This window comes from Coregonus lavaretus, assembly GCF_964263955.1.
Source record: "Coregonus lavaretus genome assembly, contig: HAP1_SCAFFOLD_1313, whole genome shotgun sequence".
NCBI lineage: Eukaryota > Metazoa > Chordata > Actinopteri > Salmoniformes > Salmonidae > Coregonus > Coregonus lavaretus.
Window position 1 is genome coordinate 65,488 of NW_028158445.1, and position 71,101 is coordinate 136,588.

At 45.6% G+C, this 71,101-nt stretch overlaps 3 protein-coding genes across 3 annotated transcripts; 2 read left to right on the forward strand and 1 right to left on the reverse strand.

Annotated features, from left to right (window-relative positions):
• Nucleotides 1-17,082: 17,082 nt before the first annotated feature.
• Nucleotides 17,083-35,230, reverse strand: LOC311124017 (spastin-like). The gene is made up of 16 exons (XM_084198238.1): nt 34,946-35,230; nt 34,547-34,630; nt 34,366-34,449; nt 33,747-33,925; nt 33,114-33,253; nt 32,671-32,764; nt 27,515-27,589; nt 27,334-27,405; nt 26,985-27,060; nt 24,974-25,065; nt 22,662-22,741; nt 21,864-21,906; nt 21,685-21,764; nt 21,510-21,580; nt 20,274-20,314; nt 17,083-19,272 (listed from the first exon to the last, which is right to left on the reverse strand). The coding sequence occupies exons 1-16, from the start codon at nt 35,061-35,063 to the stop codon at nt 19,147-19,149; spliced, it is 1,455 nt and encodes a 484-aa protein (XP_084054364.1). The 5' UTR covers nt 35,064-35,230; the 3' UTR covers nt 17,083-19,146.
• Nucleotides 35,231-36,139: 909 nt separating this feature from the next.
• On the forward strand, nt 36,140-43,664 carry LOC311124016 (protein dpy-30 homolog). The gene is made up of 4 exons (XM_084198237.1): nt 36,140-36,223; nt 40,823-40,863; nt 42,405-42,547; nt 43,110-43,664. The coding sequence occupies exons 1-4, from the start codon at nt 36,214-36,216 to the stop codon at nt 43,180-43,182; spliced, it is 267 nt and encodes an 88-aa protein (XP_084054363.1). The 5' UTR covers nt 36,140-36,213; the 3' UTR covers nt 43,183-43,664.
• A 3,326-nt stretch (nt 43,665-46,990) lies between these two features.
• Nucleotides 46,991-58,758, forward strand: LOC311124015 (protein MEMO1-like). Its single transcript, XM_084198236.1, has 7 exons — nt 46,991-47,351; nt 53,249-53,330; nt 53,574-53,642; nt 54,069-54,181; nt 55,781-55,892; nt 58,239-58,381; nt 58,632-58,758. The coding sequence occupies exons 1-7, from the start codon at nt 47,291-47,293 to the stop codon at nt 58,724-58,726; spliced, it is 675 nt and encodes a 224-aa protein (XP_084054362.1). The 5' UTR covers nt 46,991-47,290; the 3' UTR covers nt 58,727-58,758.
• The last annotated feature ends 12,343 nt before the right edge of the window (nt 58,759-71,101 follow it).

Consider the following 71,101-nt stretch of genomic DNA (forward strand, 5'->3'; position numbering starts at 1 on the left):
ACCACCTTCAAACAGCTGAAAAGACAACATTTTGGGTTATTGTAAAGATAGTAACACTTTAGATTACAACAAGGTTCCATTTGGAAAGGGTTTATAAAGGGATTATAATTACGTTATTAATCATTATTTAATCATTTGTAAATGCATTTTAAACCATGAATAAACGGTTATATCTCATTGGTGAAAACAGTGTAATAACTAGTCAGTGTTTTACAGCGGTTTAGATGGTACAATGACTGTCTACACTATACATTGCTTGTTTTGTAACATAAACTGAAATTAGCCGAACAATTTTAACATAAGCAACCAGGAAATGGCTGAGTGATTTCTGCATACTGCACTTTTAAAATATGCTTAAAATGAGTAAAAAGACAAAAAAAGCGATTGCGATCGTTTTTGAATTGTGTTTGGCAAATAAGGATAGACATGGCTTTTTAAACGGTTTTCATTCAGTACAGAAATGTAGAGGCGTCTTATCTTACCCTGTCCTGCGGCTCAACTGACAACATACCCGGGGTAAGTTGTGCCAATAGACTGTAACGTTTACATGAATTCTGATTATTTCCAGGGAAACACATCCTGAAATATAGGTAGAATCTTTGTTAGAAAGAATACTATATTTCCCTTGACGGAGTGATTGCTGAATGTAAAAAAAATCGTCTCAACCTACCCCACTCTCCCCTACTGTTAAGAGTTAGAAAAGTAGAATACACAAGGTGCAATTTTCGAAATGTGGCTGTGAATCAGCAGTTTCTCTCTTGTTATGTCCTCTGTAGCTCAGCTGGTAGAGCACGGCGCTTGTAACGCCAGGATAGTGGGATCCCCATTGATTTTGTTAGTCCCTCTCACTCAGATATCATTTGAACATGGCATAAGGCATTGCAAAAATGTGTAGAATTGCAGGAAATTAGCTTTAAACCTGCAAATACATTTCACCAGGTAGAACTGCATTACATTTGCTTTAAAACTGCAACATTTTCTCTACACCCCATGGCAAAATGTGTAGAATTGCAGGAAATTCACTTTAACACTGCAAAAAAGATGATCCACTGCCAAGAGGGGGGCAGTAAGGGGTGTTTTTTCTGACCCTAGTTAATCGTGAGTAAATGGAAAGAAAATTCCCATTTTATGCACTTTTCTCTCTAAGCGTATTCTGACCTTGAACTTCAGCATGAGAATATCAGACTATTCATCCGCTATTCATTCTGGGCGGAGATCTAATAAATGAAGGTGTGGTGGAGGCGTGTCTTCAGATACACCATATTAATGAAGGTATGGTGGAGGCGTGTCTTCAGATACACCATATTAATGAAGGTGTGGTGGAGGCGTGTCTTCAGATACACCATATTAATGAAGGTATGGTGGAGGCGTGTCTTCAGATACACCATATTAATGAAGGTGTGGTGGAGGCGTGTCTACAGATACACCATATTAATGAAGGTATGGTGGAGGCGTGTCTTCAGATACACCATATTAATGAAGGTGTGGTGGAGGCGTGTCTACAGATACACCATATTAATGAAGGTGTGGTGGAGGCGTGTCTACAGATACGCCGTATTCTGACCTGGACTTAATTCCCTCATAATTCCACCACCTTGATGCCTTTACACGTGACGAAACGATGAATGAAGTCAAACAACCTGTCGGTTCCAAGCGGAACAACATCTACTTCCTTTTTCCCCGATAGGAATAACACCATTCTCCATTGCACTGCAATTTTACAAATTGATAAGAGGCTGAGCTATTGATAAGAGCTGGGTAAATGAGTAAACCGTTTTGGATAAGGGGATTGTAAATACAAAATGACAATTGTTTTAGATCTATTTTACCTTATGGAGACAAATGTGAAACAGCAAACTGAAGCATATCAACATACAGTGGAAAAAAAAAAGTATTTAGTCAGCCACCAATTGTGCAAGTTCTCCCACTTAAAAAGATGAGAGAGGCCTGTAATTTTCATCATAGGTACACGTCAACTATGACAGACAAATTTGTAATTTAAATTTTTAACACCTTTTCCTCAGTGAAGAGTTAGTTAGTTTACCTTTCTTTCCTCTGTCACGTTCGTGAGGTTGTTCCTGAGGATCGCTGTCAATAGTGGATCATATTACAAGTTGTGCAATAATTTGGGACATGTAGCCTAGACCTGGAGCCTGGAGCCTGGAGCCTAGAGCCTGGAGCCTGGAGCCTGGAGCCTGGAGCCTGGAGCCTGGAGCCTAGAGCCTGGAGCCTGGAGCCTGGAGCCTGGAGCCTGGAGCCTGGAGAAATCAACTGTGGGAGCAATTATTAGGAAATGGAAGACATACAAGACCACTGATAATCTCCCTCGATCTGGGGCTCCACGCAAGATCTCACCCAGTGGGGTCAAAATGATCACAAGAACGGTGAGCAAAAATCCCAGAACCACACGGGGGGACCTAGTGAATGACCTGCAGAGAGCTGGGACCAAAGTAACAAAGCCTACCATCAGTAACACACTACGCCGCCAGGGACTCAAATCCTGCAGTGCCAGACGTGTCCCACTGCTTAAGTCAGTACATGTCCAGGCCCGTCTGAAGTTTGCTAGAGTGCATTTGGATGATCCAAAAGAGGATTGGGAGAATGTCATATGGTCAGATGAAACCAAAATATAACTTTTTGGTAAAAGCTCAACTCGTCGTGTTTGGAGGACAAAGAATGCTGAGTTGCATCCAAAGAACACCATTCCTACTGTGAAGCATGGGGGTGGAAACATCATGCTTTGGGGCTGTTTTTCTGCAAAGGGACCAGGACGACTGATCCGTGTATAGGAAAGAATGAATGGGGCCAAGTATCGTGAGATTTTGAGTGAAAACCTCCTTCCATCAGCAAGGGCATTGAAGATGAAACGTGACTGGGTCTTTCAGCATGACAATGATCCCAAACACACCGCCCGGGCCAACGAAGGAGTGGCTTCGTAAGAAGCATTTCAAGGTCCTAGAGTGGCCTAGCCAGTCTCCAGATCTCAACCCCATAGAAAATCTTTGGAGGGAGTTGAAAGTCTGTGTTGCCCAGCGACAGCCCCAAAACATCACTGCTCTAGAGGAGATCTGCATGGAGGAATGGGCCAAAATACCAGCAACAGTGTGTGAAAACCTTGTGAAGACTTACAGAAAACGTTTGACCTGTGTCATTGCCAACAAAGGGTATATAACAAAGTATTGAGAAACTTTTGTTATTGACCAAATACTTATTTTCCACCATAATTTGAAAATAAATTCATTAAAAATCCTACAATGTGATTTTTCTGACCCTAGTTAATCGTGAGTAAATGGAAAGAAAATTCCCATTTTATGCACTTTTCTCTCTAAGCGTATTCTGACCTTGAACTTCAGCATGAGAATATCAGACTATTCATCCGCTATTCATTCTGGGCGGAGATCTAATAAATGAAGGTGTGGTGGAGGCGTGTCTTCAGATACACCATATTAATGAAGGTATGGTGGAGGCGTGTCTTCAGATACACCATATTAATGAAGGTGTGGTGGAGGCGTGTCTTCAGATACACCATATTAATGAAGGTATGGTGGAGGCGTGTCTTCAGATACACCATATTAATGAAGGTGTGGTGGAGGCGTGTCTACAGATACACCATATTAATGAAGGTATGGTGGAGGCGTGTCTTCAGATACACCATATTAATGAAGGTGTGGTGGAGGCGTGTCTACAGATACACCATATTAATGAAGGTGTGGTGGAGGCGTGTCTACAGATACGCCGTATTCTGACCTGGACTTAATTCCCTCATAATTCCACCACCTTGATGCCTTTACACGTGACGAAACGATGAATGAAGTCAAACAACCTGTCGGTTCCAAGCGGAACAACATCTACTTCCTTTTTCCCCGATAGGAATAACACCATTCTCCATTGCACTGCAATTTTACAAATTGATAAGAGGCTGAGCTATTGATAAGAGCTGGGTAAATGAGTAAACCGTTTTGGATAAGGGGATTGTAAATACAAAATGACAATTGTTTTAGATCTATTTTACCTTATGGAGACAAATGTGAAACAGCAAACTGAAGCATATCAACATACAGTGGAAAAAAAAAAGTATTTAGTCAGCCACCAATTGTGCAAGTTCTCCCACTTAAAAAGATGAGAGAGGCCTGTAATTTTCATCATAGGTACACGTCAACTATGACAGACAAATTTGTAATTTAAATTTTTAACACCTTTTCCTCAGTGAAGAGTTAGTTAGTTTACCTTTCTTTCCTCTGTCACGTTCGTGAGGCCTGGAGCCTGGAGCCTGGAGCCTGGAGCCTGGAGCCTGGAGAAATCAACTGTGGGAGCAATTATTAGGAAATGGAAGACATACAAGACCACTGATAATCTCCCTCGATCTGGGGCTCCACGCAAGATCTCACCCAGTGGGGTCAAAATGATCACAAGAACGGTGAGCAAAAATCCCAGAACCACACGGGGGGACCTAGTGAATGACCTGCAGAGAGCTGGGACCAAAGTAACAAAGCCTACCATCAGTAACACACTACGCCGCCAGGGACTCAAATCCTGCAGTGCCAGACGTGTCCCACTGCTTAAGTCAGTACATGTCCAGGCCCGTCTGAAGTTTGCTAGAGTGCATTTGGATGATCCAAAAGAGGATTGGGAGAATGTCATATGGTCAGATGAAACCAAAATATAACTTTTTGGTAAAAGCTCAACTCGTCGTGTTTGGAGGACAAAGAATGCTGAGTTGCATCCAAAGAACACCATTCCTACTGTGAAGCATGGGGGTGGAAACATCATGCTTTGGGGCTGTTTTTCTGCAAAGGGACCAGGACGACTGATCCGTGTATAGGAAAGAATGAATGGGGCCAAGTATCGTGAGATTTTGAGTGAAAACCTCCTTCCATCAGCAAGGGCATTGAAGATGAAACGTGACTGGGTCTTTCAGCATGACAATGATCCCAAACACACCGCCCGGGCCAACGAAGGAGTGGCTTCGTAAGAAGCATTTCAAGGTCCTAGAGTGGCCTAGCCAGTCTCCAGATCTCAACCCCATAGAAAATCTTTGGAGGGAGTTGAAAGTCTGTGTTGCCCAGCGACAGCCCCAAAACATCACTGCTCTAGAGGAGATCTGCATGGAGGAATGGGCCAAAATACCAGCAACAGTGTGTGAAAACCTTGTGAAGACTTACAGAAAACGTTTGACCTGTGTCATTGCCAACAAAGGGTATATAACAAAGTATTGAGAAACTTTTGTTATTGACCAAATACTTATTTTCCACCATAATTTGAAAATAAATTCATTAAAAATCCTACAATGTGATTTTCTGGAATTTTTTTTCTCATTTTGTCTGTCATAGTTGATGTGTACCTATGATGAAAATTACAGGCCTCTCTCATATTTTTAAGTGGGAGAACTTGCACAATTGGTGGCTGACTAAATACTTTTTTTCCCCACTGTATTCTAGTGAGTCTGTCGAAAATTCTAATTAAAGGTACCCCACATTTTAAGGAATGGCTTTAGATAAATGTACTGAAAACCCTATTGAATGAAAACTCCATGAGAAAATCTGTTGGCTAGCAAGTGGGAGGGTTTTCAGCAGTTTAATTAAATGTATTCAGCCAACCAAATCTCACTTAGAGCCCCTCTAAAGGCTAGAGGTGAAACTGCCTGGAGCTAAACATCATGTCAATCACTGTCACGCCCTGATCGAGAGAACTCTCGTTGGTTGGGTCAGGGTGTGAGTTTTCTGTTGAGATCTATGTTAGTGTATTTCTATGTTGTAGATCTAGGTTGATCTTTCTGTGTTTGGCCGGGTGTGGTTCCCAATCAGAGTCATCACTGGAGGAGGATTGGCGGGAGAGAGAGAGAAGGACTGGAGCAGTCTGAGAGAGGAGGCCACCACGTTAAGGGGGCTGTTAGCTCAGAGGGAGCAGGAGGGAGGCGCTACAGGAGGCGCTACAGGAGGCTCAAAGGGAGAAGGAGGTAGTGGAGGCACGGAGAGAGGAGCTGGTCAGGCAACAGAAGGAGCGTGTGTTCATTGAGGAACCAAGGTATGCGGAGAAATGCACTGCGTCGCCAGTGCGCCTCCACAGCCCAGTGCGTCCTGTGCCAGCTCCTCGCACCAAACCAGACCAGGGGCGCAACAGGGAGGCAGAGAGGGAGAGGTCGTCACGCCCGGAGCCGGATCCGCATCCGAGGACGAAGGCCCACCCGGACCCTCCCCTAATGAGTCAGGTTGGTGCGGCCGGAGTACGTATTTTTTTGGGGGGGGGTACTGTCACGCCCTGATCGAGAGAACTCTCGTTGGTTGGGTCAGGGTGTGAGTTTTCTGTTGAGATCTATGTTAGTGTATTTCTATGTGGTAGATCTAGGTTGTATTTCTATGTTTGGCCGGGTGTGATTCCCAATCAGAGGCAGCTGGTCGCTCGTTGTCTCTGATTGGGGATCATCCTTAGGTAGCCCATTGCCTGCTGTGTATTGTGGGATCTTGTTCCTGTTAGTCTGGTGTGTGTGTAGCCCATTGGACTTCACGTTACGTTGTTTCTTGTTTTGTTGAATGTTTATTGAGTTAATAAACATGTACGCTTTTCACGCTGCACCTTGGTCCGACCCGTCTCTCAACGTTCGTGACAATCACACACTAGTCATTGAAAGTACTCCCTTCTAAACACTATAATGACTCCCTTCTAAACACTATAATGACTCCCTTCTAAACACTATAATGACTCCCTTCTAAACACTATAATGACTCCCTTCTAAACACTATAATGACTCCCTTCTAAACACTATAATGACTCCCTTCTAAACACTATAATGACTCCCTTCTAAACACTATAATGACTCCCTTCTAAACACTATAATGACTCCCTTCTAAACACTATAATGACTCCCTTCTAAACACTATAATGACTCCCTTCTAAATACTATAATGACTCCCTTCTAAACACTATAATGACTCCCTTCTAAACACTATAATGACTCCCTTCTAAACACTATAATGACTCCCTTCTAAACACTATAATGACTCCCTTCTAAACACTATAATGACTCCCTTCTAAACACTATAATGACTCCCTTGTAAACACTCTTTCTGTTCCCAGTCAGAAAGGTAATCAACTTGGCGCCCCTGATAATAATGCGTCAGTCATAGTGGCCATGTTGAAAGGAACACCCTCAGGCAAAACAGTTATCGCCTCAACTCTAACCTTTACGAACTCTAACCTTTACCTTAACGACCTCCAAGGTCAGGGGTTCAAATCCTCCGTCTGCTGTTCCAGACCCCCAAGACATGCTAACCGCTAACCATTACATCTATACAGTACCAGACCCCCAAGACATGCTAACCGCTAACCATTACATCTATACAGTACCAGACCCCCAAGACATGCTAACCGCTAACCATTACATCTATACAGTACCAGACCCCCAAGACATGCTAACCATTACATATATACAGTACCAGACCCCCAAGACATGCTAACCGCTAACCATTACATCTATACAGTACCAGACCCCCAAGACATGCTAACCGCTAACCATTACATCTATACAGTACCAGACCCCCAAGACATGCTAACCATTACATCTATACAGTACCAGACCCCCAAGACATGCTAACCGCTAACCATTACATCTATACAGTACCAGACCCCCAAGACATGCTAACCATTACATATATACAGTACCAGACCCCCAAGACATGCTAACCGCTAACCATTACATCTATACAGTACCAGACCCCCAAGACATGCTAACCATTACATCTATACAGTACCAGACCCCCAAGACATGCTAACCATTACATATATACAGTACCAGACCCCCAAGACATGCTAACCGCTAACCATTACATCTATACAGTACCAGACCCCCCAAGACATGCTAACCGCTAACCATTACATCTATACAGTACCAGACCCCCCAAGACATGCTAACCGCTCACCATTACATCTATACAGTACCAGACCCCCAAGACATGCTAACCGCTAACCATTACATCTATACAGTACCAGACCCCCAAGACATGCTAACCGCTAACCATTACATCTATACAGTACCAGACCCCCAAGACATGCTAACCGCTAACCATTACATCTATACAGTACCAGACCCCCAAGACATGCTAACCGCTAACCATTACATATATACGGTACCAGATCCCCCAAGACATGCTAACCATTACATCTATACGGTACCAGATCACCAAGACATGTTAACCGCTAACCATTACATCTATACAGTACCAGACCCCCAAGACATGCTAACCGCTAACCATTACATCTATACAGTACCAGACCCCCAAGACATGCTAACCGCTAACCATTACATCTATACAGTACCAGATCCCCAATACATGCTAACCGCTAACCATTACATCTATACAGTACCAAACCCCCAAGACATGCTAACCGCTAACCATTACATCTATACAGTACCAGATCCCCAATACATGCTAACCGCTAACCATTACATCTATACAGTACCAAACCCCCAAGACATGCTAACCGCTAACCATTACATCTATACAGTACCAGACCCCCAAGACATGCTAACCGCTAACCATTACATCTATATGGCACCAGATCCCCCAAGACATGCTAACCGCTAACCATTACATCTATACAGTACCAAACCCCCAAGACATGCTAACCATTACATCTATACAGTACCAAACCCCCAAGACATGCTCTCAACATTACAATAACAGGGGAGGTTAGCATTTTTGGGGGTATATAATATTAATGCCTCTGTAACGTTCTCACTCATCATTATTCACGATTCATTCAGGATGATCCATAATCATGGTAGCATCCACATTAATGTAGAAATATGTTTAGAAACATATTCTATTCTTTTTTACAATAAAAGTGACTCCAAAATGACACAATACATTATTAATTTATCTTGGGCACAACATAATCTGAAACACAACCAAAACAAACAGCACATTTATCCAACAACTGTGTAGAGTCACAAGCTTGATGTAGTCAATGTGTATTATGAACATGGGACCAAATACTTAACTTTTGACTACTTTAATGGACATATAAGTGAATTTGTCACAATACTTTTGGTCCCCTAATATGGGGGGACTATGTACAGAAAGTGCTGTAATTTCTAAACGGTTCACCCGAAATGGATGTAAATACCCTCAATTTAAAGCTGACAGTCTGCACTTTAACCTCCATAGTCAATGTATTATTTCAAATCAAAGTGCTGGAGTACAGAGCCAAAACAACAACAGAAGTTTCACTGTCCCAATACTTTTGGAGATTACTGTATATCTGTATGTGCATCAGTGGAGGCTGGTGGGAGGAGCTATAGGACGACGGGCTCATTGTAATGGCTGAAATGGAACAACATCAAACATATGTAACCCACGTTTGACTCTTTTCCATTAATTCCATTCCAGCCATTACAATGAGCCCGTCCTCCTATAGCTCCTCCCACCAGCCTCCTCTGATGTGTTTTCTCTCCTTTATGAAGTGTGAACTACTGTGCGCAGAAATAGAAGGTACTGAATTAACTGGAAAATCAAATTGTATTTGTCACATGCTTCGTAAACAAGAAGTGTAGACTAACAGTGAAATGATTACTTCCCAACAATGCAGAATAATAATAATTGAAAAATTAATAACACAAAGAATAAATACACAATGAGTAACGATAACTTGGCTATATACACGGGGTACCAGTACTGAGTCGATGTGCAGGGGTACGAGGTAATTAATGTAGATACACTACAGGGCCAAAAGTACATGGACACCTGCTAGTCAAACATCTCATTCCAAAATCATGGGCATTAATATGGAGTTGGTCCCCCCCTTTGCTGCTATAACAGCCTCCACTCCTCTGGGAAGGCTTTCCACTAGATGTTGGAACATTGCTGTGGGGACTTGCTTCCATTCAGCACCAACAGCATTAGTGAGGTCGGACACTGACGTTGGGCGATTAGGCCTGGCTCGCAGTCTGCGTTCCAATTCATCCCAAAGGTATTCGATGAGGTTGAGGTCAGGGCTCTGTGCAGGCCAGTCAAGTTCTTCCACACCGATCTCGACAAACCATTTCTGTATTAACCTCGCTTTGTGCACCGGTGCATTGACATGCTGAAACAGGAAAGAGCCTTCCCCAAACTGTTACCAGAATGTTGGAAGCACAGAATCGTCTAGAATGCCATTGTCTGCTGTAGCGCTAAGATTTCCTCTCACTGGAACTAAGGGGCCTAGCCCGAACCATGAAAAACAGCCCCAGACCATTATTCCTCCTCCACCAAACTTTACAGTTGGCACTATGCATTCGGACAGATAGCGTTCTCCTGCATCCGCCAAAACCCAGATTCGTCCGTCGGACTGCCAGATGGTGAAGCGTGATTCATCACTCCAGAGAATGCGTTTCCACTGCTCCAGAGTCCAATGGCAGCGAGCTTTACACCACTCCAGCCGACACTTGGCATTGCAGATGGTGATCTTAGGCTTGTGTGCGGCTGCTCGGCCACGGAAACCCATTTCATAAAGCTCCCGACAAACAGTTATTGTGCTGATGTTGCTTCCAGAGGCAGTTTGGAACTCGGTAGTGAATGTTGCAACCGAGGACAGACAATATTTACGAATTAAGCGCTTCAGCACTTGGTGGTCCCGTTCTGTGAGCTTGTGTGGCCTACTAACTGACTTGTTGGAGAGGTGACATCCTATGACGGTGCCACGTTGAAAGTCACTGAGCTTTTCAGTAAGGCCTTTCTACTGCCTATGTTTTTTCCTATGTAGATTGCATGGCTGTGTGCTCGATTTAATACACCTGTCAGCAACGGGTGTGGCTGAAATAACCGAATCCACTCATTTGAAGGGGTGTCCACATACTTTTGGCATTTATGTGTATGTACATTTAGGTAGGGACAAAGTGACTAGGCAACAGGACAGATAATAAACAGTAACAGCAGTGTATGTGATGAGTCAAAAGAGTTAGTGCAAAAAGGGTCAATGCAGATAGTCCGGGTAGCTATTGGTTAACTATTTAACTAACTATTTAGCAGTCTTATGGCTTGGAGGTAGAAGCTGTTCAGGGTCCTGTTGGTTCTAGACTTGGTTCATCAGTACGGCTTGCCGTGCGGTAGCAGTAAGAACGGTCTTTGACTTGGGTGGCTGGAGTCTTTGACAATTTTTGGGGTCTTCCTCTGACACCGCCTGGTATAGAGGTCCTGGATGGCAGTGATGTACTGGGCCGTACACACTACCCTCTGTAGCGCTTTGCTGTCAGATGCCAAGCAGTTGCCATACCAGGCGGTGATGCAGCCAGTCAAGATGCTCTCGATGGTGCAGCTGTAGAACTTTTTGAAGATCTGAGGGTCCATGCCAAATCATTTCAGCCTCCAGAGGGGAAAGAGGCGTTGTCATGACCTCTTCACAACGGTGTTGGGGTGTGTGGACAATGATAGATCCTTAGTGATGTGGACACCGAGGAACTTGGAAGATCTCGTCCTGCTCCACTACAGGCCCGTCGATGTGGATGGTGGCGTGCTCGGCCCTCCGTGGTCCACTACAGGCCCGTCGATGTGGATGGGGGCGTGCTCGGCCCTCCGTGGTCCACACTCAGCTCCTTTATCTTCATGTCTCTGACCTCCTCCCTATTGGCTGTCTCATCATTGTGGGTGATCTGGCCTACCACCATCGTGTCATCTGCAAACTTAATTGAATTCCGGAACATATTCCGTCAGCATACAGCTCTTTATTGTCAGTATATAATTATTTATTGTGACAGCATCTGACCCCGTCAGTATACGGCTCCTTATTGTCAGTATACAGCTCCTTATTGTCAGTATACAGCTCCTTATTGTCAGTATACAGCTCCTTATTGTCAGTATTCAGCTCCTTATTGTCAGTATACAGCTCCTTATTGTCAGTATACAGCTCCTTATTGTCAGTATACAGCTCTTTATTGTCAGTATACAGCTCCTTATTGTCAGTATACAGCTCCTTATTGTCAGTATACAGCTCCTTATTGTCAGGATACAGCTCCGTATTGTCAGTATACAGCTCCTTATTGTCAGTATTCAGCTCCTTATTGTCAGTATACAGCTCCTTATTGTCAGTATACAGCTCCTTATTGTCAGTATACAGCTCCTTATTGTCAGTATACAGCTCCTTATTGTCAGTATACAGCTCCTTATTGTCAGTATACAGCTCCTTATTGTCAGTATACAGCTCCTTATTGTCAGTATTCAGCTCCTTATTGTCAGTATACAGCTCCTTATTGTCAGTATACAGCTCCTTATTGTCAGTATACAGCTCCTTATTGTCAGTATACAGCTCCTTATTGTCAGTATACAGCTCCTTATTGTCAGTATACAGCTCTTTATTGTCAGTATACAGCTCCTTATTGTCAGTATACAGCTCCTTATTGTCAGTATTCAGCGCTTTATTGTCAGTATACATTTACATTTTAGTCTTTTAGCAGACACTCTTATCCAGAGCGACTTACAGTTAGTGAGTGCATAAATTTTTCATACTGGCCCCCGGTGGGAATCGAACCCACAACCCTGGCGTTGCAAGCGCCATGCTCTACCAACTGAGCTACAGTATGTAACTGAGTATACCAACTGAGTATACAGCTCTTTATTGTGACAGCAGCTGAGGGCTACATAGTGACAGGTGGGAGGGCTGGGGGCTACATAGTGACAGGTGGGAGGGCTGAGGGCTACATAGTGACAGGTAGGAGGGCTGAGGGCTACACAGGGACAGGTAGGAGGGCTGAGGGCTACATAGTGACAGGTAGGAGGGCTGAGGGCTACACAGGGACAGGTGGGAGGGCTGAGGGCTACATAGTGACAGGTAGGAGGGCTGAGGGCTACATAGTGACAGGTAGGAGGGCTGAGGGCTACACAGGGACAGGTAGGAGGGCTGAGGGCTACACAGGGACAGGTAGGAGGGCTGAGGGCTACACAGGGACAGGTGGGAGGGCTGAGGGCTACATAGTGACAGGTAGGAGGGCTGAGGGCTACACAGGGACAGGTAGGAGGGCTGGGGGCTACACAGGGACAGGTGGGAGGGCTGAGGGCTACACAGTGACAGGTAGGAGGGCTGAGGGCTACACAGGGACAGGTAGGAGGGCTGAGGGCTACACAGGGACAGGTGGGAGGGCTGAGGGCTACACAGGGACAGGTGGGAGGGCTGGGGGCTACACAGGGACAGGTGGGAGGGCTGGGGGCTACACAGGGACAGGTAGGGGGGCTGAGGGCTACACAGGGACAGGTGGGAGGGCTGAGGGCTACACAGGGACAGGTAGGAGGGCTGAGGGCTACACAGGGACAGGTGGGAGGGCTGAGGGCTACATAGTGACAGGTAGGAGGGCTGAGGGCTACACAGGGACAGGTGGGAGGGCTGGGGGCTACACAGGGACAGGTGGGAGGGCTGGGGGCTACACAGGGACAGGTAGGAGGGCTACACAGGGACAGGTAGGAGGGCTACACAGGGACAGGTAGGAGGGCTACACAGGGACAGGTAGGAGGGCTACATAGTGACAGGTAGGAGGGCTGAGGGCTACACAGGGACAGGTGGGAGGGCTGGGGGCTACACAGGGACAGGTGGGAGGGCTGAGGGCTACATAGTGACAGGTGGGAGGGCTGAGGGCTACATAGTGACAGGTGGGAGGGCTGAGGGCTACACAGGGACAGGTAGGAGGGCTGAGGGCTACATAGTGACAGGTGGGAGGGCTGAGGGCTACACAGGGACAGGTAGGAGGGCTGGGGGCTACACAGGGACAGGTGGGAGGGCTGAGGGCTACATAGAGACATGTGGGAGGGCTGAGGGCTACACAGGGACAGGTGGGAGGGCTGGGGGCTACACAGGGACAGGTAGGAGGGCTGAGGGCTACACAGGGACAGGTAGGAGGGCTGAGGGCTACACAGGGACAGGTGGGAGGGCTGAGGGCTACACAGGGACAGGTGGGAGGGCTGAGGGCTACACAGGGACAGGTAGGAGGGCTGAGGGCTACATAGGGACAGGTAGGAGGGCTACACAGGGACAGGTAGGAGGGCTGAGGGCTACATAGTGACAGGTGGGAGGGCTGAGGGCTACACAGGTGGGAGGGCTGGGGGCTACACAGGGACAGGTGGGAGGGCTGGGGGCTACATAGTGACAGGTAGGAGGGCTGGGGGCTACACAGGGACAGGTAGGAGGGCTACACAGGGACAGGTGGGAGGGCTGAGGGCTACACAGGGACAGGTGGGAGGGCTGAGGGCTACACAGGGACAGGTGGGAGGGCTGAGGGCTACATAGGGACAGGTGGGAGGGCTGAGGGCTACACAGGGACAGGTGGGAGGGCTGGGGGCTACACAGGGACAGGTAGGAGGGCTACACAGGGACAGGTGGGAGGGCTGAGGGCTACACAGGGACAGGTGGGAGGGCTGAGGGCTACATAGGGACAGGTGGGAGGGCTGAGGGCTACACAGGGACAGGTGGGAGGGCTACACAGGGACAGGTGGGAGGGCTGAGGGCTACACAGGGACAGGTAGGAGGGCTGGGGGCTACACAGTGACAGGTAGGAGGGCTGAGGGCTACACAGGGACAGGTGGGAGGGCTGAGGGCTACACAGGGACAGGTGGGAGGGCTGAGGGCTACACAGGGACAGGTAGGAGGGCTACACAGGGACAGGTGGGAGGGCTGAGGGCTACATAGTGACAGGTGGGAGGGCTGAGGGCTACATAGTGACAGGTGGGAGGGCTGAGGGCTACACAGGGACAGGTAGGAGGGCTGAGGGCTACATAGTGACAGGTGGGAGGGCTGAGGGCTACATAGTGACAGGTGGGAGGGCTGAGGGCTACACAGGGACAGGTAGGAGGGCGTGGCTCTGTACATTTTAATTTTTTTAAACATTTTTTTAGTCATTTAGCAGACGCTCTTATCCAGAGTGACTTACAGTTAGTGAGTGCATACATTATTTTTTGATTTTTCATACTGTCCCCCCGTGGGAAACAAACCCACAACCCTAGCGTTGCAAACGCCATGCTCTACCAACTGAGCTACATCCCTGCCGGCCATTCCCTCCCCCTACCCTGGACGACGCTGGGCCAATTGTGCGCCGCCCCATGGGTCTCCCGGTCGCGGCCGGCTACGACAGAGCCTGGATTCGAACCAGGATCTCTAGTGGCACAGCTAGCACTGCGATGCAGCGCCTTAGACCACTGCGCCACTCGTATGTACTGTATGGACGAACAGACACACACACACACGTGCACACGCACAGTCAGACACACACACACACACTACCCACAACCCACCCCACTTGGGATTTACACTCACACCTGCACATTTCATCCAGCCTCCTCACTCAACCTGTCAACAAGCCCCAACCAACAGGAAAATGTCCTTCGTAAATAATGTACTGTGCTCAGCAGAGTTGGACGGAAATGTAAAACAGAAATAGAGCCTTTTACAAACAAAGGATGTATATGAATCTCTGACCTATGTATTAATATGATATGAATCCATTTGTGTTGTGGTTCACTGTGAGTTTTGAGACGGGGCAAGTGCAGTTATTGAGCAACCTAGTACTGTGGCGCCATCTAGCTACAAGAACTGGGACATGATCTCGGCGTGAGTCCAAGCATGTAGTACCGTCAAATTCAAATGTGGACCTTGAAGCCAGTTCCACTTTCTGTCTCATTGTTCCCCACTAATCAGGGACTGATTTAGACCTGGGACACCAGGTGAGTGTAATTAGTTATCAGGTAGAACAGAAAACCTAGCAGTCCCTGACAGTAGTGTTTCTGGATAGGTTATTGCAGAGTGGATCTAATTTCTAGGTATACAAACAACACTTTCAGAGTGGGATTCTTCTTTAGACATGTCTGTGTCATAATAAAAATTTCATCCCCAACCCCCTCCAGTTGCAGTTACCGGTTTAGCAGCTGAGCGACCGGCCGATCTGATGATCGTTCTTAATGAAATTATCCTTTAGATCACAAGTGCGAAACTCATTCCACGGAGGGCAGCGTGTCTGCGGGTTTTTGACTCCTCCCTTGTACTTTGATTGATCAATTAAGGTCATTTGTTAGTTAGAAACGCCCCAGTTGACTAGTTAGCTCTCTAGCTAAATCTGGGGCTCGTTCAGCAGGACACAACGTTTTGGAATGTTCAGATAGGAATATGTCATGTAGAACAAACATGCCTCTCCCGACACGTAGACCAAGGAATCACGTCGGCTCTATTCACGGCATTTCTATCTGCAACGTTCGCCAACGGTTGGGACCCAGGTTGTTCAGGTATTAATTGAAGTGAAAGGAAACCGCTGACAGCAGCAGCCTTTCGGCCCTCCATGGGGACGAGGTGGACACCCCTGCCCTAGATGAAGTATGCAACAACAACAATCATATAATACTTTTTTGGGGGGGATGGCAGAAAACTAAAACTGATCATCAGTTACTTTCCAAAATAAGTTATTAATATCATACCATCTTTTCCCAATCGTCAATCAATCAATCTGATCCATCCAATCCAATTAGATTGATCAGAAATCTGGAGCTGTAGAATGCAACCTTATAATAAATACATGTATACATTTTATTGGGATCCCCGTTAGCCGACGCCAATAGCGACAGCTAGTCTTCCTGGGGTCCGACACATAACGAAAAATACATTACAGACTAAAAGACTTTACAATTTACATACATTTAAAAACCTTAACATAGACAGACTTACATGCATTCATCATTTACTACATGTACGGAACATATGACTTAACTAGGTTACTAGGTTACTAGCTCCGATAGAGAGAGGCGTTGTGTTGGCCCGCGGCTGAATCTAGTTGATGATCCCTGGTTTAAGGTGACACCAAGAAGTTAAGTCTCCTCAACTTGTTCAACAGCCACACCATTCATTACCAGATTCAGCTGAGGTCTATAACTTGGGGAATGATTTGTACCAAATAAAATGCTCTTAGTTTTAGAGATGTTCAGGACCAGTGTATCACCAGCCACCCCATTCCAAAACGGACTGCAACTCTTTGTTTAGGGTTGCAGTGATTTCACTAGCTGTGGTTGCTGACACGTACACTGAGTGGACAAAAAATTAGGAACAACTGCTTTTTTCCATGACAGACTGACCAAGAGAATCCAGTTGAAAGCTTTGATCATTTATTGATGTCACTTGTTAACTCCACTTCAATCAGGTTAAAGAAGGATTTTTAAGCCCTGAGACATGGATTGTGTATGTGTGCCATTCAGAGGGTGCATGGGCAAGACAAAATATTTAAGTGCCTTTTGAACGGGGTATGGTAGTAGGTGCCAGGCGCACCGGTTTGTAAGAACAACTGCAACGCTGCTGGGTTTTTCCACACTCAACAGTTTCCCTTGTGTATCTAGAATGGTCCACCACCCGTCCAGCCAACTTAACAGAACTGTGGGAAGCATTGGAGTCAACGTGGGCCAGCTTCCCTGTGGAACGCTTTCGACACCTTGTAGAGTGCATATCATTGTTCACCTCCTTAGTCTTCATGCAGTAGCTATTTACGCAGTAGTATAATTTAAACTCTCAAAGCTGTCAATCAACAATATCAACAAATCAGAATGCCATTCCTGTTGCTATGCAAATTTGCTACATTTCCAATCCATCAAATTCAACAGTGATTCTATTTATCTGTATTTCCCTCGCACTACTCAAACAAAACTGAAGCAAACGCTGAAAACAGGGAGAGACTAACCCTGAACTTGTCCAATAAGAAACAGTGGTTTTCGGTGCAATACGTTTTCCGTTGCAAAACTGTATGTATTCACTAATGAATATATCCCTGGTTGCGTCACATCTCAGATGGAACTAACCCAGCTAGCACATTTGGTTCGTTTGGCGTTATGGGAACATATGCTTTAAGGTTTCACATTGGTTGTGGGAACGAAGCCATATGCTTCCTGAGCGGTAAAAAGGTACGTTTTTTTTTTTTAACCTTCTGAGAAAAGAAGTGAAAATGTTGACTGTTCCTGGTTTATTTTTAGGTTGGGTTCATTTTTAGGTTGCAGGGAGGTTCTGAGAACGTTTTACTCTGGTTCCTTGATAGTTTTTTTTTAAACGTTTATTTTTATTTATTGTGTCACTATTTTATTTTGTATCTATTTGTTAATTGTAGTACTTTTTAACTGCATTGTTGGGAAAGGGCTCGTATGTAAGCATTTAAAACGGTAAAGTCTATACTTGCTGTATTCGGCGCATCTTTCCCGGGAGCTTTTATTAATGCTGTGAGAATGAAAATTATAGGTTATTTGGAAGTTTCTGAAAAACGTCCTTAAAAAACTTTCACTGAATATTTCAATAAGACTTTTAATAACACTGCTAGCTCAGGTTAACAGTTTTGAACTCCCAGCACACATCGGACACATGGACATTCATTTCCTTTGACATTAATCAGGCAAACACACTTATTTTTTATTGTGACACAGTATCAGTGAGATTCGAACCCATCATCTTCTGTTCTCTATCCATGGAATTAGTCCACTGCACCACCAGGATGGAGTTAGCATGTTAAGTTTTTTACGCATACAAAGCTGTTCATTTAAGTCTATTCAAACAGACCACTTTTTTAAAGGAAACAAGCACTCATTAAGATTAGGTGTGGCCAATTAGTGTGCGCGGCCAACACACCTGAACACACTTAACAAGATAGAGGATAGAGACAGTTTTGTTGATGCTGAGAACAGAATGTATATGTTTTTAAATAACATTCTTAGAACGTTCTCTGAACGTTAAAGTTTTCTTGTGGTTTTTTTATGGAAAGTTTTCTTAACGCTCTCAGATTATTTTTTATACATTACTTTAAATAGAACCAGGAGGCAACCTGTAGGACACGTTATGCTGAAGTACTGAAAATCCCACGTTGTTTCTTAACGTTCACTGAACTATTTGAGAACATTCCCAACGTCAAACCAGTTGGAGAACGTTCCTAGAACATTACCAAAATTGAGATTAAATGCAACCATGTTTGAACTTTTAGGAAACGTTCTGGTTAAAATATTGAAATACCAATAAAAGAACGTTCCAAAGCCAAGCAACTACCTGCACCGTTCCCAGAAAGTTGTGGAAAGGTTTTAATGCAAAATAACCATAGGACAACCACGCTCTCACCAAGCTCGAAGAAACATATGGTTCTTAGAACGTTATGCGCTAGCTGGGAAGTGAGTTAGTTCCATGGTTCTAGAAGACCGTGGTGTCTCCATAGTCAGTGTTCCACCTAACATACGCGTTCAGGGTTGTGGGACTGACACTGGGCTTTATACGCTTCAGAGAATCCTCAAAGTCCCGGCAGCGGATGTTACGCATCTGTAAATGCAAAAAAGCATCAGTATACACAGAAATATATTCTCTATTCAGACACAGAAACATATTCTCTATTCAGACACATACATATATTCTCTATTCATACACAGAAATACACTGCATGACCAAAAGTATGTGGACATCTGCTCTTCGAACGTCTCATTCCAAAATCAAGGGCATTACTATGGAGTTGGTCCCCCCCCCCTTTTCTGCTATACCAGCCTCCACTCTTCTGGGAAGGATCGTCTAGAATGTAATTGTATGCTGTAGCATTACGATTTCCCTTCACTGGAACTAAGGGGCCTAGCCCCAGATCATTATTCCTCCTCCACCAAACGTTACAGTTGGCACTGTGCATTGGGGCAGGTAGCGTTCTCCTGGCATCCACCAAACACAGATTCGTACGTCCGACTGCCAGATGGTGAAGCGTGATTCATCACTCCAGAGAAAGTGTTTCCACTGCTCCAGAGTCCAATGGCGGCGAGCTTTACACCACTCCAGCCAACGCTTGGCATTGCGCATGGTGATCTTAGGCTTGTGTGCGGCTGCTCGGCCACGGAAACCCATTTCATGAAGCTCCCGATGAACAGTTCTTGTGCTGACGTTGCTTCCAGAGGCAGTTTGGAACTCGGTAGTGAGTTTTGCAACCGAGGACAGACCATTTTAACGCGCTTCAGCACTCGCCGGTCCCGTTCTGTGAGCTTGTGTGACGAACTAACTTGTTGGAAAGGTGGCATCCTATGACGGTGCCACGTTGAAAGTCACTGAGCTCTTCAGTAAGGACATTCTACTGCCAATGTTTGTCTATGGAGATTGCATAGCTGTGTGCTCAATTTTATACACCTGTCAGCAACGGGTGTGGCTGAAAATGTCAAATCCACTCATTTGAAGGGGTGTCCACATACTTTTGTATATATAGTGTATATTCTCTATTCAGACACATAAATATATTCTCTATTCATGTCAGATATAGTCTATTCTAGCTTTTAGCTGTTACAACTTACATCACTAGCAGCCATGTTTTTCACTTGCTCTGGTCCCAGTTCTGTGTAAACAGACAAAACAAACATGATCAGGCACCAGGCATAAAGATATTGTGGAGACCTTAACCCAACACCTAGCGACCTCGTCAAGGGGTTCGGACCTCTTGGTGTAACGGTTAAGCTGTTGACAGTCGCTGGACCTGGGTTTGAGTCCTGGTCGGGGCTACCCATCAGGTCTGCTACAATATTATAATATACACCGGACAGTTTATTAGGTACACCCAACTAGTACCGGGTTCGGACCCCACTTTGCCTCCAGAATAGCCCGAATTCTTCGGGGCATTCTACAAGGTGTCGGAAAAGTTCCACAAGGATGTCGGTCCATGCTACAGATTGGACGGTGGTACATTCATGCTGTGAACAGCCCGTTCCATCTCATCCCAAAGACGCTCTATTGGGTTGAGGTCTGGGGACTGTGCAGGCCACTCAAGTAAACTGAAACTCACTGTCATGTTTCAGGCTATGTTTTTCCACTCCTCAGTTGTCCAGTGGTGGTGACGGCGTGCCCACTGGAGCCGCTTCTTATTGGTTTTAGCTGATAGGAGTGGAACCCGGGGTGGTCGTCCATCTGTGACAAGGATCGACCAGTTGTGCTTTCCGAGATGCCGTTCTGCACACCACTGTTGTACTGCACCGTTATAAATACTTATTGTGTCCCGTGTAGCTCAGTTGGTAGAGCATGGCGCTTGCAACGCCAGGGTTGTGGGTTCGATTCCCACAGGGGGGGGCAGTCAGTATGAAAATGTATGCACTCACTAACTGTAAGTCGCTCTGGATAAGAGCGTCTGCTAAATGACTAAAATGTAAACATGTTATTTGTCTGTTTGTGGCCCGCCTGTTAGCTTGCACAATTCTTGCCATTCTCCTTTGACATCTCAACAAGCTGTTTTCCCCCACAGGACTGCCGCAGACTGGATGGTTTTATGTTTGTCGCACCATTCTCCGTAAACCCTAGACACCGACGATCATACCAGGCTCAAAGTCGCTTAGGTCACTTGTTTTGCCCATTCTAACATTCAGTCGAACAGTAACTGGATGCCTCGATGCCTGTTTTTATATAGTAGGTGCGATCCGGGGTGTACCTAATAAACTGGCCGGTGAGTGAATATAGGTATAATAGGTACTTTGTCTATTACTATTGCATATAGCCATAACCTTTGGGCATTGGTACAGGCTGAAAGATCGGCCTTTACTCACCCCTGATTGGTCCAAGAGCAGCATCCTTAGCCAATGAGGTAAGATCACTTCCTGAATAGCCCCCTGTCATTCTGAGGAGGTTAGAGCATGTTTAGGTTGTATGGTTTTACCTCTACGGTTTTATGCTTTGGGGGGGAAAAGATGTGGCCAAGTGTAGCGTAGTGTGAGAACTTACTTTGCTAGATGGGCTAATTCCTTCTGGTTGAGTGGGTGTCCATGCTTTCCCAATAGATTATTCAGCAACTTGAAACGCGTCTGTGGCGATAGCAAACACATAACATTGGTTTTAAAAAAATCTACCCGGTAAACTACTCAAGCCATAGCAAAGTTCAGAAACATGCAACGTGGGTTTACCTCCTCTGTTGGCAAGGACACGTACACCCGTTTGGCAAATCGCCTATAAAAAGGACAAATAAAATAACAAATTAGAACCGGTTCAGGGAACAGAACAGAAAACCCGGAAAATAAGGACATTTTTCAAGGAACAGAATCAGAACTGGGAACGAAAGTGATCTATACTGTTCCGGAACAGAACCGTTATTTTCCCGGTTGTTTTAGGCTACCTGCCCCCCCCCCCCCCCCCCCGAAGCAGAGGCTACTGTAGCTACTGGCGTTACAAGCGTGATTCAGAAATTAGAGAGAGATATATTTTATTAGAGAAGAATGGATTAACCTTTTCAATGCTAATTAAGGATACTATAGTTATCACGTTTCACATTGGATTTATTAACTACAGAAAAGGTAAGACGTGTTTTTATTTTAATTCCGGTGTTTCTTAGCTAGCTACCTCTGGTCCAATGTTAAGCCAACTCCAGGAAGTTCAAAGACATTCAAAGTTCCTTCCTTCATAGAAGCTGCTAATTCATATGTATAATTCAGATAATGTCATAACAACATGCCCAGTGTTTCAAGCCAAGCCTCCTCCTCCACCCTCTATCACCACCCGCAAAACTTTAGTCACATCTCGCGCCCTACACTTGTCTGTCCAATGCATATACTGTACATGGCTTGCTGCTCTATCCACACAGTGTTAATTTAATGTTGAGCTAAATGTTTTTTAAAAAAAGAACAGAAATGAACGATATAAAATGTTCCTTATTTTTTGGGGTTTGAACCGGTTCAGAACTTTATTTTGTGTATCATATCCAGTACCTGAGAACAGCTTCGTCCAGCTCCTGTGGCCTGTTGGTAGCTCCCATCACCAGGACCCTCTCTGCACCTTCTGACTGCACCTGCAGGACATTAGTGGACACTAATCAGGAGACTAGTGTTGTTGAAGGATACCTACACTATATATATATATATATATATATATATATACACAGCGGGGAGAACAAGTATTTGATACACTGCCGATTTTGCAGGTTTTCCTACTTACAAAGCATGTAGAGGTCTGTAATTTTTATTATAGGTACACTTCAACTGTGAGAGACGGAATCTAAAACAAAAATCCAGAAAATCACATTGTATGATTTTTAAGTAATTAATTTGCATTAGGAAAACCTGCAAAATCGGCAGTGTATCAAATACTTGTTCTCCCCACTGTATATTTTAAAAGTATGTGGACACCACTTCAAATTAGTGGATTCAGCTATTTCATCCACACCTGTTGCTGACAGGTGTATAAAATCGAGCACACTGCCATGCAATCTCCATAGACAAACATTGGCAGTAGAATGGCCTCACTGAAGAGCTCAGTGACTTTCAACGTGGCACCGTCACAGGATGCCACCTTTCCAACAAGTAAGTTCGTCAAATTTCTGCCCTGCTAGAGCTGCCCCGGTCAACTCTGAAGTGGAAACATTGTGAAGTGGAAACGTCTATTATCATGGCTCAGCCCCGAAGTGGTAGGCCACACAAGCACACAGAATGGGACCACAGAGTGCTGAAGCGCATAACAATTGTCTGTCCTCGGTTGCAACACTCACTACCGAGTTCCAAACTGCCTCTGGAAGCAACGTCAGCACAATAACTGTTTGTCGGGAGCTTCATGAAATGGGTTTCCATGGCCGAGCAGCCGCACACAAGCCTAAGATCACCATGCGCAATGCCCAGGAGAACACAAGCTGCCCGAATGCATAGTGCCAACTGTAAAGTTTGATGGAGGAGGAATAATGGTCTGGGTCTGTTCATGGTTCGGGCTAGGCCCCTTTGTTTCAGTGAAGGGAAATCTAAACGCTACAGCATACAATTACATTCTAGACGATTCTGTGCTTCCAACTTTGTGGCAACAGTCTGGGGAAGGCCCTTTCCTGTTTCAGCATGACAATGCCCCCATGCACAAAGCGAGGTCCATTCAGAAATGGTTTGTCGCGATCAGTGTGGAAGAACTTGACTGGCCTGCACAGAGCCCTAACCTCAACCCCATCGAACACCTTTGGGATGTATTGGAACGCAGACTGCGAGCCAGGCCTAATCGCCCAACATCAGTGCACGACAATTGAGAGCATCCTGTCGGGCTGTATCACCGCCTGGTACGGCAACTGCACCGCCCGCAACCACAGGGCTCTCCAGAGGGTGGTGCCGTCTGCCGAACGCATTAACGGGGGAAAACTACCCGCCCTCCAAGACACATACAGCACCCAATGTCACAGGAAGGCCAAAAAGATAATCAAGGACATCAACCATCCGAGCCACTGCCTGTTCACCCCACTATCATCCAGAAGGCGAGGCCAGTACAGGTGCATCAAAGCTGGGACCGAGAGAATGAAAAACAGCTTCTATCTCAAGGCCATCAGACTGTTAAATAGCCATCACTAGCACATTAGAGGCTGCTGCTGCCTATTGAAATCACTGGCCACTTTAAGAAATGGAATACTAGTCACTTTAATAATGTTTACATATCTTGGACTACTCATCTCATATGTATATACTGTATTCTATAATATTCTACTGTATCTTAGTCCATGCCGCTCTGTCATTGCTTGTCCATATATGTATATATTCTTAATTCCATTCCTTAGTAGTTTTGTGTGTATTGGGTATATGTTGTGAAATTGTGAGATATTACTTGTTAGATATTACTGCACTGTCTGAGCTAGAAGCACAAGCATTTCGCTACACCTGCAATAACATCTGCTAAACACGTGCATGTGACAAATAACATATGATATTGATATTATACTTTTTTTGACCTCACTAACGCTCTCGTGGCTGAATGGAAGCAAGTCCCCACAGCAATGTTCCAACATCAAGTGGAAAGTCTTCCCAGAAGAGTGGAGGCTGTTATAGCAGCAAAGGGGGGGGACCAACTCCATATTAATGCCCATGATTTTGGAATGAGATGTTCGACGAGCAGGTGTCCACATACTTTTGGTCATGTAGTGTAGTGTACACAAGGTCTTTTTTATAGCTCATTGATAACCCATTCATAAAACATGAATAAAACAGTACATAGGCATTGCAACTGCCATTGATAATTGCAGTATGAGTAACATTACTGTGACATAACAAAGGGGTCTTACCCCATCGAACTGGATGAGGAACTCGGTTTTTAACCGTCGGCTGGCATCGTGTTCCCCTTCCCTCCTCTCACACAGAAGGCTGTCGATCTCATCTGGGAGGACGGCAAACAGCATCACCACAAGGTCAGTGAACAGCCACTGTCTGTTCAGTCTCTCAGCAACAAACACAACCAGGAAAAATAATTATACAATTAAATATAAACTGCAATATGTAACTCAGATCACTGTTAGACCTCAGATCACTGTTAGACCTCAGATCACTGTTAGACCTCAGATCACTGTTAGACCTCAGATCACTGTTAGACCTCAGATCACTGTTAGACGTCAGATCACTGTTAGACCTCAGATTACTGTTAGACCTCAGATCACTGTTAGACCTCAGATCACTGTTGGACGTCAGATCACTGTTAGACGTCAGATCACTGTTAGACCTCAGATCACTGTTAGACGTCAGATCACTGTTAGACCTCAGATCACTGTTAGACCTCAGATCACTGTTAGACGTCAGATCACTGTTAGACCTCAGATCACTGTTAGACCTCAGATTACTGTTAGACGTCAGATCACTGTTGGACGTCAGATCACTGTTAGACCTCAGATCACTGTTGGACGTCAGATCACTGTTAGACCTCAGATCACTGTTGGACGTCAGATCACTGTTGGACGTCAGATCACTGTTAGACCTCAGATCACTGTTGGACGTCAGATCACTGTTAGACGTCAGATCACTGTTAGACGTCAGATCACTGTTAGACCTCAGATCACTGTTAGACCTCAGATCACTGTTAGACCTCAGATCACTGTTAGACCTCAGATCACTGTTAGACCTCAGATCACTGTTAGACCTCAGATTACTGTTAGACGTCAGATCACTGTTAGACCTCAGATCACTGTTAGACCTCAGATCACTGTTAGACCTCAGATCACTGTTAGACGTCAGATCACTGTTAGACCTCAGATCACTGTTAGACCTCAGATCACTGTTAGACCTCAGATCACTGTTAGACCTCAGATTACTGTTAGACCTCAGATTACTGTTAGACCTCAGATCACTGTTAGACGTCAGATCACTGTTAGACGTCAGATCACTGTTAGACCTCAGATCACTGTTAGACCTCAGATCACTGTTAGACGTCAGATCACTGTTAGACCTCAGATCACTGTTAGACCTCAGATCACTGTTAGACCTCAGATCACTGTTAGACCTCAGATCCCTGTTAGACCTCAGATCACTGTTAGACCTCAGATTACTGTTAGACCTCAGATTACTGTTAGACCTCAGATCACTGTTAGACCTCAGATCACTGTTAGACCTCAGATCACTGTTAGACCTCAGATCACTGTTAGACCTCAGATTACTGTTAGACCTCAGATTACTGTTAGACCTCAGATTACTGTTAGACGTCAGATCACTGTTAGACCTCAGATCACTGTTAGACCTCAGATCACTGTTAGACCTCAGATCACTGTTAGACCTCAGATTACTGTTAGACGTCAGATCACTGTTAGACCTCAGATCACTGTTAGACCTCAGATCACTGTTAGACCTCAGATTACTGTTAGACCTCAGATTACTGTTAGACCTCAGATCACTGTTAGACCTCAGATTACTGTTAGACCTCAGATTACTGTTAGACCTCAGATCACTGTTAGACCTCAGATTACTGTTAGACCTCAGATTACTGTTAGACCTCAGATCACTGTTGGACGTCAGATTACTGTTGGACGTCAGATTACTGTTGGACGTCAGATTACTGTTAGACGTCAGATTACAGTTGGACGTCAGATTACTGTTGGACGTCAGATTACTGTTAGACGTCAGATTACTGTTAGACGTCAGATTACTGTTGGACGTCAGATTACTGTTAGACCTCAGATCACTGTTAGACCTCAGATCACTGTTAGACGTCAGATCACTGTTAGACGTCAGATTACTGTTAGACCTCAGATCACTGTTGGACGTCAGATCAATGTTAGACGTCAGACATTCAATAAAATCAATCAAACCAACCAATGAAGATGATGGCAGGCTGTAGTTCTCTGGCCACAGCAAACAAAGCTCTGACCAGCTTCTCTCCCTCTCCCACCTGGAAAGGAGAGATACAGGTCAAAGGTCACTCAAGTATACTTTATAAAGTGGTTGTAAAGAGTGTATAAAAAGGCTACCACTAACGTTAGCTAATCCACTAGGTGAGACATCGCTCTACCTGGGTCCTGGTCTGAAGTAGTGCACTACCCTATAGGTCTTGGTCAAAAGTAGTGCACTACCCTCTGGGTCCTGGTCAAAAGTAGTGCTACTACTTAGAGAATAGGGTGCCATTTGGGACTCAGAAAATGACAACACTCTTCAGACCACTCACCCATTTAGAGGTCAGAGTGGCGGCACTGATGTTAAAGAAGGTGGCGTGGGATTCCATGGCTACTGCTTTGGCCTGGGTAGGGGGACAAAAGAGACCAATCATTATCAAGAGAAGGAGGAATAACCTCTTGGACATGCAGTCAACACCATGCGATGTCATGGTCACAAAACGTTTGACTCACCAGCATGGTCTTTCCGTTGCCTGGAGGGCCGAAGAGGAGCAGACCTCGTGCCGGGGATCTGAGACCAGTGAACAGCTAGAGGGGACCAACACAACACCAGACTGGAGTAGAGACAACACCATAGACTGGAGTAGAGACAACACCACCAGACTGGAGTAGAGACAACAACAGACTGGAGTAGAGACAACGCCACCAGACTGGAGTAGAGACAACACCATAGACTGGAGTAGAGACAACGCCACCAGACTGGAGTAGAGACAACGCCACCAGACTGGAGTAGAGACAACACCATAGACTGGAGTAGAGACAACACCATAGACTGGAGTAGAGACAACGCCATAGACTGGAGTAGAGACAACACCACCAGACTGGAGTAGAGACAACACCATAGACTGGAGTAGAGACAACGCCATAGACTGGAGTAGAGACAACACCATAGACTGGAGTAGAGACAATGCCATAGACTGGAGTAGAGACAACAACACCAGACTGGAGTAGAGACAACACCATAGACTGGAGTAGAGACAACACCACCAGACTGGAGTAGAGACAACGCCATAGACTGGAGTAGAGACAACGCCATAGACTGGAGTAGAGACAACGCCACCAGACTGGAGTAGAGACAACGCCACCAGACTGGAGTAGAGACAACGCCACCAGACTGGAGTAGAGACAACGCCACCAGACTGGAGTAGAGACAACGCCACCAGACTGGAGTAGAGACAACACCACCAGACTGGAGTAGAGACAACGCCACCAGACTGGAGTAGAGACAACGCCACCAGACTGGAGTAGAGACAACGCCACCAGACTGGAGTAGAGACAACGCCACCAGACTGGAGTAGAGACAACACCACCAGACTGGAGTAGAGACAACACCACCAGACTGGAGTAGAGACAACGCCACCAGACTGGAGTAGAGACAACGCCACCAGACTGGAGTAGAGACAACACCATAGACTGGAGTAGAGACAACACCACCAGACTGGAGTAGAGACAACACCACCAGACTGGAGTAGAGACAACGCCACCAGACTGGAGTAGAGACAACGCCACCAGACTGGAGTAGAGACAACGCCATAGACTGGAGTAGAGACAACGCCACCAGACTGGAGTAGAGACAACACCATAGACTGGAGTAGAGACAACACCATAGACTGGAGTAGAGACAACACCATAGACTGGAGTAGAGACAACGCCACCAGACTGGAGTAGAGACAACGCCACCAGACTGGAGTAGAGACAACGCCACCAGACTGGAGTAGAGACAACGCCACCAGACTGGAGTAGAGACAACACCATAGACTGGAGTAGAGACAACGCCACCAGACTGGAGTAGAGACAACGCCACCAGACTGGAGTAGAGACAACGCCACCAGACTGGAGTAGAGACAACACCACCAGACTGGAGTAGAGACAACGCCACCAGATTGGAGTAGAGACAACGCCACCAGACTGGAGTAGAGACAACGCCATAGACTGGAGTAGAGACAACGCCACCAGACTGGAGTAGAGACAACGCCACCAGACTGGAGTAGAGACAACGCCACCAGACTGGAGTAGAGACAACACCACCAGACTGGAGTAGAGACAACGCCATAGACTGGAGTAGAGACAACACCATAGACTGGAGTAGAGACAACACCATAGACTGGAGTAGAGACAACGCCACCAGACTGGAGTAGAGACAACGCCATAGACTGGAGTAGAGACAACACCACCAGATTGGAGTAGAGACAACGCCACCAGATTGGAGTAGAGACAACGCCACCAGACTGGAGTAGAGACAACGCCATAGACTGGAGTAGAGACAACACCACCAGACTGGAGTAGAGACAACGCCACCAGACTGGAGTAGAGACAACGCCACCAGACTGGAGTAGAGACAACGCCACCAGACTGGAGTAGAGACAACGCCATAGACTGGAGTAGAGACAACGCCACCAGACTGGAGTAGAGACAACGCCACCAGACTGGAGTAGAGACAACGCCACCAGACTGGAGTAGAGACAACGCCATAGACTGGAGTAGAGACAACACCACCAGACTGGAGTAGAGACAACACCACCAGACTGGAGTAGAGACAACACCATAGACTGGAGTAGAGACAACGCCACCAGACTGGAGTAGAGACAACACCATAGACTGGAGTAGAGACAACACCATAGACTGGAGTAGAGACAACGCCACCAGACTGGAGTAGAGACAACGCCACCAGACTGGAGTAGAGACAACGCCACCAGACTGGAGTAGAGACAACGCCACCAGACTGGAGTAGAGACAACGCCACCAGACTGGAGTAGAGACAACGCCACCAGACTGGAGTAGAGACAACGCCACCAGACTGGAGTAGAGACAACGCCATAGACTGGAGTAGAGACAACACCACCAGACTGGAGTAGAGACAACGCCACCAGACTGGAGTAGAGACAACGCCACCAGACTGGAGTAGAGACAACGCCACCAGACTGGAGTAGAGACAACGCCACCAGACTGGAGTAGAGACAACGCCACCAGACTGGAGTAGAGACAACACCATAGACTGGAGTAGAGACAACGCCACCAGACTGGAGTAGAGACAACGCCACCAGACTGGAGTAGAGACAACGCCATAGACTGGAGTAGAGACAACACCATAGACTGGAGTAGAGACAACGCCACCAGACTGGAGTAGAGACAACGCCATAGACTGGAGTAGAGACAACGCCACCAGACTGGAGTAGAGACAACACCATAGACTGGAGTAGAGACAACGCCACCAGACTGGAGTAGAGACAACGCCACCAGACTGGAGTAGAGACAACGCCATAGACTGGAGTAGAGACAACGCCACCAGACTGGAGTAGAGACAACACCATAGACTGGAGTAGAGACAACGCCACCAGACTGGAGTAGAGACAACGCCACCAGACTGGAGTAGAGACAACGCCACCAGACTGGAGTAGAGACAACGCCACCAGACTGGAGTAGAGACAACGCCACCAGACTGGAGTAGAGACAACGCCACCAGACTGGAGTAGAGACAACGCCACCAGACTGGAGTAGAGACAACACCATAGACTGGAGTAGAGACAACGCCATAGACTGGAGTAGAGACAACGCCATAGACTGGAGTAGAGACAACGCCATAGACTGGAGTAGAGACAACCCCATAGACTGGAGTAGAGACAACGCCATAGACTGGAGTAGAGACAACGCCATAGACTGGAGTAGAGACAACCCCATAGACTGGAGTAGAGACAACGCCATAGACTGGAGTAGAGACAACGCCACCAGACTGGAGTAGAGACAACGCCACCAGACTGGAGTAGAGACAACGCCACCAGACTGGAGTAGAGACAACGCCACCAGACTGGAGTAGAGACAACGCCACCAGACTGGAGTAGAGACAACACCATAGACTGGAGTAGAGACAACGCCATAGACTGGAGTAGAGACAACCCCATAGACTGGAGTAGAGACAACGCCATAGACTGGAGTAGAGACAACCCCATAGACTGGAGTAGAGACAACGCCATAGACTGGAGTAGAGACAACGCCATAGACTGGAGTAGAGACAACCCCATAGACTGGAGTAGAGACAACGCCATAGACTGGAGTAGAGACAACGCCATAGACTGGAGTAGAGACAACCCCATAGACTGGAGTAGAGACAACGCCACAACTGTGAAGCCTGATTCCCACAATAGGGCCGACCTCAACCATACTGTGCTGGCTCTGATATTTTCATTTCAAATTGTCCTTTTCAGCACGGTTTCAGCAAATATGGTGGATGTGTAACCAGACCAGACCAATGCAGCTCAGCTTGGCTTGGGTAGGTTTGACCCTAGATTGTGAATCAGGCATAACTGACAGATAGCAGCTCATCACTGACAGATAGCAGCTCATCACTGACAGATAGCAGCTCATCACTGACAGATAGCAGCTCATCACTGACAGATAGCAGCTTATCACTGACAGATAGCAGCTCATAACTGACAGAGAGCAGCTCATAACTGACAGATAGCAGCTCATAACTGACAGATATCAGCTCATAACTGACAGATAGCAGCTCATCACTGACAGATAGCAGCTCATCACTGACAGATAGCAGCTCATAACTGACAGATAGCAGCTCATAACTGACAGATAGCAGCTCATTACTGACAGATAGCAGCTCATAACTGACAGATAGCAGCTCATCACTGACAGATAGCAGCTCATCACTGACAGATAGCAGCTCATCACTGACAGATAGCAGCTCATCACTGACAGATAGCAGCTCATCACTGACAGATAGCAGCTCATCACTGACAGATAGCAGCTCATCACTGACAGATAGCAGCTCATCACTGTCAGATAGCAGCTCATCACTGACAGATAGCAGCTCATCACTGACAGATAGCAGCTCATCACTGACAGATAGCAGCTCATCACTGACAGATAGCAGCTCATCACTGTCAGATAGCAGCTCATCACTGACAGATAGCAGCTCATCACTGACAGATAGCAGCTCATCACTGACAGATAGCAGCTCATCACTGACAGATAGCAGCTCATCACTGACAGATAGCAGCTCATCACTGACAGATAGCAGCTCATCACTGACAGAGAGCAGCTCATCACTGACAGAGAGCAGCTCATCACTGACAGAGAGCAGCTCATCACTGACAGATAGCAGCTCATCACTGACAGATAGCAGCTCATCACTGACAGATAGCAGCTCATAACTGACAGATAGCAGCTCATCACTGACAGATAGCAGCTCATCACTGACAGATAGCAGCTCATCACTGACAGATAGCAGCTCATCACTGACAGATAGCAGCTCATAACTGACAGATAGCAGCTCATCACTGACAGATAGCAGCTCATCACTGACAGATAGCAGCTCATCACTGACAGATAGCAGCTCATCACTGACAGATAGCAGCTCATCACTGACAGATAGCAGCTCATCACTGACAGAGAGCAGCTCATCACTGACAGATAGCAGCTCATCACTGACAGATAGCAGCTCATCACTGACAGAGGGCAGCTCATCACTGACAGAGAGCAGCTCATCACTGACAGATAGCAGCTCATCACTGACAGATAGCAGCTCATCACTGACAGATAGCAGCTCATCACTGACAGATAGCAGCTCATAACACAGAGTAGAAAGGAAACAATCTCACCTCAGGTCTGAGTGCAGGCAGGATAACTATCTCCTGGAGAGCCTGTTTAGCCAGCTCCTGTCCTGCTATGTCTTCAAAGCTCACTGCTGACCCACTGAAATACACAGACACACATGTTTGAATGACTCCAGAACCACAGCAGTCTCAATTACAGTCATGGGTTAAATTACAGGAGAGATAGGCACCGCCTTAACAAAGGTACCAGTGTGGGCCCCCTCAAAAGTCGAAGATTTTGACGTCAGGGCATCCCCAAGAGTCTATGTATAATTTGATCCTGACTGCAGTCCACTATCATCGTATCTAGAATCCCTCCATTGAATGTGCTGAGGGTCTTCTCTATCATAGCCTGGTCATACATCTGTTTGTACTGTATAGCCAACTCCCTAGACAATGATCAAAAGACTACACGGATAGATCCAGGCTAGGCTACTTCTCTACCCTACCTGTCCACGATCTCATTCAGTATGAGGTTGGCCAGCTTGCTGTCCACATTCTTAAAGTTCTTCATATCCCTCCTCTGTGGTTCCTTTGATGCTGCTGCCGGTCTGCCATTCTGTCCTCGTCCTGCAGCCCGAGGGACAACCTTAAAGAGAGCACTCCATAAGACCATAAAAATACACTTCACATAAAACAAAAAGCCTACACTATGAGCAACAATGTCCCATTTGAAACAGTACTACTCAGAAACGTTGTTTTCTGTAAACTGTTACATTGACATTTTAGTCATTTAGCAGACGCTCTTATCCAGAGCGACTTACAGTTTTTTTTTTCATACTGGCCCCCCGTGGGAATCGAACCCACAACCCTGGCGTTGCAAACGCCATGCTCTACCAACTGAGCTACATCCCTGCCGGCCATTCCCTCCCCTACCCTGGACGACGCTGGGCCAATTGTGCGCCGCCCCATGGGTCTCCCGGTCGCGGCCGGCTACAACAAAGCCTGGATTCGAGCCAGGATCTCTAGTGGCACAGCTGCGCCACTCGGGGAGGTTGTAAGACTAGGACTAAATCGTTTATGGGACCAGGTATAAGAGACAGTATAGGACAAGGCCTGTACTTTAATTGGACCAGGGATACCTTGATATTGTTAGTCTTGCTTGAGCCAGTTCTTCCAGTGCTCGCTGGCTTGCTGTGACTGGACATGGAACCACCTGGACCTGGCTGGTTCTTTGGACCAGTAGGCCTCACTGGAGGGGTAGGGAGATGGCCCGATGGACTCTGAGAGCTGTTTCTCTTTTTAGACGCCAATGCACCTTCTGTGGTGAGAGAGAGAGGATGGAGAGAGAGAGAGAGAGAGAGAGAGGAGAGAGAGAGAGAGAGAGAGAGAGAGAGATGTAGAGAGAGAGAGAGAGGATGGAGCGAGAGAGAGAGAGAGAGAGGATGGAGAGAGAGAGAGAGACCCTACTATACGCACTACAACTATTTGCACATTGCTAAAACACATAGCTGGTAATATAACACTTGAAATGTCTATCTTTTTTAAACCTTGTTGAGTGAGGGGGAGAGAGAGAAAGAGAGATAAAAGTACTGATCTTAGTCAGGGATTTCTTTACAGCACAAATCTTTATAGCTCAAATCTAAGAGTGGCATCACTTCAAATGTGTTGTGAGAGAAGACTGCAGCATGACTCATATATTACCAGTATGGGAAGTTATCATGATCTGATATAATCTAAAAAAAACGTCAGACAGCTGACCTAAAAGAGCGAGTCGGTCCTTTGCCATGGTGAGATTGGTGATCATCTTAGTTTGAAGCCTCTTTGCCCGATCATAATGTTCTCCTAAAGTGAAAGTGAAAGAAAGAGAAACATGGTAACTGGCCAAAACACAAACCACCTCGTATTACCTTGAAAGACGATGAGGTAGGAATTAGTTTACCTTGTCCTATGACTTCAATAGCAATCCCCTTTTGAAGCTCTGAAATGCCTTTCTGATACCACTGGACTGCCTCCTCCTTGACACCTGCCATCACAAACCCACAGGCTCAGAGTCACAGATAGAGAGAGAGAGAGAGCGAGTACACAGACAGACACACACACACACACACACACACTCACTCTCTCACACACATACACACACACACACACACACACACACACACACACACACTCCCAGTGAGCCATTGCATATGCTTGCATACAGTCACACAACATGTATGATTAGCTTCGATGCAACCAAGAGTTTTGACATTGTAAAACTCTCTTGGTTTCATCGAAGCTAATGTATGATAAACATCTACAATATAAAAAATATAAAAAAAGATGAGATGCATTCAACCTTTGTCATCTTCATCGATCTTGAGTGCCACGGATATGTATTGAAATGCCTGTTTATGGTAGCTTCTAATGAGATCTCCGTTGTCTTTGCCGTCCCCAGCCCTAACTTTGTCCGACATGGTAGTGAAATACTGTAACGTTACAACTCTACACAACTAGTTACAGTAGCTAGTTACCATTTTCATATCCAGGAGGTGATCGTAAACCTGTCTATTTTATCATAATAACAAAACCACTGTAGAGATCCAGTCCACACAGTTCCAAGACATCGGTGTCTTGTTGTAACAGGAAGTTGGCGCTACGCATGCGTGGAACACCGGACTTGTCTAACACGTAAACAAGACCCCAAATACGGTAATAAGTGTATAGATAATGGTATACAGACAAGTAAATCGACAAGCACTGAGAGTAGATAAAGTGTGAAAGTTTACCGTGGCATACCAAAAGTAATGTTATATTCATTATTTTTTAAGAAATACCAGAGAGGATAAGGCGAAGCGAGAGGGATAACTGGGCCCAAAATCTGTCTTCTCCAGCTTCTCTTTTTATTTTTTATTTTTTTGCTCAACAACCGGCGAGTTTTTGTATGAAGGTCAATGAGTGTCGCGTTTGGTTAATTAACACAAAATTGAATGGCTTATTTTGTTACGTGTGGCTTATTTCATCGAATAAAAGTTTCGTAATGTTTAGGTTGTTACGAGTGTACTGATATAAGTAGGACACGCCAACTTTGAGAGAAAAAAAAACACTTTATATCGGAGTTCTTCCCGTTGTTCAAGCGCATATCTACCCTCTCATTGGCTAGAATGGTCCCACCTGATCTTACGTTTACGTTTACATTTCAGTCATTTAGCAGACGCGCTTATCCAGAGCGATTTACAGTTAGTGAGTGCATACATGTTTTTTTCCATTATTTTTTAAAATTATTTTTCATACTGGCCCCCCGTGGGAAACGAACCCACATCCCTGCCGGCCAACCCCTCCTTAGTCCACTGCGCCACTCGGGAGATCTCGCCTCCTCCCGATTGCCTTCCATTTCTGAAGACATGTATTTTCATTGTTAGAGCGGTCACTCGAGCATCTGGTCAATATAATGGATAATCTGTTGAACTTCCGTTCAGGAATTTCGGCGCTAGCCCTTTAAAAGTCACATTTCCGGAATTTGGATAGCCAATCGAAAGGCGCCTAATTTTCTGACGACTGCTTCGTTAGCGCTCTCTGGCTGTTGTTGTCTTGGCGGCGACATCAATTTAGAAACCAGCATAAACCATGGCAGAAGGTAACCAAAGATACGATTATACGATATCTAACGCCTAACATTATGTAGCAAATATTTATTTGCAGCGGTTTTCAGATTTATAAGCGTCTTGGGAGACGGAAGACTAGGGACCACGTCTAGTAGCTAGCAAGCTAACACAAGCTAGCTCAAAGCTGGTGACTTGTCCAGTGTTGGGGAGTAATGAATGTATAGTGAATACATGTTAACTGAACAAAAATATAAACACAACAATTTCGAAGATTTTACTGTATTACAGTTCATATAAGGAAGTCAGTCAATTTAAATAATAGATTAGGCGCTAATATATGGATTTCACATGACTGGGAATACAGATATGCATCTGCTGGTCAGAGACCTTTAAATAAATAAAAAAGTAGGTGCATGGATCAGAAAACCAGTCAGTAACTGGTGTAACCACCATTTGCCTCATGCAGCACATCTCCTTCACACAGAGTTGATTGTGGCCTGTGGAATGTTGTCCCACTCCTCTTCTATAGCTGTGCAAAGTTGCTGGATATTGGCGGAAACTGGAACATGCTGTCGTACATGTCGATCCAGAGCATCCCAAACATGCTCAATGGGTGACATGTCTGGTGAGTATGCAGGCCTTGGAAGAACTGGGACATTTTCAACTTCCAGGAATTGTGTACAGATCCTTGCAACATGGGGCCGTGCATCATTTTGCTGAAACATGAGGTGATGGCGGCGGATGAATGGCATGACAATGGGGTCTCAGGATCTCTTCACGGTATCTCTATGCATTCAAATTGCCATCGATAAAATGCAATTGTGTTCATTGTCCGTAACTTCTGCCTGCCTATACCATAACCCCACCGCCACTATGGGGCACTCTGTTCACAACGTTGACATCAGCAAACCGCTCGCCCACACGACGCCATACACGTGGTCTGCGGTTGTGAGGCCGGTTGGACATACTGCCAAATTCTCTAAAACGACGTTGGAGGCGGCTTAGAGAAATTAACATACATTTCTCTGGCAACAGCTCTGGTGGACAGTCCTGCAGTCAGCATGCCAATTGCACGCTCCCTCAACTTGAGACATCTGTGGCATTGTGTTGTATGACAGAGCTGCACATTTTAGTGGCCTTTTATTGTCCCCAGCACAAGATGCACCTGTGCAATGATCATGCTGTTTAATCACCTTGAAATGCCACACCTGTCAGGTGGATGGATTATCTTGGCAAAGGAGAAATGCTCACTAACAGGAATGTAAACAAATTTGTGCACAAACTTTGAGCGAAATACGCTTTTTGTGCATATGAAAAAGTTCAGCTCATGAAACATGGGACGAACACTTTACATGTTGCACTTTATATTTTTGTTCAGTGTAGTTCAACCACTGGGGTATAATAAGAACAACATAGTTAAAATAGTAATTTAACTACATTTAGCAGTAGCTTGGTGGTAGTGGAACTACATTCAAATGGAGGTAGTGTTTAGTGTTTTCAGTAGTTAATTACTTGTTTTACCATGTAGCGGTATAGCTAACTACTGGTACTACACACTGCTGTTTACCATGTAGCTAACTACTGGTACTACACACTACTGTTTTACCGTGTAGCGGTGTAGCTAACTACTGGAACTACACACTACTGTTTTACCAGTATATTGCGGCATATTTCAGAAATAAGATACCCAGCTTAATGTTTGCTATCAGTCAAGCAAGACCTGATGAGAAGTTTGATATGTGCCCTAGCCTACCACGCAAAGGCACTATTGATTATTTTCCCTGGTTGACACAGACATGCTCAGGAAAGTGATATCACAACTTAAGCCTTCTACCTGCCTTCTCGATCCTGTCCCCACCACCTTCTTCAAAACAGTTTTTAATTGCATATCTGAAGAAGTGCAAGCTATTGTTAATCACTCCCTGTTTACGGGCACTTTCCCCACTGCTATGGTGAAATCCCTTCTGGAGAAAAGTAATCTAGATTCTTCCGTTTTTAGCAATTTTCGGCTAATCTCCAACCTTCCATTCTTAAACAAAGTTCTGGAGAAATTGGTCTTCAAAAAGCTAAATGATTGAAGTGCCAACTGTATTTAGTTAAAATTCCAATCTGATTTTCGTGCCCAGCACAGCACAGAGACAGCCTTAGTTAAAGTGGTAAATTATCTTAGAGCCAATAAAGATGCCAAACAGCTCTCTGTCCTTGTACTCTTGGATTTAAGCGCCGCATTCGACACTGTTGACCATGATGTCCTTCTGGACAGACTGGAGAGGTGGTTGGCCTCTGTTGACCATGATGTCCTTCTGGACAGACTGGAGAGGTGGGTTGGCCTCTGTTGACCATGATGTCCTTCTGGACAGACTGGAGAGGTGGGTTGGCCTCTGTTGACCATGATGTCCTTCTGGACAGACTGGAGAGGTGGTTGGCCTCTGTTGACCATGATGTCCTTCTGGACAGACTGGAGAGGTGGGTTGGCCTCTGTTGACCATGATGTCCTTCTGGACAGACTGGAGAGGTGGGTTGGCCTCTACGGTCCAGTTATAAATTGGTTTAGGACCTATTTTTACCTGTTCGAGAGTTTTGTCACCCTTGGTGAACATAACTCAGAGAAAATAGATATCACGTGTGGCGTTCCGCAAGGTTTGATTTTGGGTACGGTACTGTTCAGTTTATATATGTTACCCCTTGGCAGCGTTATCAGAAAGCACAGCATTGATTTTCACTGCTACGCAGAGGATACACAACTTTACATTTCTGTGTCACCAGATGATTTTAGCTCCACAGATGTATTAGTGATTTAAATACTTGGATGGCTCACAACTTCCTCCAGCTAAATCAAGACAAGGTTTTTATTATTGGAGCCAAAGCACATAGAGAATCTGGCCGAACATTTTAATTCACAGGCAATATAGATAAAACAGCAGGTAGAAAACCTGGGTGTTATTGTAGATTCTGAACTCAACTTTGAATCACACATTAGGAATGTGACCAAAATAGCTTTTTACCACCTGAGGTACATTGCCAAGGTGCGGCCGTTTCTCTCTCAGGCGGATACAGAGAGACTCATCCATGCTTTTATTACAAGCAGGCTTGACTACTGTAATGCTCTCCTGTCTGGTCTACCCAAGAAAGCCACTGGTCAACTGCAAAACATACAGAATGCTGCAGCACGGGTACTGACCAAGTCCAGACGGAGAGCACACATTACACCGGTTTTAAAGTCTCTGCACTGGCTGCCTGAGTTTTAGAATTACTTTTAAGATTCTTCTATTGGTTTTTAAGTCAATCCTTGATTTTGGACCCCAATACATGTCAGACATGCTTTTAAGTTATGTACCCAGTAGGTCCCTCAGGTCCTCTGGCACTGGCCTTTTAACTATCCCAAAGCCCAGGACCAAGAGGCATGGAGAGGCAGCCTTTAGTTACTATGCCCCAAGCCTCTGGAATAGCCTGCCAGAGAACCTGAGGGGGGCTGAAACTGTGGGCATATTTAAAAGATCTTAAAACACCCCTTTTTTTTAGCTTTGCTTTTCCTCAGGATGCTTTTTATAGTTCAGTTTTAGTTATTCTTTAGTTTTTATCCTCTTATGTTTGTGGAGTAAAAATATGTTTTTTTTATAAGTTTTTTTTTCCTGTAAAGTGCATTGTGTTGCATTCCATGTCTGAAATGTGCTGTATAAATAAAGCTTGATTTTGATGTTTGTTCAAAGTAACTTTAGTTCAGTAAACTACACTTTTCTTAAGGATAGCTTTAGTGTAGCATAACTTCCTCCAGTGTGAAGTCATTTCCTTTATAATAAAGTCATTTTCTTCCCCTGCCGTCGTCATGTTCAGAGTAGCTTCCCCAACCCTGCCGTCGTCGTCATGTTCAGGAGTAGCTTCCCCAACCCTGCCGTCGTCGTCATGTTCAGGAGTAGCTTCCCCAACCCTGCCGTCGTCGTCATGTTCAGAGTAGCTTCCCCAACCCTGCCGTCGTTGTCATGTTCAGTGTAGCTTCCCCAACCCTGCCGTCGTCGTCATGTTCAGAGTAGCTTCCCCAACCCTGCCGTCGTCATCATGTTCAGTGTAGCTTCCCCAACCCTGCTGTCGTCATCATGTTCAGAGTAGCTTCCCCAACCCTGCCGTCGTCGTCATGTTCAGAGTAGCTTCCCCAACCCTGCCGTCGTCATCATGTTCAGTGTAGCTTCCCCAACCCTGCTGTCGTCATCATGTTCAGAGTAGCTTCCCCAACCCTGCCGTCGTTGTCATGTTCAGTGTAGCTTCCCCAACCCTGCTGTCGTCATCATGTTCAGAGTAGCTTCCCCAACCCTGCCGTCGTCATCATGTTCAGTGTAGCTTCCCCAACCCTGCCGTCGTCATGTTCAGTGTAGCTTCCCCAACCCTGCCGTCGTCGTCATGTTCAGAGTAGCTTCCCCAACCCTGCCGTCGTCGTCATGTAAAGTTGGGAGAGACTAGCTACTAGAATCAATTCCAACTGTTTGCTGCAGACGGTTGGTTAGCTTTGACATCTAGACCAGAACAAAGCCATGCTATCACAATCATAGAAACAGAATAGCTAGTCACTTTGTTTCAAGCCCTTACCTGGAGACCTGATTAACACCTTTTACTCCCATTGTTGTGTTTACGTTCAGATCACGCAGGCATGGACCAGAGCATGGCGAGTCATACAGCTGTAAGTTTACTGTACTGTGTTGAATTTTTACATTTTAGTCATTTAGCAGACGCTCTTATCCAGAGCGACTTACAGGAGCAATTAGGGTTAAGTGCCTTGCTCAAGGGCACATCGACAGATTTTTCACCTAGTTGGCTCGGGGATTAGAACCAGCGACCTTTCGGTTACTGGCACAACGCTCTTAACCACTAAGCTCCCTGCCAGAGTCTGGGCATACAGGAGACGTTGAATATGGCGATTTCTCCTTTAAGCCCAGGAAGCAGCCGTTCAACTTGCCATTCACCAGCTTTTCAAGCTTAATAATGTGAAAATATGTTCAAATAATGGAGTTTCGCTGAGCAACTACCGTCATTACTGCCGTTACGGCCGGTATGTACTTCCACAAAAGGTTTTTAAATAAGTTACATGCACCCGGAAAAATGCCTTGTCTGGAAAAATTATAAGTATTGTTTTTGACCAAGTGGATTTGGCACATGCACACCTCCAATAAAATCACTCGTTACTGCCACGCACAGGTCGGCTGATCCAATAAAATCACTCGTTACTGCCACGCACAGGTCGGCTGATCCAATAAAATCACTCGTTACTGCCACGCACAGGTCGGCTGATCCAATAAAATCACTCGTTACTGCCATGCACAGGTCGGCTGATCCAGCAGCAGGAAAGCTCATTGGTTTATATCACCAACAACAGTGTATTAATGTCATATCAATCTGTTTCAGCCGTGCTACACAGAATAAGATTTCATGTAAGTAGATTTAGTAGACACTATAGGCTACATTTTTACAGTCACTGTATATTTCTAGATAGGCTTTATTCAGTAGACAATATAAGGAATATTTTTACAGTGACTGTATATTTCTAGATAGCCTAGTGTCAACTAAATAAAGCCTGTTTTTACAGTGACTGTATATTTCTAGATAGGCTTTATTTAGTTGACACTAGGCTACGTTTTTAGTGATTGTATATTTCTAGATAGGCTTTATTTAGTGTATTTTAATTACATTACTAATATTGAAGGAGGTAGATTTGGCGGATGGTCAAAAAAAATACTTATATTCTTTCCCGACAAGGCATTTTTCCGGTTGCATATAACTTGTTACTTAGACCTGTTTTGGAAGTACATACCGGCCTTAATGGCAGTAATGACGATAGTTGCTCAGCGAAACTCCATTATTTGAACATATTTTGACATTATTAAGCTTGAAAAGCTGGTGAACGGCAAGTTGAACGGCTGCTTCCTGGGCTTAAAGGAGAATCGCCATATTCAACGTATCCTGTAAGCGCAGACTCTGGTTTGTGTGTGACTGTTTTAGGGAAATATTAAGCCTCTGCTACAGGCTTTCACCTCAAAGTGAATGAAGCCTTGAGCCGAGGTTAGGGAAACATTAGCCAATGGTATAGACCTCGACGTTACTGTTAATAATAACTGAACTTACAAGTTACTAACTGTATACATGATGATGGTGAACTTGTGGGGGGGGGCTAGGGAAATGTAGGCTTACATGCTGACGTGCTTGTACATCACTCCTCCCCTCCAGAAGATCGAGGATACCGAGAGGTCCAACACCGAGAAGATGTCTAAACAGAAGGTGGATCTTCAGTCTCTCCCAACACGGGCATATCTGGACCAGACTGTGGTGCCGGTCCTTCTACAGGGGATCTCTGTGCTAGCCAAAGAGAGGTGGGCTACAATAAATCACATTTTTATAAAAGTCCTTTTTTGGTACATCAAAAATGCTTTACAGATACCCAGCCTAAAAACCTGAAAGAGCAAGCAGTGCAGAAGCACGATGGCTAGGGAAAAACACCCTAGAAGGCAGGAACCTAGGAAGAAACGGAGGAAGCAGGCTCCAATACATTTCCTTTCCCTGTCTCACATGCTGTATAACCTCGGTCTCGCAACATCAGCCTGTGTTGTGTGGTGAGGCTGGGCTCTGAAATAAATAATAATAATAATATGCCATTTAGAAGACGCTTTTTCATGCGTGCATACATTTTTTTTGTGTATGGGTGGTCCCGGGGATCGAACCCACTACCCTGGCGTTACAAGCGCCGTGCTCTACCAGCTGAGCTACAGAGGACCACAGATACCCGCACACCTGAAGAATACCCCTTGTTGTTTTTATTGGCTGCTGTGCCAAAAATAAATAAAACCCATTTCAGTTGTCTCTGTATAATGGAGCAGTAAAGATATTGTATCGTGTTATTTGATGATTTTTGTATTCATCCTCTTTCCCTTCCAGGCCTCGTAATCCCATTGAATTTCTAGCTGCACATCTCCTCCAGAACAAGTCTCAATATGAGGACCGCATCTAGACGTCTCTGAAGAGACTACACTGGTCGACTTGTCATCCGAGACGAGATGTGTTTCATTCTGCATCCGAATTGTAAAGTGTTTTTATTTTATTATTATTACTGTGTACTGATTTTATTATTTTTTTGTTGAAGAAACTTGTTGTTTTTTTGGGTTTCTGTAATTGACTGTACATGTTACGGAGCGTGTTCCTTCCCCATGTGTACCCATTAAACATCCATGACTGATATCAAATGTCTTGATATTCTGAGAGATTTACCGTGTCAGAGCATTCTGCATTCTCATAAGAGAACCAAATGTCAGTCAGTCATTGGAAGTAAAACGTTCCTCGTTAAAGCAACTGTCAGCTAAATCATTGCTAGTAAACTGTGCTTGACTTGGGACTAAAATAGCTGTCATTTTCCAAGTCGGTCCATTGAAACTATGTTCACTGAAATTCACAAATGTCATTATGCTATAAACAGACCTCTGATTATTCACTGTTAAGGGTTCGTACACATTTTCCATGACTTCTCCATGACTTTTAACCACATAGTCATGACTATTATTATAGTCTACATTGTTGACAGGCTGCTGTGTCTTGTCTCCTGCGCTGGTGCCCTTGTCAACATGTGGTCAACCCTCCATCTGGCGAGCTCCTGGGTGTGCAGGCTTGGCCTTTTGATCCGGCCCTGAAACACCCAAGGCTGCTTATCAAGGTCCTGTTGAGCAGCTGATGTTTAGGCTACAATGTGGTTAGACCAGGACTTGGAACAAAAGCCTGCACACCCAGTAGCTATCCTGGAGGATGGCTGCCACACTTGATATAAAATATAACCAAATACTTTTCTTTATAAAAATGATTCCCTCATTTCAGGATGAAATGGAAAAGGTGGGCTACTTCAAAGCAAGGAACAGTATCTAACTAGACACGTTTATATACAGTTGGCTAGTTAACTAGCACGATAACTGCTACAAGTTATGTTTTGAATTGGTTATCTGGTTAGTCTGTTGTCTGTCATTATTTTATACCTGCTGCTGAAATATCGCTCGCCACCTTGTAGGCTGTTTCATAGGTAAAGCTCCTTGCAGGTAGATTAGCAGTCAGTGCGTTATATGATCAAGTCTGGTTGGGGTCTATTCCTGGCAGGCCGATCAGATTCATTATCAGCCTCAGAGGCTGATAAGTCAGGATGCTGCCTTGTAGGCTGTCTGCAAGGAGCCTTACAGCCTCCCGAGTGGCGCTGTGCCACTAGAGATCCTGGTTCGAATCCAGGCTCTGTCGTAGCCGGCCGCGACCGGGAGACCCATGGGGCGGCGCACAATTGGCCCAGCGTTGTCCAGGGTAGGGGGAGGGAATGGCCGGCAGGGATGTAGCTCAGTTGGTAGAGCATGGCGTTTGCAACACCAGGGTTGTGGGTTCGATTCCCACGGGGGGCCAGTATGAAAAAAAATTAAAGAATAATAATGTATGCACTAACTGTAAGTCGCTCTGGATAAGAGTGTCTGCTAAATGACTGAAATGTAAATATGAAACAGTCTAAAAGGCAGCCTCCTGATTTATCAGCCTCTGAGGCTGCTAATGAATCTGATCAGCCTGCCAGGAATAGAGCTCACCCCCTGGATCAGATATACATCTGCCTATAAAGCACTTTGACAACTAATCTGCCTACAAGGCAACATTCTGACTTATCAGCCTCTGAGGCTGAAATTGAATCTGATCAGCCTGCCAGGAGTGGATCCCACCCACTCTGTAAATTTAAATATTATCCTCAAAGCATTAAGTGTCCCTTACAGTTATACACATATCAGTTAGGCAAGCTAAGAACCTGCATAGATAACAAGACTAGCCACGTTAGCTGCGTTGTTGATTGCATGCAATTGGCTGTGGACTTCGGGGTGGCACGTTCACGCTTGCTAACGTTCTAATTTATAAATTGATAATGAGCTCCAAACACAAATTAAAGCATGGTGTTAGCATGAAATGTACCATCCCTTTAGTGTAGCAATCAATAAAAACGTATGCGCTGATACACAGTGGGCTCTGCCGCCTCATCCATTCTGGCAATCTATCATCAAGACATCCACTTCTATTTATAGAGTTTTACTCATGATCTTGAGATAACAACTTTTGTTATATCGTCACGAGAAATGTATCTTGTGATCTCGACAAAACAACTTTTGTTATGTTGTGATCATGAGAAAAATAAATTGTAATCTGACATAACAAGGGAATATTATAGTGTTTTTTTATTTATTAATATGTCCTCTCTGGACTTCCGTACTGGACATCCGTACAATTCCCCCCAAATTAGACATGCTTCTACAGCGCTCTGGCCCAAGTCAATCACTGTCAGTAAGAAAAGACAAGTGCATCAAGTGTTATGACGCCAATAATATGCCAAATATATGGTTTTATTTCCATTGTACAGTATTATAAAAATAAAAACCTAATGGTTTGATGTTTCCTTGCCTTAGTTTAGACCTAAACTCTGCTGCTGCAACGCTAGTAAGAGAATCGACCAATCCTAACGCTTTTCATTGGACCATTAATGTCGCCCAGGCGCCCATTTAGGCCTGTTTTGCACCGGTTGAAAGTTCATTGCATTCCTTTTGGAACTAAAACCCACTGCGAAATCGGTTCAAACAAAGTGACGTGGGGGCACGTGGAGTAATGAGTAGGATTCTTTGTTTTCACATGCAAAAGTGATTGCTTTTTAGCTTTATCTGCCTTCCCGAATGAAGACGAGATAGAAAATTAAAACATGTATTTAATGGTAAAGAGATGTTGTATGTTTCTGGATGATGCACCATGCTGCCTTGTTGGCAAAATGGCCGAGTGGCACAGATTAGCCCGATGATGTAACGGGCCGCTGCCCGGTGCCCGCCGCTCAGCATAACCGAATCCGCCCATTTATACACAACAATGGGAGAGTTCGTTTTGCATGGTCCAGTGCCCCTGGTGGGCGGAGTTTGTATATTTTAGGGCGGAGTTTGTATATTTTAGACCATTCCATTGGTCCTTAAGTGAAATCTCCAGGCACCCGGGGGCACCGGGCTATGCCGTCCTGAAGAAGGCCAGAAAGTGCACGGTTTGCATTCGGCAAAATCAACCTTGTACCATGATTTCAATTAATTGAGAATTACAGGATAAGCAACACCTTCACGCGAGTTCTATGCGGGGAATGTCTCCCATGCATGAGCAAGACCTGGTAGTTTGCCGTGACCTTATAGTGGTCCCCTGTAGCTCAGTTGGTAGAGCATGGCGCTTGCAACGCCAGGGTTGTGGGTTCGATTCCCACCAGTATGAAGATAAAAATGGAAAAATATGTATGCACTCACTAACTGTAAATCGCTCTGGATAAGAGCGTCTGATAAATGACTAAAATGTAGTGGTTAGTACTCTGCGTTGTGGCCCTGCAACCCCGGTTCGAATCCGGGTCACGGCATTGCGGTACACAATATTACGGCAAAAGGGCTCTTTATGAATGGGTTCAAAACTTCATAACTATGGAATCACATCTATTCAAGTAATATCATATTTGCGTGCCGGCGAAACCGAGTATACCCACTTTCTACAGGTGGGTCATAGCCACGCCTACAACATTTTTTTACGAATAGTTTCTTTGCATTCTCTTCGAGCAACCAATCCACGCAGCCTTACGTCATTTTTAGAAAACGTTTAACCCCGCCCTTTACCTGCCACGAAGAAGCAACGAATCGGCGTCCTCTGAAATATGCTGCCAGCCAATGGCTGTTAGGTCGATTCTGACGCACTAACGTAACAGGCGTAACAAGACGCTACGAGCGATCCCGAGTTACGCAACCCCCAGTTTTAGTCAAGTCAGTGGTGCTATTTTGGCAACCAACAGACACACTTCATTAGCTTTTGTTCGTCCGTAACTATCGTTTCAAATATCGTATTTTAAAGTAGCCTGCTGGCTAGCTATCAAACAGACTAACTTTTCTCAGCATTTTTATCTAGCTGGCTAACTTCCTATTTTTTGCATTCCTTCTTTGTCTAGCCGACGTTTGTTTTTTGTTGGTGGTTTCTTTCTGGCCAGTTGTTTTCCCCCTGGGTTTTGACTTTTTCTTCCTGACCAGGTTCCAACAGGCAGCTCGGGAGTTGAGATGTCGAACCGAACAGTGTGCAGAGAAGCAAGTCACGCTGGCAGTTGGTACGCCGCCTCAGGTAGAGAACTGAACCGGGGTATGGGCTAGAGACCAGGGGTTATCTAACCAAGCTAGCTAGCTAGCTGCAGACAGCTCTCTGTAGTGTTTGGGTTGAGACTGGTCTCTCTTTGGGCTGTTGTCCTGGGAAGTAACTATACTGAACAAAAATATAAACACACCAATTTCAACGATTTTACTGAGTTACAGTTCATATAAGGAAATCAGTCAATTGAAATAAATAAAGCCCTAATCTATGGATTTCACATGACTGGGAAGGGGCGCAGCCATGGGTGGGCCTGGGAGGGCATAGACTCACACACTTGGGAGCCAGACACACCCACTGGGGAGCCAGGCCCAGCCAGTCAGAATGACTTTTTTTCCAACAAAAGGACTTTATTACAGACAAACAGAAATACTCCTCAGTTTCATCAGCTGTCCGGGTGGCTGGTCTCAGATGCTGGCTGGTGTTGTGAGGCAGGTTGGACATACAGCCAAGTTCTCTAAAATGATGTTGGAGGCGGCTTATGGTAGAGAAATTAACATTAAATTCAATGGCAACAGATCTGGTGGACATTCCTGCAGTCAGCATATCAATTACACGCTCCCTCAAAACTGGAGACATCTGTGGCATTGACAAAACTGCACATTTTAGTGGCCTTTTATTGTCCCCAGCACAAGGTGCACCTGTGTAATGATCATGCTATTTAATCAGCTTCTTGATATGCCACACCTGTCAGGTGGATGGATTATCTTGGCAAAGGAGAAATGCTCACTAACAGGGATGTAAACAAATTTGAGCTAAAGCTTTTTGTGCATATAGAAAAATGTCTGAGATCTTTTATTTCAGCTCATGAAACCAACACTTTATATGTTGCGTTTTATATTTTTGTTCAGCTAGCTAGTTGGCTAATTGAGTAGGAGAGAGGTGAGGAATTGTTTTATATTATAGGAAAGTACAACAGGCCGTGCTCTCCCAATCAGCTGTCTCAGAGCAACAAAGCCTGCATTGTTTTTTTCCTCCTGTCCTGGTGAGATGAAATGGCCTGATCATATAAACCCTGGATTGCTGATGCCATGTATTGGCCATGGAGAGGCTTTGAAACCACTGGTCGGCCATATTGGCACTCCCAGTAGGAGCAGTCCTCCATAGGAATGAATGGAATTCATTGTTTCAAGGACAACATTTTAAATGTATTTAAGTATTTTTGTTGTTTTAGTGGGGACAGTAACATGAATCATCTCAAAAAATTATACTTTAGGAGATGTTTTAATATATTTGTAATTTTTTGTTTGTTTAGCTCACAGTTAAAAGTAAGCATTACAGTGCCTATAATAGAATGTGGCAAAAACGAATGTAGAAATTAATAAATGCGTTGGTAGAGGATGGCCCCCGTGTAGCTCCGTTGGTAGAGGGTGGCGCTTGCAACGCCAGGGTTGTGGGTTCGTTTCCCACGGGGGACCAGTATGGAAAATGTATGCACTCACTAACTGTAAGTCGCTCTGGATAAGAGCATATAAATGACTAAAAACGGGAGCGATTTCAGTGCCAACAGAAACAGCATTTGAATTAAATATTTTTTGCATTTGGAATTTGAATGTAATATTTTGGAATTTGTAATGCACAAATTGATTAATTGAATTCATAAATTGAATTTGTATTTCATGGTTTGAAACTGAATTGAATTAACATTGCATTCAGTTTTAAATGTTTAATTACTTTTTCCAATTCAATATTTATTCAGGTTCAGTATGGTCAATATTCCATTAATTGTTTGTATCGAGTTTACAAACTATAATTTCAAGTTTCTCAAAGTTTAATATATTCAACTTCTCAGACGCATTCAGATTCATCAAAAAAAGTTCAATAAATTCAGATTAAAACCAGAGACAACATTCTGGTACGTTTCCAGCAAGGAATGATAGAAGAGAACAGAATCAAAAACGCTCTCTGTATTAAACAGGTTTCTGGTGGTTCCTGAAGCCAATGTGGCATGTTGACTTTATTTTATTCCTGTGAGTGTGGTCCCCAAACCACCTGTTACACTTCACACCCCCCCTTTGACCTCCTCGAAGAGACCCATCCAAGTCACAGAACCAATGCCTAGGCTTTAGCTCAGTAGGCTAACAGTCTTAACCCAGTCAGTCACGTTACCCTAATAATGTGTACCGTTGCCGGCGACGTGTCCAACTAACACGTCTTCAGGTCTCCGGCAAGTATCTCATCACGTAAACGTGGGTCACCAAACCACGCTGTTGTGATGAGTAACCTTGCTGGATCTTGAAGACTGGTATTAGTGTAGCAGATGGGGATCTGTGACAACTCACTCCTCAGCCTGAAGTTTCGCCCCTTGCGCAATTGAAAAAAGTTTGATGGGTTGGTATGCAACCGGAGGTGGGGGGGTCGCGTTTGTTTTCAAGGCAAAGGTCCTGAGTTTCAGTCTCCGTATGAGCTGAATCAGGAAGAAGCGGTACTCGCTGAGTAAGCAGCATGTCGTCCTTTACATTAACTTCCAGATCTCATCCCTGTGGGCTTTAGCTAAGCGGGATAACATAGTCTTGTGACATGCAGGAGCGCTGGTTCAAACCCAGTTAGTCACAACAAGGTGGGAAAGCTATCCTTAGAATGGCTATGATGGGGCTATTTAACTATATTGTTATGGGGGCCAAAATTGTGGTTCCCTTCTGCGCATCCTATTTGTATTTATTATGGACTCCCATTACTTCCTGCCAAGAAGAGCACCACCTGTTCCGGATGACTGTGTGATCACGCTCTCCGTAGCCGATGTGAGTAAGACTTTTTAAGCAGGTCAACATTCACAAGGCCGCAGGGCCAGACGGATTACCAGGACGTGTACTCCGAGCATGTGCTGACCAACTGGCAAGTGTCTTCACTGACATTTTGAACATGTCCCTGACTGAGTCTGTAATACCAACATGTTTCAAGCAGACCACCATAGTCCCCGTGCCCAAGGACACTAAGATAACCTGCCTAAATGACTACCGACCCATGGCACTGACGTCTGTAGCCATGAAGTGCTTTGAAAGGCTGGTCATGGCTCACATCAACACCATTATCCCATTATCCCAGAAACCCTAGACCCACTCCAATTTGCATACCGCCCCAACAGATCCACAGATGATGCAATCTCTATTGCACTCCACACTGCCCTTTCCCACCTGGACAAGAGGAACACCTACGTGAGAATGCTATTCATTGACTACAGCTCAGCATTCAACACCATAGTGCCCTCAAAGCTCATCACTAAGCTAAGGATCCTGGGACTAAACACCTCCCTCTACAACTGGATCCTGGACTTCCTGACGGGCCGCCCCCCAGGTGGTAAGGGTAGGTAACAACACATCTGCCACACTGATCCTCAACACGGGGGCCCCTCAGGGGTGCGTGCTCAGTCCCCTCCCGTACTCCCTGTTCACCCATGACTGCATGGCCAGGCACGACTCCAACACCATCATTAAGTTTGCAGACGACACAACAGTGGTAGGCCTGATCACCGACAACGATGAGACAGCCTATAGGGAGGAGGTCAGAGACCTGGCCGTGTGGTGCCAGGATAACAACCTCTCCCTCAACGTGACCAAGACAAAGGAGATGATTGTGGACTACAGGGAAAAAAAAGAGGACTGAGCACGCCCTCATTCTCATCGACCGGGCTGTAGTGGAACAGGTTGAGAGCTTCAAGTTCCTTGGTGTCCACATCACCAACAAACTATCATGGTCCAAACACATCAAGACAGTCGTGAAGAGGGCACGACAAAGCCTATTCACCCTCAGGAGACTGAAAAGTTTTGGCATGGGTCCTCAGATCCTCAAAAAATTATACAGCTGCACCATCGAGAGCATCCTGACTGGTTGCATCACCGCCTGGTATGGCAACTGCTTGGCCTCTGACCGCAAGGCACTACAGAGGGTAGTGCGTACGGCCCAGTACATCACTGGGGCAAAGCTCCCTGCCATCCAGGACCTCTATACCAGGCGGTGTCAGAGGAAGGCCCTCAAAATTGTCAAAGACTCCAGTCACCCTAGTCATAGACTGTTCTCTCTGCTACCGCACGGCAAGCGGTACCGGAGTGCCAAGTCTAGGTCCAAAAGACTTCTCAACAGCTTCTACCCCCAAGCCATAAGACTCCTGAACAGCTAATCATGGCTACCCGGACTATTTGCACTGCCCCCCCACCCCATCCTTTTTACGCTGCTGCTACTCTGTTAAGTATTTATGCATAGTCACTTTAACTCTACCCACATGTACATATTACCTCAACTACCTCAACTAGCCGGTGCCCCCGCACACTGACTATGCAACGGTACCCCCCTGTATATATAGCCTCCCTACTGTCACTTTATTCTATTGTATATATAGCCTCCCTACTGTCACTTTATTTTTTACTTCTGCTCTTTTTTTCTCAACACTTTTTTGTTGTTGTTTTATTCTTACTTTTTTGTTTAAAATAAATGCACTGTTGGTTAAGGGCTGTAAGTAAGCATTTCACTGTAATGTCTGCACCTGTTGTATTCGGCGCATGTGACCAATAACATTTGATTTGATTTGATTTGATTTGAACTGCTCGGCCTCCGACCGCAAGGCACTACAGAGGGTAGTGTGTACGGCCCAGTACATCACTGGGGCCAAGCTTCCTGCCATCCAGGACCTCTATACCAGGCGGTGTCAGAGGAAGGCCCTCAAAATTGTCAGACTCCAGCCACCCTAGTCACTCTCTGCTACCGCACGGCAAGCGGTACCGGAGCTCCAAGTCTAGGTCCAAAATACTTCTCAACAGCTTCTACCCCCAAGCCATAAGACTCCTGAACAGCTAATCATGGCTACCCAGACTATTTGCACTGCACCCCCACCCCATCTTTTTACGCTGCTGCTACTCTGTTAATTATTTATGCATAGTCACTTTAACTCTACCCACATGTACATATTACTTCAACTACCTCAACTAGCCGGTGCCCCCGCACATTGACTCTGCACCGGTACCCTCCCTGTATATATAGCCTCCCTACTGTTATTTTATTTTACTTCTGCTCTTTTTTCTCAACGCTTTTTTGTTGTTTTATTTTACTTTTTTATTAAAAATAAATGCACTGTTGGTATTTTTTTATTCTGTACCGGCTTCCTTCTTTTCACTCTGTCATTTAGGTTAGTATTGTGAAGTAACTACAATGTTGTTGATCCATCCTCAGTTTTCTCCTATCACAGCCATTAAACTCTGTAACTGTTTTAAAGTCACCATTGGCCTCATGGTGAAATCCCTGAGCAGTTTCCTTCCTCTCCGGCAACTGAGTTAGGAAGGACACCTGTATCGTTGTAGTGGCTGGGTGTATTGATACACCATTCAAAGTGTAATTAATAATTTCACCATGCTCAAAGGGAATTTCAATGTCCGCTTTTTTTTATTTTTACTCATCTACTAATAGGTGCCCTTTGTGAGGCATTGGAAAACCTCCCTGGTCTTTGTGGTTGAATCTGTGTTTGAAATACACTGCTCGACTGAGGGACCTTACAGATAATGTTATGTCTTGCACACAGAGTGAGTCCATGCAACTTATTAGGTGACCTTGTTAAGCCCATTTTTACCCCTGAACTTATTTAGGCTTGCCATAACAAAGGGGTTGAATACTTATTGACTCAAAACATTTCAGCTTTTAATTTGTAATTCATAAAAAAAAAAAAATATATATATATATATATATATATATATATATATATATGAAAACATATTTCGACTTTGACATTATGGGGTATTGTGTGTAGGCTAGTGACACAAAATCTCAATGTAATCCACTTTCGGAAGGCACTGTATAAGAGCGGTTGGGTCCAGCAGAAGACCAATTTCTGTTTCGTACGGAAAGTGTTATTTTTCTTTTAATTTGTTCCGTCGCTTCCCTTTCAGGCTCCCAGCTGAATACACAACTGGAAGGTTGGTTGTCTCAAGCCCAGTCCACTGTCACACCAGCCAGAGCAATCATAGCACCGTAAGCACCACTGGTCGTTGTGATATCTGTCATGTGAAAAGGCCTCATCTTGTCGTCAAGAGTCACTCTCTAAATATGATTTTTGACAACGGCGTATGAATGACTCAAATGTAAATGTAGTGATGGGGGCAGTGGCAGGTCAAAGGTCGTCCTCAAAGGATGTCGTCTTTTCTATTGTTCCAGTCGTAATGGTGTCTTGCTGCCGTGATGTCACTTCCTCCTGACAGATATCTGTGATTTCAGGCATGCAGGGTATTCCTACTGTGGCGCTTGTGCTGCACACGCATACAAACAGATAGACCCTTCTGTCACGTAAGTCATTTAACCTCGTTTACAGTTACATTACAAATGTTCAGTGAATTTTTAATAAATAAAACAACTTTTTTTGTCAGTAACGAAATGAATTTCCATGTAGAAGTATCATCACATTATATATCGAAATTAGATGGTTTTAAAATGTAAATGTATTGTTTTTCGTTTCTACATTTTCCCTCCTTATCAAACCTTAGATCTGCCTGCCCTGTTTCACCCTGAAGGAACTATCCGCCCTTAGTTACCTCAGACAGAGAGTATTTAGCGGTATTGGCCTAGCCTCTGTCACGGCTTCACCTTGGAACAACGTGAGCGAAAGGCCTGGCTACTAATGGCCCGGTGAATGGTCCACTGAGCTGCTAATGTGAGTCAGAGAGGTAAAAGGTGACAGAGTGAGGTGACGGAGTCCTCTCTTCCCCGCTGTAGTCGCAGGGTGTTCATCTTGGGTCCGTCTCACCACGTTCCTCTGTCCCGCTGTGCCCTGTCATCTGCTGAGGTTTATAAAACCCCTCTCTACGACCTCCGGATTGACCAGAATGGTAGGTACACGCACACACACACACACACACACACACGTTCTGTGCCCTGTCCTCTAATGAATGGTTTATAACACTGCTCGACGACCTCCGGATTGACCAGACGGGGTAATTTTCTAGTTTTCCTAATGTCAAGAACCTTGTTTTTGATGTTTCTGTGTTGTATTTTGCCTTTTTAAACTTCGAAGCTTGACACTTGTAGAAAAAAACAAAAAACCGTAAATGTCCTCAGGGGACCAACCGTCTGACTGACACTGGAAAAGAGACATTCTCACTGACGAACAAACAAACCAAACAAGCTGCAGTGTGTCTAGTAGGTGTGGACCGGTTCACCAAACCTACAGTTCGGTATGTATTGCGGTTTTGGGATCACGGTTCGGTTTCAGTACAGCGGGAAAATGAAATGCCAACAGTTACTGTAGTTCATTATAGTTTATAAAAAAAAAAAAAAAACAAGTGTTGGTATTCCTGATATATGCGTGTGTATAGGCTGTAATGTTTTTCTTCGCACGCTTGTGACTCTCATAAAGGGGGCGTGTCTGTAGCGTGGTACTTGTCATTTCCCACTCCAGGGTCATGTGATGTAGCTCTCTGTAGCCCCGCAGGTCCATCCATCTGTAGGAAAGGCAACACAGGGTGCGTTGGCCAATTCACTGACAACTTCGGCTTTAGCTTGCTTATATAGAAGCAGGTAATAGCTGTTTGCTGAAATGGGTGGGAGAAGGAAGTTCCTAACGTGGCTCGAGGAAGAGGTCACGAGGTGCTGAAGCCTCCTGTTCCTCTCGACCACTGAGAAAGGCGTGGCATATCGGCGGCAAAAACACCTATCGCTCTTGTAATTTCTTCGGCCCGGTCAGAATCAGCTGCCAAGGGCTGCTTGACTGCAGAGGGGAGACGATGTTGTGTTGTAGTGTCTTTGCGTTTCCGTCATGCTCCGGTATACTGGGGTGATGTCGGCCTAAATGTGTCAACCTGTTTTGAGGTGTTGGCAGCTGCAGAGGCTATTCTCGTTGAGCGTGGCGACATACTGTTAACCTTTTATCCGCAACTCTCTGTCCATCGGCGTTGTAATCTACTGGGAAGCCAAAATGTTCCCAAACTGGAGATTTTAAACGATGATGGAGAAATCCTCCTGGTTTATCGACCCCCACCACTCGCCATCGTACAGAACTAGTTCCCCGCTGCGCCTCACAAAAGGACAGTTTGAAATGCACCAGTTAAGATTTGATTACAATGTCTGCATAGGCTGTAGTTGTTTTAACTGAATAGCCTGAAATCGTTTTTCAGCTCAGATGTACTCGGCAGCGTACAAGGCAGCGTAGTCTATTGGCTGAGGGTTCTTATTGTTATGTATTCATTTGGGTTCACAGTGCGGACCGAACCCAGGTCCCCGTACCAGAACGGTTCAGGACAAATACATGCTAAGGACTAGCAGTAATATGCTAATTCAAGCCTTACTTGGCCAGTAATAATTCATGTGCATATTGAATCCTCACCTCTCTCTCTCTCTCTCTCTCTGTCTCTCTCTCTCTCTCTCTCTGTCTCTCTCTCTCTGTCTCTCTGTCTCTCTCTCTGTCTCTCTCTCTCTCTCTCTCTCTCTAGTCTATGCTGACCTCTGGAAGACTGGGATGTTTGAGAGGATGAGTCTTCAGACAGACGAGGATGAGCACAGCATTGAAATGCACCTGCCTTACACTGCTAAAGCCATGGAGAGGTAAGACAGAGGAACTAGCTAAAAGGATGTCTGCTTCAATAATCACAAGCAGAGAGGACAGTAGTACAGGCCTGAGAGGCTGCAGGGATTCGTGACCAATAGAGGAGAACTGTGGGTCAGTAATGACTGGTTTGCCTTGACATTTTGTGTAGTTCTCTCTCTCGGTCTCCCCCAGCCCCAGGATGGTTTGAGTCATTACTATGGTTTATGATTGATTGTTTACTAATGAAATAAGGCCTGCATGCTCAATTAATGGACCCACTCAATAAACACACACACACCTCGTGTTAGGTTGGTTTAATAAACACACACATACAGTTGAAGTCGGAAGTCATTAAAACTCGTTTTTCAACCACTCCACACATTTCTTGTTAACAAACTATAGTTTTGGCAAGTCGGTTAGGACATCTACTTTGTGCATGACACAAGTAATTTTTCCAACAATTGTTTACAGACAGATTATTTCACTTAATCACAATTCCAGTGGGTCAGAAGTTTACATACACTAAGTTGACTGTGCCTTTAAACAGCTTGGAAAATTCCAGAAAATGATGTCATGGCTTTAGAAGCTTCTGATAGGCTAATTGACATAATTTGAGTCAATTGGAGGTGTACCTGTGGATGTATTTCAAGGCCTACCTTCAAACTCAGTGCCTCTGCTTGACATCATGGGAAAATCAAAAGAAATCAGCCAAGACCTCAGAAAAAAAAATGGTAGACCTCCACAAGTCTGGTTCATCTTTGGGAGCAATTTCCAAATGCCTGAAGGTACCACGTTCATCTGTACAAACAATAGTACGCAAGTATAAACACCATGGGACCACGCAGCCGTCATACCGCTCAGGAAGGAGACGCGTTCTGTCTCCTAGAGATGAACGTACTTTGGTGCGAAACGTGCAAATCAATCCCAGAACAACAGCAAAGGACCTTGTGAAGATGCTGGAGGAAACAGGTACAAAATTATCTATATCCACAGTAAAACGAGTCCTATATCAACATAACCTGAAAGGCCGCTCAGTAAGGAAGAAGCCATTGCTCCAAATCCGCCATAAAAAAGCCAGACTATGGTTTGCAACTGCACATGGGGACAAAGATCGTACTTTTTTGAGAAATGTCCTCTGGTCTGATGAAACAAAAATAGAACTGTTTGGCCATAATGACCATCGTTACGTTTGGAGGAAAAAGGGGAAGGCTTGTAAGCCGAAGAACACCATCCCAACCGTGAAGCACAGGGGGTGGCAGCATCATGCTGTGGGGGTGCTTTGCTGCAGGAGGGACTGGTGCACTTCACAAAATAGATGGCATCATGAGGAAGGAAAATTATGTGGATATATTGAAGCAACATCTCAAGACATCAGTCAGGAAGTTAAAGCTTGGTCGCAAATGGGTCTTCCAAATGGACAATGACCCCAAGCATACTTCCAAAGTTGTGGAAAAATGGCTTAAGGACAACAAAGTCAAGGTATTGGAGTGGCCATCACAAAGCCCTGACCTCAATCCTATAGAACATTTGTGGGCAGAACTGAAAAAGCGTGTGCGAGCAAGGAGGCCTACAAACCTGACTCAGTTACACCAGCTCTGTCAGGAGGAATGGGCCAAAATTCATCCAACTTATTGTGGGAAGCTTGTGGAAGGCTACCCGAAACGTTTGACCCAAGTTAAACAATTTAAAGGCAATGCTACCAAATACTAATTGAGTGTATGTAACCTTCTGACCCACTGGGAATGTGATGAAAGAAATAAAAGCTGAAATAAATAATTCTCTCTACTATTATTCTGACATTTCACATTCTTAAAATAAAGTGGTGATCCTAACTGACCTAAGACAGGGAAGTTTTACTAGGATTAAATGTCAGGAATTGTGAAAAACAGAGTTTAAATGTATTTGGCTAAGGCGTATGTAAACTTCCGACTTCAACTGTACCTTGTGTTAGGTTGGTTTTAATAAACACACATACCTTGTGTTAGGTTGGTTTAATAAACACACCTTTTATTAGGTTGGTTTAATAAACGCACACCTTTTTTATTAGGTTGGTTTAATAAACGCACACCTTTTTTATTAGGTTGGTTTAATAAACGCACACCTTTTTTATTAGGTTGGTTTAATAAACGCACACCTTTTTTATTAGGTTGGTTTAATAAACGCACACCTTTTTTATTAGGTTGGTTTAATAAACACACACCTTTTTTATTAGGTTGGTTTAATAAACGCACACCTTTTTTTATTAGGTTGGTTTACAAGTGTTCAGTCCCTGTAAAAGCTTCTACCATCTTGGTCAGGTAACTGTCCCCAGTACATCACACACATACAGACTTGTAATGTGTCGTCTCCCTCTCCTACTACAGTCATAAAGATGAGCTCAGCATTGTCCCGGTGCTGGTGGGAGCCCTCAGTGAGTCTAAAGAACAGGACTATGGGAAACTGCTCAGCAGGTATCTGGCTGATCCCTCCAACTTGTTCATCATCTCCTCTGACTTCTGCCACTGGGGTACGTACTGAGAAGGACTGGTAGAGATCAATATTATACCCTGTTCACGCTACTGAGTTGAGCTAGTCTGGCTATACATCTATCCACCGTAGTTGCTGGAACTGTGCTGGAAAGATAACGTGAAAAAAAAAGCCAGCACAGTTTGGTTTGGTTCAGGGCAATCGTGTGAAAGGCGTTCTAAATATAGAAACAATGGTTCTGTCTCCTTCAGGGTTGGGTCTGACTTAATATCTTTCCCTCCTCCCAACAGGCCAACGGTTCCGCTACACCTACTATGACGAGGCTCAAGGAGAGATCCACAGATCCATTGAACACCTTGATAAAATGGTTAACAACACATTCTGATATTCACTTCCACACTAGGTTGTAACACCACACTTCTCATATCGCTTGATTGATATGATTGAGACCACCTCTCTCTCTCCAGGGTTAGGGTGATATAGCTAACTGTTAGGTGTATCAGGCTGGGTTCTGAACCCCTCTGTCTTGTCTCTCCAGGGTTAGGGTTAGATAGCTAACTGTTAGGTGTATCAGACTGGGTTCTGAACCCCTCTGTCTTGTCTCTCCAGGGTTAGGGTTAGATAGCTAACTGTTAGGTGTATCAGACTGGGTTCTGAACCCCTCTGTCTTGTCTCTCCAGGGTTAGGGTTAGATAGCTAACTGTTAGGTGTATCAGACTGGGTTCTGAACCCCTCTGTCTTGTCTCTCCAGGGTTAGGGTTAGATAGCTATCTGTTAGGTGTATCAGACTGGGTTCTGAACCCCTCTGTCTTGTCTCTCCAGGGTTAGGGTTAGATAGCTAACTGTTAGGTGTATCAGACTGGGTTCTGAACCCCTCTGTCTTGTCTCTCCAGGGTTAGGGTGATATAGCTAACTGTTAGGTGTATCAGACTGGGTTCTGAACCCCTCTGTCTTGTCTCTCCAGGGTTAGGGTTAGATAGCTAACTGTTAGGTGTATCAGACTGGGTTCTGAACCCCTCTGTCTTGTCTCTCCAGGGTTAGGGTTAGATAGCTAACTGTTAGGTGTATCAGACTGGGTTCTGAACCCCTCTGTCTTGTCTCTCCAGGGTTAGGGTTAGATAGCTAACTGTTAGGTGTCAGACTGGGTTCTGAACCCCTCTGTCTTGTCTCTCCAGGGTTAGATAGCTAACTGTTAGGTGTATCAGACTGGGTTCTGAACCCCTCTGTCTTGTCTCTCCAGGGTTAGGGTTAGATAGCTAACTGTTAGGTGTATCAGACTGGGTTCTGAACCCCTCTGTCTTGTCTCTCCAGGGTTAGGGTTAGATAGCTAACTGTTAGGTGTCAGACTGGGTTCTGAACCCCTCTGTCTTGTCTCTCCAGGGTTAGGGTGATATAGCTAACTGTTAGGTGTATCAGACTGGGTTCTGAACCCCTCTGTCTTGTCTCTCCAGGGTTAGGGTTAGATAGCTAACTGTTAGGTGTATCGGACTGGGTTCTGAACCCCTCTGTCTTGTCTCTCCAGGGTTAGGGTTAGATAGCTAACTGTTAGGTGTATCAGACTGGGTTCTGAACCCCTCTGTCTTGTCTCTCCAGGGTTAGGGTTAGATAGCTAACTGTTAGGTGTATCAGACTGGGTTCTGAACCCCTCTGTCTTGTCTCTCCAGGGTTAGGGTGATATAGCTAACTGTTAGGTGTATCAGACTGGGTTCTGAACCCCTCTGTCTTGTCTCTCCAGGGTTAGGGTTAGATAGCTAACTGTTAGGTGTATCAGACTGGGTTCTGAACCCCTCTGTCTTGTCTCTCCAGGGTTAGGGTGATATAGCTAACTGTTAGGTGTATCAGACTGGGTTCTGAACCCCTCTGTCTTGTCTCTCCAGGGTTAGATAGCTAACTGTTAGGTGTATCAGACTGGGTTCTGAACCCCTCTGTCTTGTCTCTCCAGGGTTAGGGTTAGATAGCTAACTGTTAGGTGTATCAGACTGGGTTCTGAACCCCTCTGTCTTGTCTCTCCAGGGTTAGGGTTAGATAGCTAACTGTTAGGTGTATCGGACTGGGTTCTGAACCCCTCTGTCTTGTCTCTCCAGGGTTAGGGTTATATAGCTAACTGTTAGGTGTATCGGACTGGGTTCTGAACCCCTCTGTCTTGTCTCTCCAGGGTTAGGGTGATATAGCTAACTGTTAGGTGTATCAGACTGGGTTCTGAACCCCTCTGTCTTGTCTCTCCAGGGTTAGGGTTAGATAGCTAACTGTTAGGTGTATCAGACTGGGTTCTGAACCCCTCTGTCTTGTCTCCAGGGTTAGGGTTAGATAGCTAACTGTTAGGTGTATCAGACTGGGTTCTGAACCCCTCTGTCTTGTCTCTCCAGGGTTAGGGTGATATAGCTAACTGTTAGGTGTATCGGACTGGGTTCTGAACCCCTCTGTCTTGTCTCTCCAGGGTTAGGGTTAGATAGCTAACTGTTAGGTGTATCAGACTGGGTTCTGAACCCCTCTGTCTTGTCTCTCCAGGGTTAGGGTTAGATAGCTAACTGTTAGGTGTATCAGACTGGGTCCTGAACCCCTCTGTCTTGTCTCTCCAGGGTTAGGGTTAGATAGCTAACTGTTAGGTGTATCAGACTGGGTTCTGAACCCCTCTGTCTTGTCTCTCCAGGGTTAGGGTTAGATAGCTAACTGTTAGGTGTATCAGACTGGGTTCTGAACCCCTCTGTCTTGTCTCTCCAGGGTTAGGGTGATATAGCTAACTGTTAGGTGTATCAGACTGGGTTCTGAACCCCTCTGTCTTGTCTCTCCAGGGTTAGGGTTAGATAGCTAACTGTTAGGTGTATCAGACTGGGTTCTGAACCCCTCTGTCTTGTCTCTCCAGGGTTAGGGTTAGATAGCTAACTGTTAGGTGTATCAGACTGGGTTCTGAACCCCTCTGTCTTGTCTCTCCAGGGTTAGGGTTAGATAGCTAACTGTTAGGTGTATCAGACTGGGTTCTGAACCCCTCTGTCTTGTCTCTCCAGGGTTAGGGTTAGATAGCTAACTGTTAGGTGTATCAGACTGGGTTCTGAACCCCTCTGTCTTGTCTCTCCAGGGTTAGGGTGATATAGCTAACTGTTAGGTGTATCAGACTGGGTTCTGAACCCCTCTGTCTTGTCTCTCCAGGGTTAGGGTTAGATAGCTAACTGTTAGGTGTATCAGACTGGGTCCTGAACCCCTCTGTCTTGTCTCTCCAGGGTTAGGGTTAGATAGCTAACTGTTAGGTGTATCAGACTGGGTTCTGAACCCCTCTGTCTTGTCTCTCCAGGGTTAGGGTTAGATAGCTAACTGTTAGGTGTATCAGACTGGGTTCTGAACCCCTCTGTCTTGTCTCTCCAGGGTTAGGGTTAGATAGCTAACTGTTAGGTGTATCAGACTGGGTCCTGAACCCCTCTGTCTTGTCTCTCCAGGGTTAGGGTTAGATAGCTAACTGTTAGGTGTATCAGACTGGGTTCTGAACCCCTCTGTCTTGTCTCTCCAGGGTTAGGGTTAGATAGCTAACTGTTAGGTGTATCAGACTGGGTTCTGAACCCCTCTGTCTTGTCTCTCCAGGGTTAGGGTGATATAGCTAACTGTTAGGTGTATCAGACTGGGTTCTGAACCCCTCTGTCTTGTCTCTCCAGGGTTAGGGTTAGATAGCTAACTGTTAGGTGTATCAGACTGGTTCTGAACCCTCTGTCTTGTCTCTCCAGGTTAGGGTTAGATAGCTAACTGTTAGGTGTATCAGACTGGGTTCTGAACCCCTCTGTCTTGTCTCTCCAGGGTTAGGGTTAGATAGCTAACTGTTAGGTGTATCAGACTGGGTTCTGAACCCCTCTGTCTTGTCTCTCCAGGGTTAGGGTGATATAGCTAACTGTTAGGTGTATCAGACTGGGTTCTGAACCCCTCTGTCTTGTCTCTCCAGGGTTAGGGTTAGATAGCTAACTGTTAGGTGTATCAGACTGGGTTCTGAACCCCTCTGTCTTGTCTCTCCAGGGTTAGGGTTAGATAGCTAACTGTTAGGTGTATCAGACTGGGTTCTGAACCCCTCTGTCTTGTCTCTCCAGGGTTAGGGTTAGATAGCTAACTGTTAGGTGTATCAGACTGGGTTCTGAACCCCTCTGTCTTGTCTCTCCAGGGTTAGGGTGATATAGCTAACTGTTAGGTGTATCAGACTGGGTTCTGAACCCCTCTGTCTTGTCTCTCCAGGGTTAGGGTAGATAGCTAACTGTTAGGTGTATCAGACTGGGTTCTGAACCCCTCTGTCTTGTCTCTCCAGGGTTAGGGTGATATAGCTAACTGTTAGGTGTATCAGACTGGGTTCTGAACCCCTCTGTCTTGTCTCTCCAGGGTTAGGGTTAGATAGCTAACTGTTAGGTGTATCAGACTGGGTTCTGAACCCCTCTGTCTTGTCTCTCCAGGGTTAGGGTGATATAGCTAACTGTTAGGTGTATCAGACTGGGTTCTGAACCCCTCTGTCTTGTCTCTCCAGGGTTAGGGTTAGATAGCTAACTGTTAGGTGTATCAGACTGGGTTCTGAACCCCTCTGTCTTGTCTCTCCAGGGTTAGGGTTAGATAGCTAACTGTTAGGTGTATCAGACTGGGTCCTGAACCCCTCTGTCTTGTCTCTCCAGGTTAGGGTTAGATAGCTAACTGTTAGGTGTATCAGACTGGGTTCTGAACCCTCTGTCTTGTCTCTCCAGGGTTAGGGTTAGATAGCTAACTGTTAGGTGTATCAGACTGGGTTCTGAACCCCTCTGTCTTGTCTCTCCAGGGTTAGGGTGATATAGCTAACTGTTAGGTGTATCAGACTGGGTTCTGAACCCCTCTGTCTTGTCTCTCCAGGGTTAGGGTGATATAGCTAACTGTTAGGTGTATCAGACTGGGTTCTGAACCCCTCTGTCTTGTCTCTCCAGGGTTAGGGTGATATAGCTAACTGTTAGGTGTATCAGACTGGGTTCTGAACCCCTCTGTCTTGTCTCTCCAGGGTTAGGGTTAGATAGCTAACTGTTAGGTGTATCAGACTGGGTTCTGAACCCCTCTGTCTTGTCTCTCCAGGGTTAGGGTTAGATAGCTAACTGTTAGGTGTATCAGACTGGGTTCTGAACCCCTCTGTCTTGTCTCTCCAGGGTTAGGGTGATATAGCTACTGTTAGGTGTATCAGACTGGGTTCTGAACCCCTCTGTCTTGTCTCTCCAGGGTTAGGGTTAGATAGCTAACTGTTAGGTGTATCAGACTGGGTTCTGAACCCCTCTGTCTTGTCTCTCCAGGGTTAGGGTTAGATAGCTAACTGTTAGGTGTATCAGACTGGGTTCTGAACCCCTCTGTCTTGTCTCTCCAGGGTTAGGGTGATATAGCTAACTGTTAGGTGTATCAGACTGGGTTCTGAACCCCTCTGTCTTGTCTCTCCAGGGTTAGGGTGATATAGCTAACTGTTAGGTGTATCAGACTGGGTTCTGAACCCCTCTGTCTTGTCTCTCCAGGGTTAGGGTTAGATAGCTAACTGTTAGGTGTATCAGACTGGGTTCTGAACCCCTCTGTCTTGTCTCTCCAGGGTTAGGGTTAGATAGCTAACTGTTAGGTGTATCAGACTGGGTTCTGAACCCCTCTGTCTTGTCTCTCCAGGGTTAGGGTGATATAGCTAACTGTTAGGTGTATCAGACTGGGTTCTGAACCCCTCTGTCTTGTCTCTCCAGGGTTAGGGTTAGATAGCTAACTGTTAGGTGTATCAGACTGGGTCTGAACCCCTCTGTCTTGTCTCTCCAGGGTTAGGGTGATATAGCTAACTGTTAGGTGTATCAGACTGGGTTCTGAACCCCTCTGTCTTGTCTCTCCAGGGTTAGGGTGATATAGCTAACTGTTAGGTGTATCAGACTGGGTTCTGAACCCCTCTGTCTTGTCTCTCCAGGGTTAGGGTGATATAGCTAACTGTTAGGTGTATCAGACTGGGTTCTGAACCCCTCTGTCTTGTCTCTCCAGGGTTAGGGTTAGATAGCTAACTGTTAGGTGTATCATACTGGGTTCTGAACCCCTCTGTCTTGTCTCTCCAGGGTTAGGGTTAGATAGCTAACTGTTAGGTGTATCAGACTGGGTTCTGAACCCTCTGTCTTGTCTCTCCAGGGTTAGGGTGATATAGCTAACTGTTAGGTGTATCAGACTGGGTTCTGAACCCCTCTGTCTTGTCTCTCCAGGGTTAGGGTTAGATAGCTAACTGTTAGGTGTATCAGACTGGGTTCTGAACCCCTCTGTCTTGTCTCTCCAGGGTTAGGGTGATATAGCTAACTGTTAGGTGTATCAGACTGGGTTCTGAACCCCTCTGTCTTGTCTCTCCAGGGTTAGGGTTAGATAGCTAACTGTTAGGTGTATCAGACTGGGTTCTGAACCCCTCTGTCTTGTCTCTCCAGGGTTAGGGTTAGATAGCTAACTGTTAGGTGTATCAGACTGGGTTCTGAACCCCTCTGTCTTGTCTCTCCAGGGTTAGGGTTAGATAGCTAACTGTTAGGTGTATCAGACTGGGTTCTGAACCCCTCTGTCTTGTCTCTCCAGGGTTAGGGTGATATAGCTAACTGTTAGGTGTATCAGACTGGGTTCTGAACCCCTCTGTCTTGTCTCTCCAGGGTTAGGGTTAGATAGCTAACTGTTAGGTGTATCAGACTGGGTTCTGAACCCCTCTGTCTTGTCTCTCCAGGGTTAGGGTTAGATAGCTAACTGTTAGGTGTATCAGACTGGGTTCTGAACCCCTCTGTCTTGTCTCTCCAGGGTTAGGGTTAGATAGCTAACTGTTAGGTGTATCAGACTGGGTTCTGAACCCCTCTGTCTTGTCTCTCCAGGGTTAGGTGATATAGCTAACTGTTAGGTGTATCAGACTGGGTTCTGAACCCCTCTGTCTTGTCTCTCCAGGGTTAGGGTTAGATAGCTAACTGTTAGGTGTATCAGACTGGTTCTGAACCCCTCTGTCTTGTCTCTCCAGGGTTAGGGTTAGATGGCTAACTGTTAGGTGTATCAGACTGGGTTCTGAACCCCTCTGTCTTGTCTCTCCAGGGTTAGGGTGATATAGCTAACTGTTAGGTGTATCAGACTGGGTTCTGAACCCCTCTGTCTTGTCTCTCCAGGGTTAGGGTTAGATAGCTAACTGTTAGGTGTATCAGACTGGGTTCTGAACCCTCTGTCTTGTCTCTCCAGGGTTAGGGTTAGATAGCTAACTGTTAGGTGTATCAGACTGGGTTCTGAACCCCTCTGTCTTGTCTCTCCAGGGTTAGGTTAGATAGCTAACTGTTAGGTGTATCAGACTGGGTTCTGAACCCCTCTGTCTTGTCTCTCCAGGGTTAGGGTTAGATAGCTAACTGTTAGGTGTATCAGACTGGGTTCTGAACCCCTCTGTCTTGTCTCTCCAGGGTTAGGGTGATATAGCTAACTGTTAGGTGTATCAGACTGGGTTCTGAACCCCTCTGTCTTGTCTCTCCAGGGTTAGGGTTAGATAGCTAACTGTTAGGTGTATCAGACTGGGTTCTGAACCCCTCTGTCTTGTCTCTCCAGGGTTAGGGTGATATAGCTAACTGTTAGGTGTATCAGACTGGGTTCTGAACCCCTCTGTCTTGTCTCTCCAGGGTTAGGGTTAGATAGCTAACTGTTAGGTGTATCAGACTGGGTTCTGAACCCCTCTGTCTTGTCTCTCCAGGGTTAGGGTTAGATAGCTAACTGTTAGGTGTATCAGACTGGGTCCTGAACCCCTCTGTCTTGTCTCCAGGTTAGGGTGATATAGCTAACTGTTAGGTGTATCAGACTGGGTTCTGAACCCCTCTGTCTTGTCTCTCCAGGGTTAGGGTTAGATAGCTAACTGTTAGGTGTATCAGACTGGGTTCTGAACCCCTCTGTCTTGTCTCTCCAGGGTTAGGGTTAGATAGCTAACTGTTAGGTGTATCAGACTGGGTCCTGAACCCCTCTGTCTTGTCTCTCAGGGTTAGGGTTAGATAGCTAACTGTTAGGTGTATCAGACTGGGTTCTGAACCCCTCTGTCTTGTCTCTCCAGGGTTAGGGTTAGATAGCTAACTGTTAGGTGTATCAGACTGGGTTCTGAACCCCTCTGTCTTGTCTCTCCAGGGTTAGGGTGATATAGCTAACTGTTAGGTGTATCAGACTGGGTTCTGAACCCCTCTGTCTTGTCTCTCCAGGGTTAGGGTTAGATAGCTAACTGTTAGGTGTATCAGACTGGGTTCTGAACCCCTCTGTCTTGTCTCTCCAGGGTTAGGGTGATATAGCTAACTGTTAGGTGTATCAGACTGGGTTCTGAACCCCTCTGTCTTGTCTCTCCAGGGTTAGGGTGATATAGCTAACTGTTAGGTGTATCAGACTGGGTTCTGAACCCCTCTGTCTTGTCTCTCCAGGGTTAGGGTGATATAGCTAACTGTTAGGTGTATCAGACTGGGTTCTGAACCCCTCTGTCTTGTCTCTCCAGGGTTAGGGTTAGATAGCTAACTGTAGGTGTATCAGACTGGGTTCTGAACCCCTCTGTCTTGTCTCTCCAGGGTTAGGTTAGATAGCTAACTGTTAGGTGTATCAGACTGGGTTCTGAACCCCTCTGTCTTGTCTCTCCTGGGTTAGGGTGATATAGCTAACTGTTAGGTGTATCAGACTGGGTTCTGAACCCCTCTGTCTTGTCTCTCCAGGGTTAGGGTTAGATAGCTAACTGTTAGGTGTATCAGACTGGGTTCTGAACCCCTCTGTCTTGTCTCTCCAGGGGTTAGGGTTAGATAGCTAACTGTTAGGTGTATCAGACTGGGTTCTGAACCCCTCTGTCTTGTCTCTCCAGGGTAGGGTTAGATAGCTAACTGTTAGGTGTATCAGACTGGGTTCTGAACCCCTCTGTCTTGTCTCTCCAGGGTTAGGGTGATATAGCTTAACTGTTAGGTGTATCAGACTGGGTTCTGAACCCCTCTGTCTTGTCTCTCCAGGGTTAGGGTTAGATAGCTAACTGTTAGGTGTATCAGACTGGGTTCTGAACCCCTCTGTCTTGTCTCTCCAGGGTTAGGGTGATATAGCTAACTGTTAGGTGTATCAGACTGGGTCTGAACCCCTCTGTCTTGTCTCTCCAGGGTTAGGGTGATATAGCTAACTGTTAGGTGTATCAGACTGGGTTCTGAACCCTCTGTCTTGTCTCTCCAGGGTTAGGGTTAGATAGCTAACTGTTAGGTGTATCAGACTGGTTCTGAACCCCTCTGTCTTGTCTCTCCAGGGTTAGGGTTAGATAGCTAACTGTTAGGTGTATCAGACTGGGTTCTGAACCCTCTGTCTTGTCTCTCCAGGGTTAGGGTTAGATAGCTAACTGTTAGGTGTATCAGACTGGTTCTGAACCCCTCTGTCTTGTCTCTCCAGGGTTAGGGTTAGATAGCTAACTGTTAGGTGTATCAGACTGGGTTCTGAACCCCTCTGTCTTGTCTCTCCAGGGTTAGGGTGATATAGCTAACTGTTAGGTGTATCAGACTGGGTTCTGAACCCCTCTGTCTTGTCTCTCCAGGGTTAGGGTTAGATAGCTAACTGTTAGGTGTATCAGACTGGGTTCTGAACCCCTCTGTCTTGTCTCTCCAGGGTTAGGGTGATATAGCTAACTGTTAGGTGTATCAGACTGGGTTCTGAACCCCTCTGTCTTGTCTCTCCAGGGTTAGGGTTAGATAGCTAACTGTTAGGTGTATCAGACTGGGTTCTGAACCCCTCTGTCTTGTCTCTCCAGGGTTAGGGTTAGATAGCTAACTGTTAGGTGTATCAGACTGGGTTCTGAACCCCTCTGTCTTGTCTCTCCAGGGTTAGGGTTAGATAGCTAACTGTTAGGTGTATCAGACTGGGTTCTGAACCCCTCTGTCTTGTCTCTCCAGGGTTAGGGTGATATAGCTAACTGTTAGGTGTATCAGACTGGGTTCTGAACCCCTCTGTCTTGTCTCTCCAGGGTTAGGGTTAGATAGCTAACTGTTAGGTGTATCAGACTGGGTTCTGAACCCCTCTGTCTTGTCTCTCAGGGTTAGGGTTAGATGGCTAACTGTTAGGTGTATCAGACTGGGTTCTGAACCCCTCTGTCTTGTCTCTCCAGGGTTAGGGTGATATAGCTAACTGTTAGGTGTATCAGACTGGGTTCTGAACCCCTCTGTCTTGTCTCTCCAGGGTTAGGGTGATATAGCTAACTGTTAGGTGTATCAGACTGGGTTCTGAACCCCTCTGTCTTGTCTCTCCAGGGTTAGGGTGATATAGCTAACTGTTAGGTGTATCAGACTGGGTTCTGAACCCCTCTGTCTTGTCTCTCCAGGGTTAGGGTTAGATAGCTAACTGTTAGGTGTATCAGACTGGGTTCTGAACCCCTCTGTCTTGTCTCTCCAGGGTTAGGGTTAGATAGCTAACTGTTAGGTGTATCAGACTGGGTTCTGAACCCCTCTGTCTTGTCTCTCCAGGGTTAGGGTGATATAGCTAACTGTTAGGTGTATCAGACTGGTTCTGAACCCCTCTGTCTTGTCTCTCCAGGCTTAGGGTTAGATAGCTAACTGTTAGGTGTATCAGACTGGGTTCTGAACCCCTCTGTCTTGTCTCTCCAGGGTTAGGGTTAGATAGCTAACTGTTAGGTGTATCAGACTGGGTTCTGAACCCCTCTGTCTTGTCTCTCCAGGGTTAGGGTGATATAGCTAACTGTTAGGTGTATCAGACTGGGTTCTGAACCCCTCTGTCTTGTCTCTCCAGGGTTAGGGTTAGATAGCTAACTGTTAGGTGTATCAGACTGGGTTCTGAACCCCTCTGTCTTGTCTCTCCAGGGTTAGGGTTAGATAGCTAACTGTTAGGTGTATCAGACTGGGTTCTGAACCCTCTGTCTTGTCTCTCCAGGGTTAGGGTTAGATAGCTAACTGTTAGGTGTATCAGACTGGGTTCTGAACCCCTCTGTCTTGTCTCTCCAGGGTTAGGGTGATATAGCTAACTGTTAGGTGTATCAGACTGGGTTCTGAACCCCTCTGTCTTGTCTCTCCAGGGTTAGGGTTAGATAGCTAACTGTTAGGTGTATCAGACTGGGTTCTGAACCCCTCTGTCTTGTCTCTCCAGGGTTAGGGTTAGATAGCTAACTGTTAGGTGTATCAGACTGGGTTCTGAACCCCTCTGTCTTGTCTCTCCAGGGTTAGGGTTAGATAGCTAACTGTTAGGTGTATCAGACTGGGTTCTGAACCCCTCTGTCTTGTCTCTCCAGGGTTAGGGTTAGATAGCTAACTGTTAGGTGTATCAGACTGGGTCCTGAACCCCTCTGTCTTGTCTCTCCAGGGTTAGGGTTAGATAGCTAACTGTTAGGTGTATCAGACTGGGTTCTGAACCCCTCTGTCTTGTCTCTCCAGGGTTAGGGTTAGATAGCTAACTGTTAGGTGTATCAGACTGGGTTCTGAACCCTCTGTCTTGTCTCTCCAGGGTTAGGGTTAGATAGCTAACTGTTAGGTGTATCAGACTGGGTTCTGAACCCCTCTGTCTTGTCTCTCCAGGGTTAGGGTGATATAGCTAACTGTTAGGTGTATCAGACTGGGTTCTGAACCCCTCTGTCTTGTCTCTCCAGGGTTAGGGTTAGATAGCTAACTGTTAGGTGTATCAGACTGGGTTCTGAACCCCTCTGTCTTGTCTCTCCAGGGTTAGGGTGATATAGCTAACTGTTAGGTGTATCAGACTGGGTTCTGAACCCCTCTGTCTTGTCTCTCCAGGGTTAGGGTTAGATAGCTAACTGTTAGGTGTATCAGACTGGGTTCTGAACCCCTCTGTCTTGTCTCTCCAGGGTTAGGGTTAGATAGCTAACTGTTAGGTGTATCAGACTGGGTCCTGAACCCCTCTGTCTTGTCTCCAGGGTTAGGGTGATATAGCTAACTGTTAGGTGTATCAGACTGGGTTCTGAACCCCTCTGTCTTGTCTCTCCAGGGTTAGGGTTAGATAGCTAACTGTTAGGTGTATCAGACTGGGTTCTGAACCCCTCTGTCTTGTCTCTCCAGGGTTAGGGTTAGATAGCTAACTGTTAGGTGTATCAGACTGGGTCCTGAACCCCTCTGTCTTGTCTCTCCAGGGTTAGGGTTAGATAGCTAACTGTTAGGTGTATCAGACTGGGTTCTGAACCCCTCTGTCTTGTCTCTCCAGGGTTAGGGTTAGATAGCTAACTGTTAGGTGTATCAGACTGGGTTCTGAACCCCTCTGTCTTGTCTCTCCAGGGTTAGGGTGATATAGCTAACTGTTAGGTTTATCAGACTGGGTTCTGAACCCCTCTGTCTTGTCTCTCCAGGGTTAGGGTTAGATAGCTAACTGTTAGGTGTATCAGACTGGGTTCTGAACCCCTCTGTCTTGTCTCTCCAGGGTTAGGGTGATATAGCTAACTGTTAGGTGTATCAGACTGGGTTCTGAACCCCTCTGTCTTGTCTCTCCAGGGTTAGGGTGATATAGCTAACTGTTAGGTGTATCAGACTGGGTTCTGAACCCCTCTGTCTTGTCTCTCCAGGGTTAGGGTGATATAGCTAACTGTTAGGTGTATCAGACTGGGTTCTGAACCCCTCTGTCTTGTCTCTCCAGGGTTAGGGTTAGATAGCTAACTGTTAGGTGTATCAGACTGGGTTCTGAACCCCTCTGTCTTGTCTCTCCAGGGTTAGGTTAGATAGCTAACTGTTAGGTGTATCAGACTGGGTCTGAACCCTCTGTCTTGTCTCTCCTGGGTTAGGTGATATAGCTAACTGTTAGGTGTATCAGACTGGGTTCTGAACCCCTCTGTCTT

What these genes read in the sequence shown, in the direction of transcription:
- LOC311124017 (XM_084198238.1), bottom strand. Translation starts at nt 35,063, where the DNA reads ATGTCGGACAAAGTTAGGGCTGGGGACGGCAAAGACAACGGAGATCTC. An exon ending in TGCCTGCACTCAGACCTGAG is followed by an intron (nt 27,590 to 32,670) that starts GTGAGATTGTTT and finishes GGTCCCCTCTAG; the next exon opens with CTGTTCACTGGTCTCAGATC. An exon ending in AAAACATGGCTGCTAGTGAT is followed by an intron (nt 19,273 to 20,273) that starts GTAAGTTGTAAC and finishes TTGCATTTACAG; the next exon opens with ATGCGTAACATCCGCTGCCG.
- LOC311124015 (XM_084198236.1), top strand. Translation starts at nt 47,291, where the DNA reads ATGTCGAACCGAACAGTGTGCAGAGAAGCAAGTCACGCTGGCAGTTGG. An exon ending in GCCAGAGCAATCATAGCACC is followed by an intron (nt 53,331 to 53,573) that starts GTAAGCACCACT and finishes CTGTGATTTCAG; the next exon opens with GCATGCAGGGTATTCCTACT. An exon ending in CCTCCGGATTGACCAGAATG is followed by an intron (nt 54,182 to 55,780) that starts GTAGGTACACGC and finishes CTCTCTCTCTAG; the next exon opens with TCTATGCTGACCTCTGGAAG.
- LOC311124016 (XM_084198237.1), top strand. An exon ending in GCATGGCGAGTCATACAGCT is followed by an intron (nt 40,864 to 42,404) that starts GTAAGTTTACTG and finishes CCTCCCCTCCAG; the next exon opens with AAGATCGAGGATACCGAGAG. An exon ending in TCTGTGCTAGCCAAAGAGAG is followed by an intron (nt 42,548 to 43,109) that starts GTGGGCTACAAT and finishes TTTCCCTTCCAG; the next exon opens with GCCTCGTAATCCCATTGAAT.